Source organism: Ornithorhynchus anatinus, chromosome X1 (genome assembly GCF_004115215.2).
Source record: "Ornithorhynchus anatinus isolate Pmale09 chromosome X1, mOrnAna1.pri.v4, whole genome shotgun sequence".
Taxonomy (NCBI): domain Eukaryota; kingdom Metazoa; phylum Chordata; class Mammalia; order Monotremata; family Ornithorhynchidae; genus Ornithorhynchus; species Ornithorhynchus anatinus.
Window position 1 is genome coordinate 95130401 of NC_041749.1, and position 72089 is coordinate 95202489.

The following is a 72089-nucleotide window of genomic DNA, read 5'->3' on the forward strand; positions in this document are numbered from 1 at the left end:
TAGGAGGATTTGGATGGAGTAGAGGCCATCAGATTTGGCAAGAAGAATATCATTAGTGGCCTTTGGGGGAGCTATTTCTGTGGAGTGAAGGGGTTGGAAGCCAGATTGGAGGGTATCAAGAAGAGAATTGGAGGAGAATAATTTGAGACAGTGGGTGTAGACAACTCGCTGAAGGAGTTTGGAAAGGAATGGTTGGAGGGAGATGGGGTGATACCTGGAAGGAGCTGTGGGGTCAAGGGAGGGGTTTTTTTTAGGATAGGGGAAACATAGGCATGTTTGAAAGGAGTAGGGAAGAAACCACTGGAGAGCAAGCAATTGAAGATGTCCATTAGGGAAGAAAGAAGGAAGGGGGCAAGAGTTCTGATATCCCCAACTGCCACCACATTCCCATGCCACCTAAGCACTTAGATACTAACACCCCCGTTTCAGCATTGTGTACACTTCTTTATACTCTATTACATCTTCCTATCAGGAATTTATTTGTAGTGTCTGTCTCACCTGCTAGATTGTAAACTTCTAATCATGTCCATTAATTCTACTGTACTTGCCCAAGTGTTTAGTTCAGTGACCTCTACATAGTAAAATACAATAAATATTACAGATCAATCATATAATCTAATCCAATCTGACACCATCTTTAACTTCTTTAAAGCAGAGAAAAGTAAGGGAGTACTGGTTGACTCTCCTATCAGAAGTGAGAAAATTTGTGGTAGAGGACCAAGGATGCAATAGTGAAGAAGAAGCAGCATGTCTTAGTGAAAAGAGCACAGGCTTGGGAGTCAGAAGTTGTGGGTTCTAATCCCGACTCTGCCACCTGTCAGCTGTATGACTTTGGACAAGTCACTTAGCTTCTCTGTGTCTCAGTCACCTCATCTGTAAAATGGGGTGTGAGTCCTCGTGGTATAACCTGATTACCTTGTATCTACCCCAGTGCTTAGAATAGTGCTTGGCACATAGTAAGAGCTTAGCAAATATCATTGTCATCATCACTAGTGCTGACTCTACCCTTTCAAGTAGTCCCATGATCCTTTGCCACTATTTCACAGCCCCGGCCTCTAAGGTATTAGTTGTCCTTCTGAACAAGAGCCTGGAAATTGAATAAGTGCCTCATGACCTGGCTGAAAGGGGACTGGAGTTTACAGATAGGATGACTGAAACTCTGAGGAATTTTAGAACCTGTAATAGAACACTCAGCAGGGAATGTGCTTTGCTATTAAAACTGAAATTGTTGTCTTCAGATTTTAATGAAACTGAGATGCAAATATTTTATAATACCAGCAATATTTAATTTAGGGAAGCTTATGTTCAGATAGTAAAATTATGAACTTTTCTCATTACAAAAATCCATTACGTAAGGGTTATGTGTTGTAGAAAATTACATTTTTGCTTTTTCACCATTTAACACATGTGATTGATGTAGATCAGGTATCTATTTGACAAGTACTTTACAGATTTACCTTGTTTCATCTAATTGCCAGCTCAGAGTCATCGAGAGATCCATTTTAAATTAATGAAGACAAGGCAGATGTGTGGGAGCACTTCTACTCTGATAGTAATAATAGTGCATGAAACTACACAACTTGGTTGCTTCAGATATTACAAGTTCTTGATCATAAGATGAAATGATAAAGACTATCAAATGGTTAGAATAGAGCCAGGGGCTCTACATGACTTTAGCTGCGTTGATTTCAGTCTTAATTTTCTCTTTGTGAAAGGTGGAAAATATGTACACTTTTAAAAAAGCTATGTGAACGAAAGCAATTTTTATTTTGTAGTTTTTTAATTCTTCATACATGTAGACAGCTCTCCCCATAGTCAAAGCCTCACCAAAATCCTACCTTTATTATATTAGTCTGATTCCCCCAGTGTTTTATACCAAGGAATTCATTTTCTGGGGCAGGAGGGTAAAGGAATCTCTCCTTTCCTTCTGATTCTCCCCTCATGTTGTCAGCCAGAAGTAACAGTGTGACCTAGAGGATAGAGCATGGACCTGGGAGTCAGAGGACCTCTCTTCTCTATCCAGGCTCTGCCACATATCTGCTGTGTATCCTTGGGCAAGTCACTTACTTTTCTGTGCCTCAGTTCCCTCATCTGCAAAATGGGAATTCAATACCTGTTCTTTCTTCCGTTTAGACTGCAAGCCCCTGTGGGACCTGATTATCTTCTATCGCCCCTCGCTCTTAGTACAGTGCTTGGCACAAAGTATAGACTTAACAAATGCCACAATTCTTAATTATTATTAAGCATTTTCCTTGTGTTCCTTCTAAATTGAGCTGGTCTCTTTGGAGATACATAGGTATGAACAGAAGATATCTTTGAACTTAAATCTTATCAACATTAGGTTGCCATATGCTGCAATGAATCAATTGTCATCTTTTTTACATTAAATTGTAAAATGTTTCAGCCCTGTATTCCTAGGACTTTTATCTCAGTTAATTTTTGTTGTAATCATATAATTTATTTTAATTTTTCCCAGTATTGAGAAGAAAGGAGGATCTAAGTATAAAGAAGCAAACACTTTCATTTGGGATACAAATGACCCCGACATTCCCCTTATGCATCTATACCTTCCATTATTCATTGAGTCTCCTATTTATTTCAGGCTACAATAACAAATGCTGAACAATCATTTAGAACATAGTTACCAGTCTAACGTGCCATACAGAAGCTGCATGGCCTAGTGGAAAGAGCACAAGCCTGGGAGGCAGAGGACCTGGGATCTAATCCTGTGTCTGCCAGTTGCCTGCTGTGGGACGTTGGACAAGTCACTTCCCTTCTCTGTGCCACATTTACCTCATCTATAAAACAAAGATTAAATACCTGTTCTTCCACCCTCATAGACTGTGAGCTCCATATGAGACAGGGACGGGGTACCTGGTCCTGATTAACTTGTATCTACCCCAGTGCTTAGAACAGTACTTGACACATAGTAAGCACATAAAATACCAAAATAATGCAGATTTCTTTTTTAAATAAGAAAAATTGGAGAATTAGTGATGGTTAAGGGATTTGGAATTTCTTTTTAATTATATGTTGATAGCTTTGTGTCTATCCTGGCTTCCCTTAGATTGCAAGCTCTCTCAGGGGAGGGACACGGATCCTTTCTTCGGTAAGTATTCTGCGTTAAAGGGATATTCAGTTGAATAGATGAAAATGCCTGCAGCATTACATATCCAACTAAATGAAAGGTGTTTGCAACTGATAATTTTTGTCATTAACTATCAAGGAATGGCTGGAATCTGATCAGTGTCCTGGTAGTCATGGTTTCCTCTCTAATAATAATAATAATAATGTTGGTATTTGTTAAGCGCTTACTATGTGCCGAGCACTGTTCTAAGCACTGGGGTAGACACAGGGGAATCAGGTTGTCCCACGTGGGGCTCACAGTCTTAATCTCCATTTTACAGATGAGGTAACTGAGGCACAGAGAAGTTAAGTAACTTGCCCGAAGTCACACAACTGACAAGTGGCCGAGCCGGGATTCGAACCCATGAACTCTGACTCCAAAGCCCGTGCTCTTTCCACTGAGCCACACTGCTTCTCTTCATCTTCTCTTCTCTCTCTGGGATTGTGTCCTCAGGTATGACTCCTGATTGTTAAATAGGGTGGCGACTGTTGACCCTCCCATACACCAAACAAGGAGACAGCTTTGATGTTACACAGGGTACCTAAGGTAAGAGAATGTTGTCACAGATGCCACTTTGAGGGAGGCATACATGCTCTTCCCAATCCTAAAGCACTTTTCTTTGGGGGCCTAGAACCTCTAAATTGTTCCAGAACTTTTGCATTCGCTTTACCAGGTCAGTATGAAGTCTGGCTTAGTGTCCAGGCCACTCAGCTCTGCTGCAGGGGCTCACAGTGAGGAAGGCATAATGCAGAAAATTTTGAAAATAGAGCTAAAACATGAGATACTAGATCAGAACAGGACAGCAAATAGGCCAGCAGAAAACGGGGCTGTCTGGGATTTATCTGCATGACTGGTTACCCTTGCAGGTACATGGTAAGTGGATTTGGGGGCTCCAGTAGGTCTGACTAATGGGCAGCTATGACTCTGTTTTGGGTCTATCTTCCAAGGATCTGTAAGGGCTTGCAATAAAGATTTTTGGTCTCTGGCAGCATCCTACATTTGAGGATAGAAGAATCAATCAATCAATGGTATTTATTGAGGGATTCCTATGTGCAGAGCACTTTCATTCAGTCATTCAATAGTATTTATTGAACACTGATGTGTGCAAAGCACTGTACTAAGTGTTTGGGAGAGTTCAATAGAACAATAAACAGACACATTCCCTGCTCACAATGAGCTTACAGTCTAAAGAGAGAGGCAGACATTAATATAAGCACTTGGGAGACTACAATGCAATAAGGTATTAAGGCAGAATCCTTGCCCTCAAGGAGTTTATAATCTAGCAGGAAGTCCTTGGAACAGCTTTGTTTTGTTAAACTAAATAGCTTCCAATATAAACTTTGCTGATTTGAATCAGAAGAAAGAGCACTAGACACTGAAGTGGCCAATACAGTCTATTCTAGCTTCTTCTCTTTTCTTTTCTCTTCAAGTAGGAGCACCTATGGGAAAGAGGTTCCCTCCTGCTTATTGCTCCTAACAATCTGCCTGTACGCTTAGGCCTTCTGAGAAAGCACTTGGATAAGGGAACAGGACTAAATCGATGGAAATGCAGTGTAGTATTTAGATGGATGCCTGCCATTCTTGGAGTAAGTTCTGAGGTGAAGTTGCTGATATATGGTTATCAATTCATGACCCTTGTCTACCCAAAGCAATCCCTGCTCATATTAACTTCCATCCTTGGAAGCCTTCCCAAATTAACTGCCAACAGCCCAAATTGAGTCAACACAACAGACATCCTTAGCACCTGAATATTTATACTATCCTCAGGACTTCAGTATTTATACATATATATTTATATCTCTCTCTCTTTGTATATATCTACATTTCCTCCTGATTTATAACTACTACCACTTATATCCTTGTTCCTCCTGCTCTCAGTACTTGTAAATTAGTTGATTGTAGAAAGCCATGGATAGGGAGGATACCACTAATAATAATAATAATAATAATAGTATTAGTAATAATAATAGTACTTGTTAAGTGCTTAGTGTGTATTAAGGATAGATACAATATAAGCGAATCAGACACAGTCCCTGTCCCATATGGAAAAGCAATATGGCTTATTGGATAGAGCACGGGCCTGGGCGTCAGAAGGTCATGGGTTCTAATCCCGCCTCTGCCGCATGTCTGTTATGTGACCTGGGGCAAGTCACTTTACTTCTCTGGGCCTCAGTTACCTCATCTGTAAAATGGAGATTAAAGTTGTGAGCCCTATGTGGGTCAGGACTGTGTCCAATCTGACTACCTTGTATCTGCCCCAAGGCTAGAACCATGCTTGGCACATAGTAAGCACCTAACAAGTACCATTATTAATTAATTAATTAATATGGGGCTTGCAGTCTAAAGGGTAGGAAGAACCAGTATTTCATCTCCATTTTACAGATGATACAACAGAGGCACAGAGGAGTTAAGTGGCTTGCCAAAGATCGCACAGCAGGCAAGTGGCAGAACAGTGATTAGAACCCAGAGAGCCTGACTCCCAGGACTATGCCCTTTGCAACAGGCCATGTACCTACCCACACTAGTACCTACCCACTTAGAACAAATTCTAATCTGGGAACTCAGTGTCACCCCATCCACTATTCTGATGGAGAAATTCAGGCTTTTACAGCCTCCCATTCTGCTCTCATCCCATCCCTAAAGAATCTCAGAGCAGACCACCCCCTGTCCCTCCCCCCTGCCACCTCCGCACCCTTCACTCCCCCACTGTCCAGAGTCTAGGGAAGATTGCAGTAGAGTGAGGTAAGCAATGCAAAAACACTAGAAAAAATGGGCAGCAATTGACCTCAAACAGAAAGCATGCACACACATACAATCACTAGGACCAAAAGTTAATACTTGTATAGGCTAAAACACATATTTCCTAATCCCCAACTTTTGCAAGAAAAGCATATTGCAAATTCATCTTTTATGGGATAGAAACTGTTCTCTGTACCCTTAAAGACTTGTGGGTTCTGAATTGTGTTTTTCCAATTGAGTTGGTTTGAAAACTTGGATTCTGATTTTGAAGCAAATTATTTTATGTAATGTTTTGCATGGCAAGAGCTCATCCTGCCTTTGAGAAATTACCACCCGCAAGAGTTTGTAGTAATTTGTTGCTCACCAAAATATTTTTTATATTTGTTTTGACATGGATCGATCATCATGAACTAAATGGAAAGAGCACAGGATGGAATTCAGGAGACCAAGGTTTGGATCCCAGCTCCACCATTAGCCTGCCGTATGACCTTGGACAAGTCACTTAACTTTATAGGTCTCAGTTCCTCTCTGTGAAGTGGAGATAAGATAAATTGTGCATCCCATGTGGTACAGAGTGTACAGACTGATAATCTTATATTTACTTCCAGGTCCTTGCTCATAGTAGGTGCTTAGTGAATGCTAGCATTGGCTTTAAGGCACTCAATCAACTCTCTCCCTCCTACCTCACCTCACTGATCTCCCACAATCCAGTTTGCCTACTCCAATCCTCTAACACCAACCTATTCTCCGTAAGTTGATTTTGTTTATTGTGCCTCTGATCCCCTTGCTCAGGTCTTCCCTTTGGCTTGAAACTCCCTCCCCCTTCAAATCCGACAGTCCACCACTCTTTCCAACTTCAAAAGCCTCCTAAATTCACATCTCTTACTAGGGGCCTTCCCTCGCTCAGTCATCATTTCCCCTACTAGTCCACCTCTCTGCACTTTGCTGTGCACCTCTAGATGGTAAGCTAGTTGTGGGCAGGTAATGTGTCTGTTATATTGTACTCTCCCAGTGCTCAGTACAGTGCTCTGCACACAGTAAGTGCTCAATAAATATGTTTGACTACCTCTTAAGCACCTTGATACTTATCCCATCCCCACAGCACTTAGAAACATATTCTTATTTTCTATTATTTTCCCTATCTGTAGTTTATTTAAATGTCTGCCTCCCCCTGTAGATTGTAAGCTCTTTGTGGGCAGAGATCAAATCTACCATCTCTGTGGTATTGTACTTTCCCAAGTGCTTAGTACAGTGCAAACATGCAAAACTTAAATTTCATTACAAGTGTTTAATAAAAAATGTTTGGGAAGGTTTTTAAAACAAAGACATTTTCCCCCTAAAGTAGAAGAAGGCTTTTAAGGTGAGTTTGATAGCTTTAAGGAAGGGTCACATAGAGACAGTAAAATAGACATAAATCCACTGAGGGATCTTGTAGGAATATAATTGGATTCTACTGATCTTTCACTTTCTCATCTTATGAAATAGAATGGTATCACTCAAATGGCAAAGTTACTTGAAGGTATCAGGTTTCCTTGTGGGCATGAGGAGAAAAGCTTTTTATTTCTCTATCACTGTTCATTCCCTAAAAAATGGCATAATGGGGTCTTTTCTTTTCTTTTATCTCATAAAGTGCTTCTCTCCAGATTTCTTAGCTGGAAGAATGTTTCCTATCTTCTCTTTTCTATCAGGTCATTCTTTTCTCATTTATATTTAGTATTCTCATTCTTATTTCAGTATTTTCTCAATTGTTTCTCAAAATTCATTTTACATTAGAATTACAGAACTTCATCCTTTTTCCATAGCTGCGCACTATTTTTGAGGTCACAAATGGATCTATGACAATACATCTTTGATAAAGTCCTAATAAATCTTTTATATCTCACAGCAAAACAATTCTACTTGGAGCTTTGCTTTAAATTCAGGATTAATATTCCTTCATTTTTGATCCTTTGGCATGGATACCACAGTAATTCTTGTGGACAGGAACTCCTTGGTGTAATGTTTTCCAAAGTGGTTTTCCACATGGATCCCTTTGTTCTCTAATCATGAGCATGAGGACAACTGGATCAGGGTCCCTGATCTTGTTGGCATTTTTGTTTAGAATTTTCTCTCAGCATAAAAGGACTGGAAATCTAACTGCTAGAAATGGAAATGGAACTCCAGTGTGATTGGTTTCAGTGACCATCTGGATTGAATTCACTCCATTCCACTTGACTTAATCGAACAGGTAGGATACTCTGACACCTAGGTGACTGTTTTCCTTTCTACACTCTCAAAGCAGAGCTAGCATATCTCTTCGTGAACAAGAATAACAGGAAAGATTTGGGGAAAAAAATGAGATTTTTCAAAGGATGCTATTCTTTTGCCTGTGCAAGTCACGGTTAAATACTTCCATTCATTATGTCCTGTTACATGTGCTTGTTTGATCTGATTGAGCTTGAACTGTGTGGGTGAAGTGCAGATTAAAATCCAAGACTGCTAAATTCTTGCTATGTGCCCTTTTGGCAAATATGATCTCCACAACATTTATTGAAAATTTTTACCCTGTGTAATTTCACAGGACAATCCCCAAGGAGCTACACAGGATGAAAATCTGGTTCACTGTATGGTTCAAGAATGGCACTAGAAATTTCTCCTTTAGAAAGCGCTGTGGGGAAAAAAAAAAATCTGTCTTTGGTTCTATCCTCCTGACCTCCATTGGCAAGTCTTATAGAAAAGTATAATTGCACTATAATAGAGTGTAGCAATCCTATTGTAATTTTAATTAACTCCCTATCCCCTAAGAGCCATCCAACTCATAGGAGTCATCAGAAAATCCTAAAGTATTTTATTTCAGTAACATGGTAGTATGGAGGGTGGATTACATATCCAATAGGACTTGAATCATTTTATGTGGGAGATAGAGTGTTGTTTGGAATTAATCATTCCCAAGTGTCAAATATTACGCTAAGCAATACTATTGTGCAGAAGATAGGTTAACTGGTAGTTCATAATCATTTTGCTTAGAGGAATCTTGTGCTTTTACAATGAGTGCCAAAGATCGCTTGTCTTTTCAGAGGTAATATTAGGGAATTATTGGTGCTCTGTAAATGTTCATTTACAATCATGTTATAAATCCTACTTAATATAGAAGTAGTAGTGATTCCACAATACTCACATATATATCATGAGCGATATTCATGCAGAGCTCTTCAGTGGAAGTTCGCGTGCCATTTCAACCCACCCGTTTCCAGCTATTCCTTCCTTGGAGCTACGGTTACCTCTTGGGCATTCTTACTCATCCTTAAGACAGTTCACCCTGTGCCTAGGTAGGGGGAAATCAGGCTCATTTTTCAAGATAACCAGCCTCTTTCAATACAGTTTTTATCTAACTGCATAAATTGCATTTACAAGGGCATTTCATATGATAAATACTCTGAATTATTCATAACTGTATTCTTTATATATGTCCTAGGATCGGCTAGCTGTCTACTTTAAACGATTACTCAACATCAATCGTAGATACCTTACATTATATTACCATCACCCTTTTTTATCAAGGAGATGTTGAAGGTCTTAACCTTATTCACAACGCTCCCTCATCACACTGACTCGGGACACTTTGCTATTTCTGCCTCAGAACTCAGATGATAATATTTTTAAAATGCTATAAATAGATGTGGTCAAAAACAATTTTTTTAAAAATAATTGGGAGAAAAACCTGGAGAATTTTGGACAGCCATTCCTTAATTCATCTGGCATCACCCAATAGGTTGAAGAGTGAAGTCATGAGAAACAGCATACAGTAATAAGCCTGGCTATGATGTACAATTTTAAAGACTTGTGCCCACAGATCTGAATGATGGGCTATTCTAGGAGCATAGAAAAAAGTGATGTCTTTGGAAAGAAATTCAACGATCCAAAAGGGGACTTTTTTTTCCATTTTGTCTTGTCTTACGCCATCAAGTCGTCTCCAACCCAAAAGCAACGCCATAATAATAATAATAATAATAATGTTGGTATTTGTTAAGCGCTTACTATGTGCCGAGCACTGTTCTAAGCGCTGGGGTAGACATAGGGGAATCAGGTTGTCCCACGTGGGGCTCACAGTCTTAATCCCCATTTTACAGATGAGGGAACTGAGGCACAGAGAAGTTAAGTGACTTGCCCACAGTCACACAGCCGACAAGTGGCAGAGCTGGGATTCGAACTCATGAGCCCTGACTCCAAAGCCCGTGCTCTTTCCACTGAGCCACGCTGCTTCTCCAACATCTCTCCCAGAACACCCCAACTCCATCTGCAATCATTCTGGTTTAGACTGTAAGCCCGTCATTGGGCAGGGATTGTCTCTATCTGTTGACAAATTGTACATTCCAAGTGCTTAGTATAGTGCTCTGCACATAGTAAGTGCTCAGTAAATACTACTGAATGAATAGTATATCCATAGTGTTTTCTTGGTAAAAATCCAGAAGTGGTTTACCATTACCTCCTTCCACCCAGTAAGCTTGAGTCTCCACCTTCGACTCTTTCCCATGACACTGCTGCCCAGCACAGGTGAGTTTTGACTTGTAGCATATTGCCTTCCACTAGCTACCCATTGTCCAAGGTAGGAATGGAATGGGTATGCCTCTGCTTGACTCTCCCTTCCATAGCCAAGACAGTAGAGTACAGGAAACTCTCCAGGTGTGACCCTGAGAGAGGTTCCCTTTTGTAAGGTTATAAAATATATTACTCTTTTTGATTTCCAAGATGCTGCTGCTGATAGTGAGATCCTTTCCATAAGGAAATGTGGCTGGAAAGACCTATGAGAAACTGACAGTCATTCTGCATTGTGAGCTTAAAAGGCAGTTTTTAATCATTTATATGATTATGGTATGTGTGTGTCAAGTACTGTTCTGAGCACTGAGGAAGATGCAAGTTAATCAGGTCAGATACAGTCCCTTCGCTGTTGTATTCACCATTTTCAGGCCCCATTCTTATTTTTGAAAACTGTTTCCTGGTCTATTTAACTTTCTCAAAGCCTTTTCTTAAGAAGAGCAATCCCCAAACCTGCTTGCCACATTTCAAAATATTGTACTCTCAACAATCCACTGCTATACCACACTCATTGTTTGAAGTGGGTTTCACTGTGTCTTTCACTATGGCTTTGTCCTGTCCTTCCTCCTTTCACATGCCCCTTCATTGTTTACTTTGGAGAAGCTGCTTTGGAATCCTGCTGTCATTCATTCTTCTCTCAGGCCCCACACAACCAAGCTGGGTTGCAATCAGAATTGCAGGATTAGGAAAGATAATGATGCCTAAAATATTAAAGCAATATGTTGATCTCTGATATGAAATCATTTACATTTTTCCCTCCTTCATATAACTGGGACAACTTTTGATATTTTATTTTTTTAGTTTGGTCTTTGTTAAGCACTTACAAGTTAATCAGGTTGGACCCAGTTCCTGTCCCATGTGGTGCTCACAGTGTAAGTGGGAGGGAGAACAGGTATTGAATCCCCATTTTAGAGTTGAGGAAATTGAGGCACAGGGAAGTCATGACTTGCCCAAGGTCACACAGCATGCAAGTGTCAAAGCTAGTATTAGACCCCAGGTCTTCTGACTCCCAGACCTGTACTTTTTCTTCTAGGCCACGCTGCTTTCAATATTTTAGTACTTCATTTGGTCCAAACTATATTTTAAAGCCAAATGAAGATTTTCCTTTAACTTCAGGAATTTTCACCAGATAATTCTGTCTGTGTTCTGTGGGAGCTTATAAAAGGTAAGCAGTATGGCATCGTGGATGGAGCAAGGGCCTGGGAGTCAGAAGGTCATGGGTTCTAATCTTGGCTCCACCACTTGTCTGCTGTGTGACCTTGGGCAAATCCCTTCACTTCTCTGGGCCTCAGTTACCTCATCTGTAAAATAGGGATTGAGATTGTGAGCCCCACCTGGGACAGGGACTGTGTCCAACCTGATCTGCTTGTATCCATCCCAGTGCTTAGTACAGTGCCCAGCACATACTTAAGCATTTAACAAATACCATAATAATAATAATAATTATTATAGTTATTAAAGTTGAAATCAGAGCTTGATACTCTTTTGGGAATTGTGCTTTGGGTAAAGAAAAATGTCTTCAGGAAACATTCCCTGACTACTCTCCTCCTCCCTGGTCATACCATTCTATAAACCACTCTGAGTTGACATTTGGGTATCTTTGGTATCGTTTTCATTCATCAATGTATATGTTCTTATTAATATACATATATATATACACATATGTATATCATTGCCTACATTTGTTTGATTCAGTTCTATTTATTCTCCTACTCTTTTTTTTTAATGGCATTTTACTAAGTGCTGATGTAAATGCAAACTAATCAGATTAGACACAGTCCATGTCCCACATGGGGCTCACAGTCTTAATCCTCATTTTACAGATGAGGGAACTGAGGAACAGATAATTTAAGTGACTTGCCCAAGGTCACAAAGCAGACAAGTGGCAGAGCCGCGATTAGCACCCAGGTCCTTCTGACTCCCAGGCCTGTGTTTTTTCTACTAGGCCACGCTGCCCCTCTAGGCCATGCTCCTAATCTACTCTTATTCCTTTCAATTTTGTGACTGCCTGTATTCCCCAATAGATTCTAAGATCCCTGAGGTCAGGAACCTTGTCTCCTCCTGCTATTTATATTCCCAGGTACCTATTACATTGTTCTACATATAATAGGTACTCAACAAATTCTGATGATGTTGATGGTGACGTTAGGAACACCTTGTTCAGAAAATGTATGGTGGAATAATATGAAGGCAAAGCCATTAATAGTGATATTTGTTAAGCGCGTAGTGTGTGCCAATCAATGTACTAAGCACTGCTGTATATACAAGATAATCAAGCCAGATGCAGGGCTCACAGTCCATGTAGGAGGGAGAATAGGTATTTAATCTTCATTTTACTGAAGAGGAAACTGAAGCACCGAAAAGTTAACGACTTGCTCAAGGTCCCACAGAAGGCAAGTGGCAGAACCAGGATTAGAACCCGGATACTCTGACTTCCAGGTCCATACTCTTTCCACTAGGCAACATTGCTTCCCTGGTTTGGTTTCTTCCACTTGTCATGACAAAGATACTTGATTAGGGAAGCCTTGAACTGTGCATGGACTTAGAGCCAGAATTTACACAAGCCTTTTGGCTTGGGGCATATATACCTTCACTGCACTGGTCGAAGGCTCTCAAGGATTCAAACTGGAAGTTCACCCCAATTCACGCTTCACAATTCACACTTGATGAATAGTGTGATACTGTAATTTTGTATTTGATTGATGGTCAGACTCCCCCATTATGCAGATGACGTTTAAAATGTAAATACCAAAAAAGGTTACAAATCATTTCCCACAAACATATTATCACAAAGGAACCCAAATGAAATTATTTCCAACAGGGGCTATCCTGATTTGGGGAGGAAGTGAATCGATTCATAATTGCACTGAAAATTTAGCTGGTACCGACAAGGTTCTGAGAATTCCAGAGTACAATTGGCAAGAGGACAATGAGGACTTGGAACTGCTGGGGGTGGTGGGAGAGAAGGGAGAGAAAGGAGGGGAAGGCAAGAGAGGCAAATACATTTATAATTAATATATTTGCTTTAGCAAGGCCCCAGAGCTTGTACAGAGATGTATTACAGGAAGCTCAGTAACTCCAAGATGTGAGCATTTGGAAAATAAACATGAATAGGGGAAAGTCCCTGAATTCCATATCCTCTCTCCCTGCGAACAAGCTGAATTTAGAAAATTTCAAAATTCCTTTAGGAGAGTGAGAAATTGTCCACAAAAGAATATAAAGCTTTATTCCAATTTGTAGGTTTACAAAGGTATGACGATTTCCAACTTTCTGCAAGTCAATGTAATCTGGACTTACCATTGAGCTTTTTGAGCAGTTGTATAAGGTATCATTTATAAGGCATACTCCCATTCAAATGGCAAGACAGGATCATCACTGTTGAAGAGCTAGAACATAATACGTTCAGTGGCACTGAGGCGTTTCTCATCCCCAAACCATTACAATGGGTGGGAAGAGGATGCATGGCAGCAGCCAAATTGGGCATGTGCAAAACAATCGATTAATCATATTTATTGAGCACTTACTGTGTGCACATCACTGTACTGAGGACTTGGGAGGGTACAGTTTTTCAGAGTTGGTAGACATATTCCCTGCCTACAGGGAGCTTGCAGTTTAGAGGAGAAGCAAATGCCAAATAATCAAAATGAAGCCCAGCTCCAAGAATGTGGCAGAGCAGTAGGTTGTTGAGAACAGCCTCGTATATAGAGCTTAAGCAGAAGAGTTGTTATTCATTCATCCATTCAATCAATCGTATTTATAGAGTGCTTACTATGTGCAGAGCACTGTACTAAGTGCTTAGAAGGTACAATTCAGCAACAGAGATAATCTCTACCCACAACAAGCTTACAGTCTAGAAGGGGGGAGCAGACATCAAAACAAGTAAACAGGCATCAATATAAATAAATAGAATTATAGATATATACACATATACACATTGAGGAGAAGCAGCGTGGCTCAGTGGAAAGAGCCCGGGCTCGGGAGTCAGAGGTCATGAGTTTGAATCCCGGCTCTGCCACTTGTCAGCTGTGTGACTGTGGGCAAGTCACTTCACTTCTCTGTGCCTCAGTTACCTCATCTGTAAAATGGGGATTAACTGTGAGCCTCACGTGGGCCAACCTGATGACCCTGTATCTCCCCCAGCGCTTAGAATGGTGCTCGGCACATAGTAAGCGCTTAACAAATACCAACATTATTGAACAGGCATTAATGTAAATAAATAGAATTATAGATACGTTCATATATGCACAAGTGCTGTGGGGTCAGGGGTAGGGGTAGAACAAAGGGAGTGAGTCAGAATGATGGGGAGGGGAGGGAGATCTGAGAAAAGGAGGGCTTAGTCTGGGAAGGCCTCTTGGAGAAGGCGAGCTCTCAGTAGGGCTTTGAAGGGGGGAAGTGTGATTGGCGGATATGAGGAGGGAGGGCATTCCAGGCCAGATGTAGCACGTGGGCCAGGGGTCTTGGGCAGGAGACTAAGAGGGACACAAGTCTCTTTCTCTGCTAAACAGTAACAGGCACTGCAATATAAAAATGTCTACACCACTAACAAATCTTTGGAATCAACATTTCCGGTGCAGTGCCGCGAACATCACTTCCATCAAAGGAAGAATGTTTGTTATATCCAATTGCTAGATTCAAACCATTGCCCAGATTACCACTGAAAGTTCAATGAGTGTTTCACTGGACTGATCTGTTTTACATTTTAATGTAATTGCATGTTTACTAAGTAGAAAAGTTTTTGTTTCTGTGATAACATAGCTGTGAATTGTTCAACTTTGTCATGGTTCTAGATTTTTGCTCTGAATGCACCTAGAGGGAGGAAAAAATGATGTGTCACTGCACAAGAAAACAAATCCATGTTCAGAACTGAAAGTAAGCAGGATCCAGTTAGAACTCTGCCCCCTGTTTAAGAAAAAGATCCTGAGGGAATTTTCCGGGATGGTGGGGGTGAGGGGTTGGGGGAGGGGGGTGCGTGTGTCAGGGTCAGGTGGCATCATAGACCACCTGGGTGATTCTGCCCAACCTTGCCCCCAGTCCTGACTCTCTTGCTGTCTCTTCAATCTCTCTCCCATTTTCCTCTGATACAAGTCCTAGGGTACATGCTTGGCAACTTCAGTGACAGACTGGGAGCCCTCCCGCCCTCTCCTCTGGAAAACCCATGTGCCTCCAGGTAGGGTGAGGGCAGAGAAAGGCTGTTGGCCTTCCAGTTACTTTTTTTTTCCCAGCGTTGTACATGTTCTGTGTGAAATCCTAGAGTAATCACAAAAGTTCAGTACAAAGAATGGTCAAAAGAATCACTTGTACAGGTCCTATATGAAATGAGGCCAGGTCTAATGAAAATCAACCCTAGTTTCTAACAGGGATCAGGTAGTGGATTTACAGAAATTTTACTATACTCTGTCTCTTCTTTATTACCCTTCTGTTTGGCTTTCCAGGGGTAATCAATGCTTGTGGGGCAATTCTAATGTGTTTAGTGTAGACATCTGTTTTTGTTCTATTAACTTAGTAGTTAGTATCCCAAGCAGTTAAGACAAAGATGGATTGGATGGGAGAAGGGAAACATCGGTAAATATGGGTTGGGTCAACTTAGATGTTAGCAGTAATAGCAGTCATTAAGCGCTTACTGAGTACAGAGCACTGTATTAAGTGCTGAAAGCAAATACATATCTTGGATCCCTGTCCCTGGGTGTGTGTGGGGGTGGTAAGGTGGCAGGGGGTTGGGGAGGGATCACAAGCTAAGAGTTTAACTGGGGAGAAGGGATTGTAGGAAGAAGCAACAGGAGTGATGAAACATCAAAACATATGAGAAGCAGCGTGGCTCACTGGAAAGAGCACGGGTTGGGGAGTCAGAGGTTATTCATTCATTCATTCAATAGTATTTATTGAGCGCTTACTATCTGCAGAGCACTGTACTAAGCGCTTGGGATGAACAAGTCGGCAACAGATAGAGACAGTCCCTGCCGTTTGACGGGCTTACAGTCTAATCGGGGGAGACGGACAGACAAGAACAATGGCACTAAACAGCGTCAAGGGGAAGAACATCTCGTAAAAACAATGGCAACTAAATAGAATCAAGGCGATGGTTATGGTTATCAAGGTTATGGGTTCTAATCCCTGCTCTGCCACTTGTCAGCTGTGTGGCTTTGGGCAAGTCACTTAGCTTCTCTGGCCCTCAGTTACCTCATCTGTAAAATGGGGATTAAGACTGTGCACCCCATGTGGGACAACCTGATCACCTTGTATCCCCCCTAGCGCTTAGAACAGTGCTTGGCACACAGTAAGCGCTTAACAAATGCCATCATCATTATTATTATCAAAACACAACAAAAATAATAAAAATAATAATAATAATGGTACTTGCTAAGTGCTTACTATGTGCCAAGCACTGTTCTAAGCACTGGAGTAGATACAAATCAATCCGGTTGGACGCTGTCCCTGTCCCACGTGAGGCTCACACTCTCAATCCCCATTTTTACAGTGAGGTAACTGAAGCACAAAGAAGTGAAGTGATTTGCCCCAGGTCATACAGCAGACATGGAGTGGAGTGAGGATTTGAGCTCTGGTCCTTCTGACTCCCAGGTCCATACTCTATCCACTAAACCACCTACTTCTCTAAAAAGCTGCATCTCTAAAAACAAAGTAAGCTCAAAAGCTCGGTGGTGCGAGAGCAACTTTTATCCTTGGACTGGCATGCCCAGAGCATGTTAGGAGCAAGGCCGCTCGGTGGCCGGACAGAAGGCAGCAGTTACCCAGTACTCTTCTCCACAATGATGGAAGAGTCCAAGAGTTTGCGGGAGCAGCTTTTATCCCTGCTCCTGTGTGCACGAAATATTCCTGTATTGGGGACCCTCGGTGGTGGGAGGGAAGGTGGCATTTATCATGGTGCTTTTCTTGGTGGTGATGGAAGTGCCCAAGGGAGGGCAAGAACAGCTTTTATTTCCAGCCTGGAATGAACAGAGCTTTCCGAAGGTGAGGACCCTTGGTGACAGGAGGGAAGGTAGCAATTACCACAGTGCTTTTCGAGGGGGTAATGGAAGAGACCAAGCACATGCAGGAGCAGCTTATATGTGTGGCTCTTTGGACATGGAGAAAGTCAGAAGCGGGGACCCTCAGTGACAAGAGGGTGGTTACTGCCCTGCTTTCCTTGGCAGGGTTTGTATAAAATATCTAACACTCCACGATTTTTAAAAACAATTCCCAAGGCTGTATGAAACATTTTGAATATTCTTACTTGGATTTTGAAAGTATCAGCTCTCTAGAATACTCCAATTAATCAATCAGTTGTATTTACAGAGCACTTACTATGTGCAGAGTGTTGTACTAAGCGCTTTGGAGGGCACAATACAACAAAATTAGCCGTCAAGTTCCCTGCCCACAATGAGCTCACAGACTAGAGGGAGAGACAGACAATATGAATTCAGTGATCTTCTTTTATGAAACACAATGATAGTGGCATTTTAGAAGAGTGCTTGGCACATAATAAGTGCTTAACGATTGCCATCATTATTATTTGTTAAGCCCTTATTAAGTACTAAATCCAACAGTCCAATTAGTACCCAGAAATCCAGTTAGTACCTAAGATTCCTGAATCCCAATTCTTTGCTCTTTTCAGTTGGTCATGCTGTTTCTTTCATATAATTCATCTTTTTTATTTCAGGAGTAGCCAAGTTGCAGCTTTTCTTCTATTGATGTGTGGTTCTCCCCTCCCCGCAGACTGTGAGCTTGTTGTGGGCATGGATTGTCACTGTTGCTGTATTGTACTTCCCAAGTGCTTAGAACAGTGCTGTGTACACATTAAGTGCTTAATAAATACGATCGAATGAATGGCTTGCAGTTACTACATTATTATTTTCCTCCCCCATTACCACCACTTCAGCCCTCTCTGGGAGCTGCCTATGCCCACATGGCCCTGGCTAGGAATGGGAGTGGTATTAGGTTCCATCCCCCAACCCTGCTCTGACTGTCTCTTGGTCTGTGTCACTACCAGATCAGCCATCCTCCCCCTCCATTCAACCTCCATAGCTACCTCTTCTCACCCTTCCAGAATGCCTTTTTTCTATGGCTGGTTACCATGGCTCTCAGTCATGTTATGATTTTGGTTTGCAGCTCTTTCATTCATTAAGCTTGGCCATCTTTGATTTATAGGATTTAAATATCTACAAGTGCACTTATTTATGCACTTGTTTGTGTGGTATCAATCAGTCAGTGGTATTTACTGTTTATGTGTACAGAGCACTCTACTAAGCACTTGCGAGAATATGGTACAATAGAGTAACTAGACATTAACCTCAACTTTTAGAAGTTTACAATCTAGCAGGGAGTCAGACACAAAAATAATTTACAGATAGGAAGAAGGAAAGTGGGTATATAGGTGAATGCTCAAATAATTAGTTATGTACAGAAGTGTTATAGATAATTGTGAGTACAAGACTGGTGGTTCAAAAGGTGGGGAGGTGGTTGGAAAAGAGGAGAAATTATTTGGGAAGGGCTTCTGGAAGAAGTGTGATTTCAAATGAGCTTTGAATATGGGAATATGGATATAAAGAGGAGTCCTAGGCAAGGGGTCCAAGACAACTCATTCATTCATTCATTCAATAGTATTTATTGAGCACTTACTATGTGTAGAGCACTGTACTAAGTGCTTGGAGTGTACAATTCGGCAACAGATAGAGACAATCCCTGCCCAATAACGGGCTCACAGTCTAAATGGGGAAGACAGACAGCAAAGCAAAACAGAACAAAAAAAAAGCAGTCTATCATCGGCATCATCAAGATAAATAGAATCATATAGATATACACATCGTTAACAAAATAGATAGGGTAATAAATGATATAAACAAATATGTCACAGTGAGTACCTCACTTGAGAGGAATGAAGAGTGCGAGTTAGGATGTAGTGGAAGAAGAAAGTAGATAGGTTGGGAGAGAAAGTTGATAGAATACACTGGGGCCAATGGTTAGGAGTTTCTGCTTGGTGCTGGGGGAAAGGGGCAATCATCAAATTCTTTGGGGAAGTAGGGATACCTGAACAGGATGACAATTTAAGAAATAATTTGGGCAGCAGAATGACATATAGACTGGGAAGAAAAGAGACTGGAGGCAGAGAGTCATGTGAGCAGGCTGATGCAATCACTAGTCAAGGCAGAATATGACAAGTGCCTGGACCAGTGAAATGGCCCATTGACTGCAAAGGATTCTAGAAAATCTGACAAGATCTCAAAACAGACTTTGGGAGTTGAATAAGAGAGTAAAGTCAAGAATAATGCTCAGGTTGTGGGATTCCGAGATGGGGAGGATGATGATGTTGTCCATCGTAATGGGAAAGTTAGGGGAGGAGGGAATTTGGGAGGAAAATTGAGGGAGTTCAGTTTTAGACATATTGATCTTGAGGTATCAGCAGGACATCCGTGTAGAGATGCTCCAGGGGAAAGAGACTGTAAAATTGCATTTTCTCAGCATCCACTTGGTGTAGAGCACTGAACTAGGTATTTGAGAAGTACAGAATAATGCAGTGCTTATTCTCTGCCCATGAAGAGCTTACACTCTTATGGGGTAATAATAAAAATAATAACAATAATAATAATAATTATGGTTTTTGTTAAGAGCTTACTATCTGCCAAGCACTGTTCTAAGCACTGGGGTAGATACAAGGTAATTAGGTTGTCCCACAAGGGGCTCACAATCTTAATCCCCACTTTGCAGATGAAGAACTGAGGCACAGAGAAGTTAAGTGGCTTGCCCAAGGTCACACAGCAGACAGCTGGCAAAGCTGGAGATTAGAACCACATCCTCTGACTCCCAAGCCCTGTAGATTTAATAATAATAATAATAATAATAATTAGGGTATGTGTTAAGCACTTACTACATTCCAGGCACTGTACTAAGCACTGGGGTAGATACAAGCAAATCAGGTTGGATATAGTCCCTGTCCCACGTGAGGCTCACAGTCTCAATTCCCATTTTACAGATGAGGTAACCGAAGCACAGAGAAGTAATGTGACTTGTCCAAAGTCACACAGCAGACAAGTGGCAGAGCTGGGATTAGGACCCATGACCTTTTGACTCCCAGGCCGAAGTTCTATCCACTGCATCATGCTGGGTCATCCACATAAAGGTGGTGGATACAACCATGAAAGTGGATGAATTCCCTAAGGGAATGAATGCATTATGTGAAGAGAAGGAGACCCAAACCAAACTTTGCAGGATACCCACAGTTAGGGACCATGAGGAAGTAAAAACTGGCGAAAGAGATTGAGAAGGATCTGCCAGAGAGGTAAAAGGTGAACCAGGAGAAAACTGTGTTGGTGAAACCAAGATATGATGTTATTTTCATAAGTAGGGAGTGGTTCAGTGTCCTAGGTAAGCAAGAGTTTAAGGAGGATTGGGATAAATAAGCCTTCTTGCTGAATTTCCTGCTTCTGGTCTCTCTCCACTCCAGTCCATGTTTCAATCTGCTGCCCAGATCATTTTTCTAAAATGATCAGCCCACATATCCCCACTCCTCAAGTAACTCCAGGGTTTGCCAATCTATCTCCATATCAGACAGACAGTCCTTAAAGCCCTCACTCAGCTTGCCCCCACCTACCTTACCTCACTGATCTACATCCCAGCCCACACACTCTGCTCCTCTGGTACTAACCTTCTCACTGTGCCTCCTTCTTGCCTATCCTGCCATCGACCCCTGGCCCACATACTACCTCTGGCCTGGAATTCCCTCCTTCCTCAAATCTGCCAATCACACTTCCCCCCTTCAAATCCCTAGTGAAGGCTCACCTCCTTCAAGAGGCCTTCCCAGACTAAGCCCTCCTTTTCCTCAGCTCCCCCTCCCCTCCCCATCACCCCAACTCACTCTCTTTGCTCTACCCCCCACCCCACAGCACTTGTGTATATATGTACATGTCTATAATTCTATTTATATTAATGCCTCATTAATTATTTTGAAGTATATATATCTATAATTCTATTTCTTCATGTTGATGCTATTAATGTCTGTTTAGTTGTTTTGTTTTCTGTCTTCCCCCTTCTAGACTGTAAGTCCATTGTGGGCAGGGATTGTCTCTATCGCTGAATTGTTCTTTCCAAGCACTTAGTACAGTGCTCTGTACACAATAAGCGCTCAGTAAATATGATTGAATGAATGAATGAATAAATACTTCAGCCTAGCCCACACGCTTCACTCCTCTAGCACCAGCTTGCTCACGGTGCCCCAGTCTAATCTATCTCTCTGCTGACCCCTCTCCCACATCCTCCATTTGGCCTGGAACTCCTTCCTCCTTCATATATGCCAAACTTCCACTCTCCCCACTTTTAAAGTTTCCTTGAAATCACATCTCCTCCAAGAGGCCTTCACTGATTAAACCTCTTTTCCCCGACTCCCTTTCTCTTTTGGGTCACCCATGCACTTGAATCCATACCCTTTAAGCATTAGATATTCACCCTTCCCTCAGCACTTACTTACATAACCACAGTTTATTTATTTATATTAAACTCCCTGTGGGCAGGGAACGTGTCTGCTGGCTCTGTTGTACTGTACTCTCCCAAGTGCTTAGTACAGTGCTCTCCACTCAGTAAGTGCTCAATAAATGACAGTGATTAACATAATCATCCCATGCTGGCACTTAGGGTTCAGTTTGTCTTGTGCAGTTTTGAGTCCAATTTGAATTTTTTTTTACTGGAAAATACTTCTCAAAAATATGTCTACTCCATACAGACCGACTTAGGCACTTTTTGTTATTTAAAGTATGCCATATTTGAAATAAATTCAGCTCTAGTTATCTGGAGACTCATTATTTGGTGAGTTTCAAAAACATTTTTTTCACAAAGTAACGTGCTAAGTACAATCAGATCTCTACAACTGAATGTAACCTGAACTTTTGGGCTAAGTTAGCAGAGTACATGTAAGCTGCTGGCAACACAAATAGGAAACAATATTTTTCATTTTCCAGGCAAATTTTTCAAATTGGAAACTTTGAAACCTAGCAGGTCTGTACAAAGAGATTGCAGTAATAAATTTATCCCGTCAATTTCCACAAAGCTAAAGGCTTAAAGTAAAGAAAGCCCATGTTATTTAATTAAATGACTTTCCCCAATTCCTCCTGGATAATATTTCTACTCAATAAAGTGAATTTTAAATAAATAACAAAATGTAATCTTTTCCCCTAGCTACGAATGGTTTCCTGGGCATAGCTATCTTTGAAATATCATGACTCTTGGGAAGTAATTAAAACATCATAACCAATCTATTTCATTGCTTCTCAAATATGAAGATACAGAGGATGAGACTGATACAAGAATTGTTGAGTAAAGTGTTAGAAATGCAGTGTCAGAAACAGATATTAAAGGCGACTTAAGGTCATTTGGAAAACTTTGCTTAACCATTATTCCATGTGACCTATAGTAAAGTGAACAGAGATTGTTAAAGAGTAATCCAATCTGAAGATCCTCTTCAATCTGTGGGATGCAACTTTTTAATGATGGAAACTATCAGGACCACATGTACTCTTAGAGCAGCTTGGTTTAAAAGGTTAGTTAGTGGAGGAAGGACATGATAACATCTGTGATATTCCCAAATATGGCACAGTTTAGAGGGCCTGCATGACTTGAAGAGTGAGGTGGGAAAAGCAGCAGGGCCTAGTGGAAAGACAAGGAATCAGGAGACCTGGGTTCTAATCTTAATTCTGTAATTTACCTGCAGTGTGAACTTGGGCAAGTCACTTAACCTCTCTGTGTCTCTGCTTCCTCATCTGTGAAGTGGGAATAAAATAATTGCTCTCTCTCCTTCCCTCTTGGATTGAGAACCTTGTATGGGACAGAGACTGCATCCAGTTTGATTATCTTGTCCCTATCACAGTGATTAGCACAGTACTTTGATCCCTAGAGACAGAGTCACATCTTCAGAGGGAGAAGCAGCATGACCTAGTGGATAGAGCATGGGCCTGGGAGTCAGAAGGACTTGGGTTCTAATCTAGAGTCTGAAAACAAACAGACTTTGTTTTGCAATTTTGAAGTGTTTAGGTTACTCTAATTTAGGGATGCTTTTCAGGCAGGTGTCTGGATTTTTCTGTATGACCTTGGGCAAGTCACTTAACTTCTCTGTGCCTCAGTTACTTCATCTGTAAAATGGAGATTAAGACTGTGAGTCCCTTGTGGGATATGGACCGTGTCCAACCCAATTTGCTTGCATTCACCCCGGCCCTTACAACAGTACTTGACACATAGTGAGTGCTTAACAAATACCATCATCATCATCATAATTCTTGACAATAAGTCAAAATTCAGCTGTACTAGGTATAGGTCAAAGATTTGTGAGTAAACATTTAAGTTTTCCACTGTTTGTATTCACTAATATAATAGAGAAAGACATGTAAGTTCAGATCCAGGAACTTGGGTTTAAAATTAGAACCCTCGAGCCAATCTTCAATCAATGATGTTTATTGAGTGCTTACCTCAAACATGGGGACTGTGACTTTTAATTCCATTGTTTATTTTCAAGAGTTTACTAATATTTATATTAATATAATATATTATATTAGACTGTAAGCTTGCTGTGGGCAGGCAAGTGTCTGACAATGTTGTTATATTGTACTCTCCCAAGTGCTTAGTACACTATTCTGCACACCGTAAGCGCTCAATAAATATGATTGATTGACTAATGAATACAATTCATTGACTGATCTGCACACAGTAAGGACACCAAATATCTTATTGGCAATGTTGATGATGATACCTTTCAGACGTTCCTAAACAGAGTCTGAAAACAAACCGACTTTGTTTTGCAATTTTGAAGTGTTTAGGTTACTCTAATTTAGGGGTGCTTTTCAGGCAGGTATCTGGATTTTTCATGACTGAAGTTCAATTCACCATTATCAGTAGCATTTTTAAAATGCCTACTATTCATTCATTCATTCAATAGTATTTATTGAGCGCTTACTATATGCAGAGCACTGTACTAAGCGCTTGGAATGTACAAATCGGTAACAGATTGAGACAGTCCCTGCCCTTTGACCGGCTTAGTGCAGCACTGTTCAGGAAGTTTGAAAACATCAAGCAAAAGTAAAAGATCCTTGCTTTCAAGGATCTTATCATCTAAATAGGGGGACAGTTAAAAATAAATTGCCAAATATTAACTGATCATATTGAAAGTACAAAGTTTGCAAGTTGTACCTTAGAATAATTAGTTAATGAGTTTATTACTTATCTCACTTCTGATAATCAACTCATTTTAATGGTCTGGGGGTGTTTGAGGTGGGATGTTAATGCTTCTGACTGTAAAACAGATAGATTATAAGCCCCTTGAAGGCAGTGATTGTATACTATTTTGTACTCCCAAGCACTTAATATATTGCCCTACATACCAAAGGCATCTGTAAATGCTATTTATCATTTTATTCTGACACCTCCCCACATTTTATCTATTTTCCAGTCAGTTTCTCTTCCTGTGGGTTCTTCTAATCCTACCAAATGCCATGAATGCACTTTTTATGTAATTAAAGAGAAAGGAAATACTTCATTGACTTTTGGGCACAACTGTTGCAAAAGTCTTCTCTTTTTAAAGAAATTTTCTAATAGAAATGTTGATCATTTATGTATTTCTTCTAGTCAGAGTATAAGGCTTGTTTGGCTACCAACTGTCTCAAAATATGTTTTCTTGAGTTGTTGTTTCAGTGTGGTGTGGTGAGCCCACAACAAACTGCCTTATGAATGACTGCTTGTGATTCCCGTGAACAACAACAAAGAAGAGACTCTGTGAAGCCACTGATGGGTTCTACCTGAGACAGGTGATTGCTGGCCTGTAGGGGCAGAGGATGGAGGGAGGTATGGCTTTCTCTACCTGTTCTACCTGGTAACAGGCCTGAACCAATCAGTGACTCTCCCTGCTGCTAGCTGCCAGCCTAAAGCAGATAAGAGGTGTTCATTTTGAATGTCAAGGGGATTTCTGGAGGTAGCATGTTGCTCCTTAGAGAGAAGCAAGCATGGGAGTAGTAGAAGAGCAGCACTTGGAAGCAGGAAGAAGCATTGGCAGAATCAGACTCCTTTGACAACAAATTGGTATTGGGCCCTTGGGTGGTGGAGTGAGTGTATGTATGTCACTCCCTTGCATGTTGGTAAAACTGTGTAAAAAAATTTTACACATTAACCTTGGTGATCAGAGGTGTGGTTTGACTTCTATGTGTCACTGAGGCTCCCCTGGTCCCGGAAGGTCCTGGTTGGTATGAAGTGAGGGATTTAAATCCAAATTTGATTGTTTCTTCAGTTGGTTTCTGAATCTCCAGAAATAGAAGAGAACTAAAAAAAAACCCTTCAAGACTAAGAGCTTGGTCTAGGTTTCCAACATGAATAAGACTAATTGAAGGATAAGCCTTGAAAATAGGTTCTTACCCTGACACCAAATCAACTTCAATAGTACAATGAGTATTGAGTCCCTGGACTTTGGGAGAATTTTCCTCCTAGACCATCCAGTGGGGTCAAGGGAACAGATTCAAATTAACTGCCTATCTTGTGAAATAATATAACTACATAAATTCCTTTGAAGGGCCTGCTGGAATAACTTGACACATTTTTCAGGTGAAAGCAAAGTGGAAAAAGAGGGAGAAGGGGGAAAGAGGAGAACAAGGAAAGGAGGTTGGGGTTATTTACCACCAGAACCAGCTGCTATTGCCTCCCATTCCCTGGCTACTCAGGCCATTTCTGCAGCTGTGTCCTCTCACCTGTTTTCAATTTCACATTTTCTCTTGCCTTTCCTACATTTCTGCCTGGATGACCCACTAGCACCTTAAAACTCAATATGTCAGAACACTGAAATCCTCATCTTCCCTTGCAAACATTTCCCTTCCTCAATTTTCTATTATTATTGACATTGCCACTCTTCCTCACCCCACATAATTACAACCTTGGTTTTATCTTTGACTCCTCTCTTTCATTTATTTCCCTCATTCAACCTATCTTTAAGCCCTGCTGTTTTTTCCTCTGTAATATTTTACAGATCTGCCACTTTTTTTCCCTTACCCTGACCACTCTGATCCAAGACCTCATTATCTCTCACCTAAATTCCTGTAACAGCCTCCTGATTGGTCTCCTTATCTTAAGCCTCTCCTGTTTTCAGTCTTTACTGAGAGCTTATTGGGTGCAGAGAACACAGTACAGAATGGAGCACTCAAGTACCTCAGAAAATCCCAGTGGCTACCCATTTCTTCTTATAGAAAACAAAAACCCTAATCAAAGCCTTCCATGTTCTCTTGTTAGCTGACTTTCTTTTGCTCATCCACTCCTCTCACTAGAATGCAGCTTTCTCGTTTTGCTCCTTCCAAATGAACCTCACTCTTACTCTTCCAACTCCAATCACGTGCCCTTCGGTCTGCATGGAACTTCTCATATCTACCAACGCATACACCATGGGCCCGGGAGTCAGAAGGTCATGGCTTCTAGTCCCAGCTTTTCCACTTGTCTGCTGTGTGACCTTGGGCAAATCGCTTCACTTCTCTGTGCCTGTTACCTCATCTGTAAAATGGAGATTGAGACTGTGAGTCCCTCATGGGGCAGTGAGTCAGGGACTGTGCCCAACTTGATTTGTTCTAACTCAGCACTTAGCATAGCTTAGTGGATAGAGCACGGGCTTGGATGTTCCTGGCTCTGCCACTCGTCTGCTGTGTGACCTTGGGCAAGTCACTTAACTTCTCTGTGCCTCAGTTACCTCAACTGTAAAATGGGGATTAAGACTGTAAACCCCAGGTGGGACAACCTGATTACCTTGTATTTACCTTATTGCTTAGAACAGTGCTTGGCACATAGTACTTAACAAATGCCATTATCATTATATAGTAAGTGCTTAAATATTATCATTATTATTATTATTACCTTCAAAGCCTTTCTGAAATGTCCTCTTCTCCAAGAGGTATTCACCTAATAATCCCTGTTCTTCCTGAACATTTCATCCTATCAGCTACTTTAACACTAATGTAAATCACAGTTAAATGAACCAATATTTATCTTTGTTTACTGATTGATTTGGTTGCTTACTTTGGTTTTTAGTCATTTGTATTTATGCTTACTTTGTTATCGACTGCATATTTGGCAATCAGATCCACTTGCCTCTATTAGATTGTAAATTCCTTGAGGGCAGGAGTTGTCTTTTTTTTTTTTCTTCAACTGTAGATTCCCCAGTACCTCAAAGTGCTGTGCACACAGTTGGAACTCAATAAATACCTTATGTTTCCCCCAAATCTCCCACAGCTGCTAAGACCTCCCAAATAATGTGGAAGTCTTTCAGATTCGGGAAGCACAGGGCCATTCTAGTGGGGGAAAATGCAGTTTTTATGAAAGATGGATTATTTTGCTAAAATGAAAATACACAGATTGTAACTGAGGTGGACATTCTGGTTAAATGATATAATTCTTGCTTTCCAAAAAGTTGCAAGCAGAATATCAGCCTGTGATATATAAACACCCAAGCCAGAATTTGGCAGAGGCCCAGGGCTAATATCTTCAAAGAAAGTTAGATCAATGATTTACTTTGCATAAGAGATCATCAGTAGCAGCAGTGAAGCTCCATTAGAGCCATTCTGCTACACTGTTCCTGTACTGACTCAGTGGAGAGTGTATCACCCATTGAATCTGCAACTTCATTTAATTTTACCCACTCCATTTCATTTTGAGATCTTTATTCCTTCTTTAAAAACCAACCAGCAACTTAAAAATGGTTTTTCTTACAACTACTACCACTCAGTTTATTTCTGTGGAGGAAAGTCCAAACAAATTTTAAAAGAATCTTAATACTGAAGTACTTCATCTGTTTTATAGCCACAAAACACATGTCCCAGGAAAGATATGGAAGTTATGAATAATTTCTGATGATATATGTTTGTCCTTGATTCCATGGGAAATTATTAACACCTACTTGCTACTGGATTGTTTTTAAGTATTTTAAAATAATTTTTTTTTTATGGGTCAAACACACATACAAATGACCCATATAGTTGAGGCTAAATGTTATATTGGTATAAGCAATCAAGGAGCTAATAGTATTTATTGAGCACTACAGTGTCTAGAGCACTGTACTAAGAACTTGGGGAAAGCACAGTTGAATTAGTAGGCAAGATCTCTGCCATTAAGGTGCTTCCATTCTAGCAGGAAAGACAGATACTGAAGTAAAACACAGATTGGAAGAAGCAGTAGAAGATATAAGATATATATACACAAGTGCTCCAGGGGACTGTGAGGAATTGAGTGCTTAGGTAATGTCAAAGAACTAATATGGGAGTTGGGGGATATACTGGAGAGATTAGAAATTTTAGAGATTAGAAATTAAATTACATCTCCAAGAGGAGATGTAATTTTAGAAGGACTTGGAAGATAATGACAGTGGCATAGCTGGTGGTCTGTGGGCTATGAATGGGTTGGGATCATAAAACAAGGTCACAGTGGAAGAGAAGAGAAGCAAGATTGGGAAAAGGTGGTAGAAGCAGTGGGAGGATTGGCAGGAAGATTAAGGGAGGGGGGAGAGTTGAAAAGAAGGTGGTGAGGAAACAGCATGGCCTAGTGGAAAGAGCACAGGCCTGGGAGTCAGAGGACCTGGGTTCTAATCCTGACTCCCCCACTTACCTGTTTTGTGATCTTAGGCAAGTCATTTAAGTACTCTGTGCCTCAGTTTCCTCATCTGTAAAACAAGCATTAAATCCTCCTCCTGCCAATAGAGACTGTGAGCACCATGTCAACAGGGACTGTCTGACCTGATTATCTTGTATCTACCCCAGTGCTTAGTACTTGTCAAACACAGTCCCTGCACCATATGGGATATATAGTCTAATTAGGAGGGATATATTAGTCTTGTTCACTTCTGAGAATGCAGATCTGTCTTCTTGATGAAAGATCAGCTTATTGAGACTTGTTTGCTTTTTAAGTTTTTCTTTGAGTATGTCTTTCTTGGTTATGTCCTTGGCCTGTTCAAATATTTTTTCTTGATTTTCTAAAAGGCAGGTACATCTTTTGTAGAAGGAGCCATTTTTCAGAAATGGCTGGAAAAGCTGTCTTAGCAGTAGGAAAGTTAAGCAAAGAGCTTTGGATTGAATTCACAATGCTCATTTCCATGTAGGATTAAAAAAACAAGAAGTGAAATCCAATTTGTGAATAAAGAAAAATGCTTACTCCTTTTATAGGAGAATAAACTCATTAAGGGCACTGATGAATCAGTTGCTATTTGAGGAACACCAAATAAATACCTTAGGGATCTGAAAAGGTTAGCTAGATTCTGAAAGGTGAGAAATTTAATCTTAACATCCTCATCACCAGTAAAATCTTGTTTGTGAGGTCACGAACAATTATTTTAACCATTTATTGGAAAAAAACATTATTAAACATATTTCATTTTCAACCATCTAGGTAACCTATTAACCACTGATCCATATACAGTTCTCATTTTCCTTCTTCCTTCTTCCTCTTATGTCTAGATTTTAGTGTCTTCTAGACCATAAACTAGAGAATCAATCATTTATTGAGCACTTACTGTGCAAAGCACTAGACTAAGTGTTTGAGAGAGTACAGTTGAACAGAGATGGTAGTCACATCCCCTGCTCACAACGGGTTTACAGTCTATAAGAGAGGAGAAGGGGAGTGACATAGACATTACTAATTCTTAGGTTTCTAATCTTATGCTGGAGTTGAGCTCTCATATATGGGATTGAATGGGTAAATATAAATCTAGCAATCCTCCCTCTAGAGTGTCAGCTCATTGTGGGCAGGAAACATACCTGCCAACTCTGCTGTATTGTGTTCTTCCAAGCATTTAGTATTGCAGTCTGCACACAGTAAATGCTCAATAAATACCACTGAAGATGATGTCTACTCTTAGATACTTAGTACAGTTCTCTGCCCCATAGGTACTCGAGAAATACTGTTGATTGGCTGGTTTATATTTGCTTGTTTCATCCCATAATGGAGAGCTCAGTGTCTGGAGTGAGACTTGAAACTTAAGAAGCCACTTGTCTGCTGTGGGACCTTTGTCAAGTCACTCACTTCTCTGTGCCTCAGTTACTCCATCTGTAAAATGGGGATTAATACTGTGAGCCCCATGTGGGGCATGGGCTGTGTCCAACCTGATTACCTATTGTCTACCCGAGCAATTAGAACAGTGCCTGGCCCACAGTAAGGGCTTAATGAATACCTTTTTTTTAAAAAAAAAAGACAAATAGGCCCTGGGTCACTCCTTTCATCCTCTTTTATAGACTAAGCTCTTTGTGGGCAAGGGAACCTGTCTACTAACTCTGTTGCACTGTAGTCTCCCAAGTGCTTAGCATCATGTTCTGCACACAGTAAGTGCTCAATAAGTACCACTGATCAATAGTTTCTCTCTTAAGCCTACTTTGAAGAAGTAAGCCAATTCAAGGCATTTCAGGAAGATCATGGATGTGCTCGAGTACAGTCAAGCCAAGTTTCATTCCATGCAGAAATGGGGAAATAATGTTGGTATTTGTAAAGTGCTTACTATGTGCAGAGTAAGTGCTGGGGTAGATACAGGGTAATCAGGTTGTCCCACGTGAGGCTCACAGTTAATCCCCATTTTACAGATGAGGTAACTGAGGCCCAGAGAAGTGAAGTGACTTGGCCACAGTCATATAGCTGACAAGTGGCAGAGCCAGGATTTGAACCCATGACCTCTGACTCCCAAGCCCGGGCTCTTTCCACTGAGCCACGCTGGCTAGCTAAGGATGAAATTCATAAAGCAAATAAAATAATTGGAGAAATAGCTTGCCTTAGGAGTTTTGTGTTAAAAGAATGTGACAAGTTGTTTTGTTTCACTATCCTTTGTGTATAGATAGTACCTACGTGGAAAGGCTGTCCTCCTATCTTCCCAAAGCTATGCTTTATACTCTTAAATAAAGATTCCTCAGTAACCTTCAAAAAAATTTCACCTAGGGAAATATCTTTTCTCTTCCACGGTGACACTAAATCCCACACTACATCAAAACTCTCTGACATACTCTATAACAGTGTAATGGGAGATTGCATGCAAGGTACTGAGCAAGGTATGGGACATACTGACAAAATGGGTCGGGTTGGAATTTTGGAGTATATAATCAAAAGACTGGGTTTGTAGTATAGATCCCCAGGATATTGAATGTATCAGGTGTGATATAAGCTTTCTGTTTTGAATATTCATATAGTTTACAAATATAACAGGGATTGACATTATCTCTCAAGTGTGTACAGAAAAAAAATCTTTAAAAATTCTGAGAGCTAAACATTAAATGGCTTGAATTACCTCCTGAGAGCTGAGATAGTATACTTGGCTTTCCACACTGCCACTAAATTATTTTATAAATCATCACTTTCAGACAGTAAAACACAATTGTTTAATTGAAGGACTTGAAAAGTGACCTTTTTAGCTTGAGTCTTTGCTTATATACATAGAACCCCTTGTGTTTATAAGAATTCTGATTCTGATCATGTCAAAGGCACTCTCCTCTTTGTAGCTGAATTTTACTGATGTAATACTCCTCCATTTCTATACTTAAATTCTCATTCATTCATTCAATAGTATTTAATGAGTGCTTACTATGTGCAGAGCCCTGTACTAAGTGCTTGGAATGTACAGTTAAGCAACAGATAGAGGCAATCCCTGGCTGATAACAGGCTCACAGTCTTCCTCTCCCTCTTCTTATAAATAAGCATTTATAGTTGCACATTTAAAATTCTCTGTGGTAGCTGGTAATATATGGATAATCACTGATGAGCAATGGATTGTGTAAGTTAAATATGCAGACAGTAAGTGTGCTTTAAATATAATCCCCTCTTACTGACTTGTCTTATTTATTAAGTTGTTTTTCACATTAGAAAATGATAGATTTCTATGTGATATTTCACATAGAAATGATAGCAAACAGCATAATTTTAAGAAATGCAAAACCTCTGAGAATTCTCACTTCAGTGTAGATTTTTTTTAAAAAAACATGATGTTTAAGTGCTTACTATGTGTCAAACACTGTTCTAACAGCTGGGGTAGGTACAAGTTCATTAGATCGGACAAAGTCCCTGTCCTGTACAGGGCTCACAGTTTAAGTAGGAGAGAGAACAGGTATCCCCATTTTACTGTTGAGGAAACTGAGGCACAGAGAAATGCGTTGACATGCCCAAGGTCACACAACAGACAAGTGGCAGAACTAGATTAGAACATAGGCCCTGCTGACTCCCAGGTCCATGCTCTCTCCAATGGGCAACGCTACTATTCATGAAGCAGCATGGTTCGTGGAGACTCTAACAAGTGTGATTATCCTGGCAGTCCTGATGTGATTTTTCTACAACGAAATATGAGGTAGAATTGAAGTCATTAAAACACGTTTCAATATATATAACATCTCCAGAGGTGATTGTTGTGCCTGAGTGTGCACGCACAAAAATATTCTCTCACTCACACTCAGTCTGTTCAAGTAGCAAAACAATGCAAACTATTTTAACAAATTATTGATTCTTATTTCACTGTCCTTTTATTTCAAGTACTATAAGGAAATCTGTTTGGAAATGGCCTAATGGCAAGATCACACTTGGAGTCAGAGGTCGTGGGTTCTAATCCTGACTCCGCCACTTGTCTGCTGTGTGACCTTGGGCTTCTCTGTGCCTGTTACCTCATCTATAAAATGGGAATTGAGACTGTGAGCCCCATATGGGATGACCTGATTACCTTGTAATAATAATAATAATAATAATAATAATACCCAGTGTTTAGAACAGTGCTTGGCACATAGTAAGTACTTAACAAATACCATTATTATTAGTATTATTCATTTCTGTTAATATATTAAAAACTAGACCAAACTCATCAAGTTTTACAGTTAACTGATCATGATAATGGTATTTATCAAACATTGTGTAAATAGCAAAATGTTTTTAAACTTAACTGCATTTGAAAAAATAAAACTTATTTTCTGTGTCCAACCTATGTTGCATACATTAGCTAGTAAACACTGAGAGAGCACATCTCTGTCATTGATTCCTATATTGTACTGTTTTTCATGCACTACCTCTTCATGGCATTTGTTAAGCACTTACTATGTGTCAAGCAATGTTCTAAGTGCTGAGCACTGTTCTAAGCACTGGTGAGGAAGACAGCCTTCTACTGCCCACCCCGCACGCTCTGCTCCTCTGCCCCTCACCTCCTCACCATCCCTCGGTCTCACCTATCCTGCCGTTGATTCCCTGGGCCACATCTTCCTGCGGTCCTGGAATGCCCTCCCTCCTCACCGCTGTCAATCTAATTCTCTTCCCCTCTTCAAATCCCTTCTTAAAGCTCACCTCCTCCAAGAGGCCTTCCCAGACTGAGCTCCCCACTTTCTCCCTCTGCTCCCTCTACCCCCACTTTCACTTCTCCGCAGCTAAACCCTCTTCTCCCCCCTTTCCCTCTCCTCCTCCCCCTCTCCCATCCCACCCCCTCAGCACTGTACTCGTCCGCTCAGCTGTATATATCTTCATCATCCTATTTATTTTGTTTAATGAGATGTACATCACCCTGATTCTATTTATTTGCCATTGTTTTTATGAGATGTTCTTCCCCTTGACTCTATTGCCATTGTTCTTGTCTGCCTGTCTCCCCCGATTAGACTGTAAGCCCATCTAAGGGCAGGGACTGTCTCTATCTGTTGCTGATTTGAACATTCCAAGCGCTTAGTAGAGTGCTCTGCACATAATAAGCACTCAATAAATACCACTGAATGAATGAATGAATACAGTTGGGATGTCATGGAAATGATTGCTTTAGTTAAAGGGGTGCTGGAACCACTGGTTTGGAGTAATTAAGGAAAGCTTTTCAGATTTCAGCGTTGCTAATACAGTAATTATTCAGGATGCTACAGAAGAGTTAAGTGGCATAATGACTAGTCCTTCATTTTCTTATGGTTAAAATTGCTCTGAAGATTTTTAAAATCACTTTCAGGTAACCAGGCAATTTGATAGCTTTAAATCTGCATTTGGGTTACTATCTCCGCAGATGTGAGCATTTTTCATCACAGATGCATGTTTCAGTGTGAAGCAGAATACTAGAAATTCCTAAAGAGGAATGTTCTACTATATCTGTATGCTGATGATATCACTTGTGTTGAATAAAGGTATTTTAGGACATCATCCCAAACTTCTGGGCCCTCCCCTTCCCTCTCAGTTCAGAGATTGGTGTGAGGGAGGGGAAGTGTGTAATTAAAACCTTATCTCAGCCCATGTGCAGAAGTCCAAGCATGATATGAACAAGAATTACTGGGGATTGATGCAAGATACACTGAGCCATTGATCCACAGACATCTCCGTTGCTTTCCAAAATAGTACAGATCAACTTCCAAAAACCTGGGACTTTCTGGCCCAAGCATAAAAATCACCTGTAGAGGGAAAAATCAAATAATTCAATATAATATTCAAATAATAATATATATATATATAAATAATAAATCTTGTCTTAGGCTGTTGAGTTGTCTCCGACCCATAGCAACACTGTGGACACATCTCTTCCAGAATGCCCCCATCTCCATCTGCAATCGTTCTGGTAATGTATCTGCAGAGTTTTCTTGGTAAAAATACAGAAGTAGTTTACCATTGCCTCCTTCCGTGTGGTAATCTTTAGTCTCTACCCATGAGTCTCTCCCATGCCGCTGCTGCCCAGCACAGGTGAGTTTTGACTCGTAACAGATTGCCTCCACTCGCTAGCCACTGCCCAAGCTAGGAATGGAATGGGTATGCCTCTGCTTGACTCTCCCTCCCGTAGTCGAGACTGGTACAGTACTGCAAACTCTCCAGGTGCAACCCTGAGAGGGGAAATAATAAATACAAATACTAAAAATGATCATCAAAACCAGGCTTTGCCACTTGTCTGCTGTGTGACCTTGGGCAAGTCACTTAACTTCTCTGTGCTTCAATTACCTCATCTGTAAAATGGGGATTAAGACAGCCCCACGTGGGACAACCTGATTACCTTAGCTCTACTCCAAAGCTTAGAGCAGTGCTTGGCACATAACGCTTAACAAATTCATTCATTCAGTATTCAATAGTATTTATTGATTGCTTACTACGTGCAGAGCACTGTACTAAGCACTTGGAATGTACAATTCAGCAACAGATAGAGACAATCCCTGTCTAATGATGGGCTCACAGTTATTAAATAATTACTTTATTTCTCTTAGACGAATGGAGGACTTGGGAGTGGATAGATTCATGTGTTTTTCCAGAAGACTGAGTTGTCTCCCCCCATAGAATGTAAGCTTGTTTTGGGCAGGGAATCCATCTGCCAACTTTGTTATCATTATACTCTCCCAAGCACTTACTATGGTTCTCTGCACATAGTATGCACTCAGTAAATAGATGGATTACTTCTGTAGGCTTTTATATTCAGGGAGTGGATTCTAGAAGATTTTCTAGATGAAACAAAGATAACTCTTAATCCTGCAAATGTGCTGTTAGGAAGGAAAGCCAGGGAAGTGATAGAGCAGAAATTTCAACTAGTAAACAGGGCACAGATTGAGAATGTATTTTATTCATTGGTGTCCCAGAAGGTTTAATACAGCTTCCAGAAGAGTCACCCTCCTCGGGAGTAACTGGGAGAACTGGGTTCATTTATGGATGCGATATGTTTCGGGAAAATTTGGCAGGTCTGAAATCAAATTATTAGTAAGAAAATGATTTTCTTTTCAGCTTCTAATAATCTTTCTCAAATTGAAGGGGGTAGGAATGAGCTGTCTTTTAATGAGTCAGTCCAGGTAACAGTTTCTCTGTCTGATATGAGAGGAAATGACTCTAGCTACAGTGAATATATGCTATAATGCAATGACACAGAACAGATTAATTGACCCAGAGCTAGCTTTCCATCCTGCTTTCACCTGTTTAAATTCTCATTTTACCCAGTGATTTTAAGTTTCTTTTACTTTTGAATGTATCTGTTTTTAGATCTAGTAAAGAGGTAACATATATACATCAGTATAGAGGTTAACAATCGACAGATTTTGGTTTGGAAAGAAGTCTACCGATGATGAGGTTTTTACTGTACATCTTTGGGCAGCAGGACAAATTGATATGCGACAGATGATTCCATCTGCAATTTTCATGTGTAAAAGTAAACAGTTTTAGTAATTTTAGTAAAATAAGGTCTCTGACCTTGGGTTCACACTTTTCATATGAGAAAATTTGTTCTGACTTAAAACTTTTCTACTTAAGGCACAGTTTCCAGGAACCAATTATGTCATAAATCAGATGTCTGCCTGTAATTGAGTATTTCCATTTTTATTAAAATTCAGTTATAGTTATTGTATTGGAAAAAGAGTATGGAAAATGCTAGATATAGCATTGAGGTTCTTGCACATTTTCTTCATGAGGGTGTGAAGAGATATGCATGTACCCTATGACACTATTGACCATCCCCTTCTCCTCCACACCTTATCTCACCTTGGCTTCACGGACTCCATCCTCTCCTGGATCTCCTCTTATCTCTCTGGCCAGTCATTCTCGATCTCCTTCGCGGGCTCCTCCTCCCTCTCCCATCCTCTAACTGTTGGGGTTCCTCAAGGGTCAGTTCTTGGCCCTCTTCTGTTCTCCATGTACACTCACTCCCTCGGTGAACTCATTTACTCTCATGGCTTCATTTATCATCTCTATGCAGATGACATTCAGATCTACATCTCTGCCCCGTCCTCTCCCCCTCCCTTCAGGCTCGTATCTCCTCCTGCCTCCAAGACGTCTCTACCTGGATGTCTGCCCACCACCTAAAACTCAACATGGCCAAAACTGAGCTCCTCATCTTCCCTCTCAAGCCCTGTCCTCTTCCTGACTTCCCTATCACTGTGGATGGTACGACCATCCTTCCCGTCTCTCAGGCCCACAACCTCGGTGTCATCTTTGACTCGGCTCTCTCTTTCACCCCACACATCCAACCTATCACCAAAACCTGCCGATATCACCTTTATAATATCGCCAACATCCGCCCTTTCCTCTCAACACAAACGGCTATCTTACTGTTACAGGCTCTCATAATATCCTGGCTGGATTATTGTGTCAGCCTTCTCTCTGTTATCCCTTCCTCCTCCCTCTCCCTGCTCCAGTCTATTCTTCACTCCGCTGCCCAGCTCATCTTCCTTCAGAAACGCTTTGGGCATGTCACTCCCCTTCTTAAAAACCTCCAGTGGCTGCCCATCAACCTCTGCACAAAACAAAAACTTCTCACTCTAGGCTTCAAGGCTCTCCATCACCTTGCCCCCTCCTACCTCTCCTCCCTTCCCTCTTTCTACTGCCCACCCCGCACGCTCCGCTCCTCTGCCGCCCACCTCCTCACCATCCCCTGTTCTTGCCTATCCCACCGTCGACCCCGGGCCACGTCATCCCGCGGTCCTGGAATGCCCTCCCTCCTCACCTCCGCCAAACTAATTATCTTCCCCTCTTCAAAACCCTACTTAAAGCTCACCTCCTCCAAGAGGCCTTCCCAGACTGAGCTCCCCTTTTCCCTCTGCTCCCTCTGCTTCCCCCTACCCCCCCTTCAACTCTCCTCAGCTAAGCCCTCTTTTCCCCCCTTTCCCTCTGCTCCTCCCCCTCTCCCTTCCCCTCCCCTCAGCACTGTACTCGTCCGCTCAACTGTATATATTTTCATTACCTATTTTGTTAATGAGATGTGCATCACCTTGATTCTATTTATTTGCTATTGTTTTAATGAGATGTTCATCCCCTTGATTCTATTTATTGTTATTGTTTTTGTCTGTCTGTCTCCCCCGATTAGTCTGTAAGCCCGTCCAAGGGCAGGAACTGTCTCTATCTGTTACCGATTTGTACGTTCCAAGCACTTAGTACAGTGCTCTGCACATAGTAAGTGCTCAATAAATACTACTGAATGAATGAATACCCTACTGCACCATTTCATGTCTTCATGGAGCTCCACCGTAGAGTGCCATACTCCACCGTCCAGTGAGTTTTTCATGGCTCTACAGTGTAATTTCTATCTATAGCTAGTGCCCTCATAAGCTTGTCATAGATATTTGTCTAGATATGAAAGTCTGGACCTCTGCGCACAGTAAGTGCTCAATGAATATGATTGAATGAATAAATGGACCTACCGGACTATCAGAGAGGTTGGGGAAAACTTAGGTAACAGAGTTTTCTGAAAATCAGAGTCCAAATGATTTTACTGTAAGTAATTAGAGGGAAGTAAGCTTCCACTGTCAAGAAAAATACTTGATTTGAATTTTAGGAGCAGAGACATGGAGAGCAGAATATATGGGGTGTCTAAAGGCAAGGGTTTGCCATGATATCATTAGAATGGGAGTTGCTTTTCTCTTGCATTCATGTTGCAGGCAAACATTCACATGGCAAAAGACTGACAAATACTTTCTTCATAAATAACTACTCTCTTTACCCTCTGTAGTTTTAATTCATCCTCTTTGCTCCTCTCAAGCTACTCTTTTTACTTTATCTCTCTCCTGACTCTCCTCTTTCCAACCTTTTGCTTACACCCATCTCCTTTCTCTCAACCTTCAAATCCACCAGATCACAGGCCTTCCTAACTTCAAAGCCCTCCTAAAAACTCACCTCCTCTCGGAGGCATTCCTCGATTACTTTTCCCCACCCCAGGTCGCTCAACCATAGCCCATGACTATATACAGGTCTACCCGAACATATAATGGGACTTTGTTCCTTGAAAAAGTGATTGTATCACGACTGGCTCAGTCAAGGGATGTGTTTTCCTATAGGCTTTGCAATAACTCCTGTTTGGAGAATCAGCATGGCCTACTGGAAAGAGCACAGGCCTGGGAGTCCTCTGACCTGCATTTTAATCCCAGCTCTGCCACTTGTGTGACCTTCAGCAAGTTACTTCTTTCCTGTGCCTCAGTTCCCTCGCCTGTAAAATGAGGATTAAGACATGAGCCCTTTGTGGGACAGGGACTCTGTCCAACATGATTACCTTGGATCTACCCCAGTGCTTAGAACAGTGCTTGGCACATAGTAAGTGCTTAACAAATACCATTATTATTATTCTGTGCCTCAGTTTCCTCATCTGCAAAAAGGGGATTCAATATCTCTTCTCCCTTCTACTTAGAATTTGTGCTCCATGTGGGAACTGATGATTCTGTATCTACCCCCGTGCTTAGTACATTGCTTGTCACATAGTAAGCACTTAACAGATACCATTATTATTATTATTATTATTAGCAGCTCTTTTGCACTCCCTTTGGCTGAACTGTACCAATCTTTCACCTTTTAATTCTGACCTTAGTGACCTCCACTGTGGCCACCTCCCCAGTTCCCCTGTTCTACATTCTGCCCATTCCCCCTTTGCTAGCTTGCAGCCCCAATTCCTGCCTGAGCCAAAGCTATGGGGATGAAGACAGGGATGGATTCAAGTGGGAAACAAGAGCAGACATCCCTTCCCAAAATGCCACCACTTCCTAGTCCCCATCCTACCCCGGTCTGTCCCTATCTCTAGTTCCATGGCTGGGACTAAACCTCCCGTGGGGCTACAGTTAACCAGTGGAAGGTGGCAGGGGGTGACCCCTATTGGACTTGTTTCCACAGTGCTACAGCCACTGGCGGTGTGAGACATTGGCATCATGAAGATTAGATAAAAAAAAAATGCTAAAGTGCCGGGGGTAGTTTGGAGTGGGACAAGTTTACAAAGCAGGAGTGGGAACGAAAAGCTACCGGTAACAGAGGAGTCTGGGCAGGTAACGGGCAAGAGAGGAAGAACAAGGAGGGAAATTGACTGACTGCCAGGTATATGTTGTCATATTGGAGGTGGAACTTCATTATTATATGCTGGGACATTGAAGGACATATTCCAAAGTTGCATACATTGTGGGATGCTCCTAAACTGTGGTCTGCCTCTGTCAATTCAGTCATTCAAGCATTTATTCATTTTTCCATACCCTTGTATTACCAAATTGAGTCTGTTTTTCCTCTTTCTCTCATATTTCTCTTTTGTCTGCCTTTCTTCCACATTAGATTGTAAGATCCTTGGGGACAGGAACTATAGTTTTTACTTCTACTGTACTCTTCCAAATGCTTAGTGTAGTACTTTGCATGTAGTAGGGATTTGAATACCATTGGGTGAATGAAGGAATAGAGGGCTCAAAGTCAACACATTTATCTTTTGTGCAAATGCCTGGCACTCCACCCTTGAGAGTGATTGACATCCATTCCCAGTCCCATTAACAGGTTGTTTTGACACTTCAGATCATGAATGTGCTTTTTGGACAATAGAGGAACATAGCTTGTGACTTTATGGCTCACTTCCCAAGCATTTATAACTATAAATTTACAGCAGAAAACATCATGGCAAATCAATACAACTTCATTAACATTATAGCCCAATTACTGAACAGATCTACTGGCAACCCCAGGTATCAATAACATCAAGTAATACAGTCAGAACACATTGAACTTTCCTATTAAATACAATATTAATGATGCACAGAGGAATCGTTAGCTATTGGGTAGTTACAGCCCTGCTAGAGCTTCCATTTTTCCATTTGATCACTTGAGACATTTTTGGCTAAAAATGAATGGCAGAGGAATCTACCTTATTCGGGAGCAAAGAAGGATTAAAGGAAATTTTCCATTTTGCTGCTGTCATTACATTCTGGCATTATGCAGTTCCTGGGCTACATTGTATTGTTATAAATAATGTAGATTACTTGCTGATGGAGGAATCGAGCAGGTCAGGTTATTTTTAGCAAAAGGAATGATTTTTCTTGAATTTTCATAATAATAACGATGCTGGTATTTAAGCGCTTACTATGTGCCAAGCACTGTACTAAGCACTGGGGTGGATAAAAGCAAATCAGGTTGGTGGGACACAGTTTCTGCCCCATGTGGGGCTCACAGTTTCAATACCTGTTTTACACTTGAGGTAATGGAGGCCCAGAGAAGTTAAGTGACTTGCCCATGGTCACAAAGCAGACAAATGGCGGAGCCGGGTTTAGAACCCGTGACTTTCTAACTCCCAGGCATATGCTCTATCCACTATGCCATGCTGCTTTTCATCCAATCTCCTGAGCGTAAGTCCTTGGTAATTAAACTGGAGATGGCTAAGGGGTGGCTCAGGGTGTTCAACCTGGTTCTTCCTTTCCACAGATCCTGCCACTGTCTCCTGTGTCTCAACCTCCCTTTCCTCAGTCAACTCCAGACTGTGTTGTTTCTGTTGCTGGAGTTTGACAGAGTGTGGCACTAATATGGCATCATGATTCAGGCCAGTTTGAAGGGTTTTAGAGGGTTTAGACAAGCAGCCTTTCCCCTAGCTCTGAAACCTAGATTCACCATTACCACCATGACTAACTGAAAGCAGTTCCACTGATGCTATCTAGTGTAATGATTAATGTAAATGTCAAGGCAGAATCACGGTGAGATTTTGGAACACAGTCCACCAATATTGAAGCAATCCTCATCCCATTGCGCCCTGGCCTGGCAGGTCTGAACATGTGGAATGGATGATAGCTGGCTAACCAAACCGTGAATGTATGGTGAACTGAAGTGGGAAGACCGTAAATTGGGTGGACAGAAGACAAATATCAAATGGTGTAGTGTCATCAAAAGCAGTTTAGATAGCAGCAGAAAACAGACCAGCCTGGTGAATGGCAATAAGAAATGAGGTGCTCTCTTATAACAGAGGCTTCAGAATATTAATAATATTATGTTATTTAAGTGCTTATTATGCACCAGGCACTGTACTAAACCCTGAGGTGGATACAAGCAAATTAAGTCAGACACAGTCCCTGTCTCAATGTGGGGCTCACAGTCCCAGTGCCCATTTTACGGATGAGGTAAATGAGGCCCAGAGAAGTAAAGTGACTTGCCCAAGTTCCCACAGCAGATATGTGGCGGAGCCGGGATTAGACCCCAGGTCCATCTGACACCCAATCCCTGGTTCTATCCACTAAGTCATGCTGCTTCTGACCCTGGGCAAGTCACTTCACTTCTCTGTGCCTCAGTTACCTCTTCTGTATAAAATAGGGATAAGAGTGTGAGCTCCATGTGGGGCAGGGATTGTGTCCAACCTGATTAACTTCTAAGCCAGTGCTTAGGACAGTACTTGGCACACAGTAAGCATTTAAGTACCATAATCACTTTTTAAATTTATGTATTTATTATATATCTATTATAATAATTACAATTATTATGGAAACAGAAGGAGAAGCAGCATGGCTTAGTGGAAAGAGCACAGACTTGGGAGTCAGAGGATGTGGGTTCTAATCCTGGCTCTGCCATTTGTCTGCTGTGTGACCTTGGGCAAGCCACTTAATTTCTCTGTGCCTCAGTTGCCTCATCTGTAAAAAGGGAAGACTCTAGGAAGAGGTAGGTTTTCAGGAGGACTTTGAAGATAGGGAGAGCTGAGGTCTGCCATATTTGAACAGGTAGGGGGAAGGGCATGACTAGTATATTGAACTCCCTTCCCATCATATGTAGTGTCACTGAAAGAAGTTAGATCCATTAGGAGGTTAGATTATTGCTTTCAGGGCAATAGGGAAGCAATGTGGACTAGTGGATAGAGCACGGGCCTGGGAGTCAGAAGGTCTTGTGTTCTAATCCCAGCTCTACCATGTGTCTGCTGTGACCTTGGGCAAGTCACTTCACTCCTCTGTGCCTCAGTTACCTCATTTGGAAAATGGGGATTAAAACTGTGGCCGTGTGTGAGACAGGGCTGTGTTTAGCCAAATTACCTTGTATCTACCCCAATGCTTAGTACAGGGCCTGGCATGTAGTAAGCACTTAAAAAAATACCATTATTATTATTAGGGAACCTTTAAGGAAAGTTCTATTTCAGATCACTAGACAGTTTTCACCTAATGACCACATTTTTCTAGGCATAACCCAGAGTAAATTAAAATCCTTTTTAGGAATTGTCACATAAATGTGCCTGACAGATAGTGATTCTATAGCTGAATTAGTGGCCAGATTAGTGGTCAGCAGGAGGAAGAGAAGGCAGCAGTGGTTAGCCAGGGTACCTTGTCAAAATCAAAAAGCCTGGTGCTGCCTGACCAGAAGTTGAAAACAGTAAAACACATGCCTCTTGCAGTCTCAAGGCAAGTTTGGTCTTATCCACACCCAGAGCAGAGCTCATTTAAGTGGGCCTGTATCTGTTGACAGTGGCACTTGGGAGTTCAGCATGGTCCTAAATAATTTTAGTCCAGAACTGCAATGGGAAGATCAAAGGGACAGATTTTCTTAGGCAGCTAATAGGCACCTCTCACACATGATTCCAGGGTCCAGCTAGGGGAGCCAGCTCAGAGCAATAGAGCATTCTGGGGAACTCTGCTGGCAAAACCCATAGAGTTACTCTGTCTTTATGACAGGAACCACTAGGGTCTTTTGGGGTTTTTCTGTAAGGATACTTTGAAAAGCAGTTACTCTCAATGTGGGGAGGTAAAAAAACAACATAAGACCTCAAAAACTAGTGAAAGGTCACCAAAAGAACACTAACCACATACAGTATGGCATAATGGATAGAGCATTGGCCTGGGAGTCAGAAGGTCATGGGTTCTAATCCCAACTCCCTCACTTGTCTGCTGTGTGATCTTGGACTAGTCACTTTACTTCTCTGGGCCTCAGTTCCCTCATCTGTAATATGGGGATTGAGACCATGAGCCCCAGATAAGACTGACATTTTGTCCAAACTGATTTGCTTGTATCCACCCCAGTACTTAATACAATGCCTGGTACATAGTAAGTGATTAAGAAAAACCACAATTGTTATTGTTATTATTGTGGGCTGAAGAAAGTTAAGTGGAGAGAAGAAGCTTTATTAAAAAAAAAAACACAAACTACTAAAAACTGTTCCCCTCCTCTGGTCTCTAGGAACCAGAATTTTATCACCTAACTGCCTCTTCCTACCCCCTTTCCTCTCCTGACCTATAATCCCTCTCTTAACTCTGGGTTTAAACCTGAAGCAAATAGGTGCAGGACTTTTTGATGGATCAAAGGCATGGTGGTGCCAGGTTTTTGGGGTAACTTTGATAACTCTTGCTATGTCCTAGTTAGCACTCTTAACTTATACCCTGAAAATAGAATGTTCTGGGTAAGAATGCTAGATGAAGTATAATTTCTCATTTGAAATAATGTAAAGTGCATTAATGCATTTTGAAGATCCCAAAGATTGACCAAAACAGCACAAATCTATTAAAATAATCTTAAAAATCACAGTAAATGTAGTTATATTATCAAATAGCAGTGTAACAAAGTACCAATAATGGAAGACTTTGAATTAGTATTTTTGTGTGTACAAATGTAAAATGTACTTAATTTTCTGAGTGCTATCTTTTTCATCCCATTCAGCAAAGAGGCGCCCTGTACTAACAAACTAGAGATGGCTATTATCTATGCTTAATAGATCTGCCATTATTTATTGGTGAAAGCTAAGGCCAACTTTATTCAAGTGAGACAAAATATTTCAAAGGGAGGGGAAGGGAAGTTCTTAGGGTATGGTAACCTTGCAGAATTCTGTCAAATGGTTAAAGCACTAAGTAACACTAATATTAATTTCAATAGTGCTACCTCCAGAAAGTACTAAGAGTGTTTATAGCCAGGGAACGGTTATACACTGGCAGCATTCTTAGCAAGATGTCAACACCTGCTGCCTCCACTTCCTCTCCAATTCTCTTCTTGTCCCCCTCCAATCTGTCTTCCACCTCCTTCACTCCCCAGAAACTGCCCTCTCGAAGGTTAATGATGTCCTTCTTGCCAAAATAAAATGGCCTCTACTCCATCCTAATCCTCCCCAATTTCTAAGATGCCTTCAATATTGTGGACCATCCCCTTCTCCTGGAAACATTATCTAATCTTGGCTTCACTGACACTAACCACTCCTGGTTCTCTTTCTATCTCTCTGGCTGTTCAGTCTGTCTCTTTTTTTGATGATATATGATAAGCACCTATGTGTCAAGCACTGTTCCAAGAACTGGAGTAGATATAAATTAGATCAGAGTCCTTGTCCCACTAAGTAGGATGGAGAGCAGGTATTGAATCCCCATTTTACAATTGAGGAAACTGAGGCACAGAGAAATTAAGCAATTTGCCCAAGGTTACACAGCAAGCAACTGGCAAAGTCAGGATTAGAATCCAGGTTCTCTGACTTTCAGACCCAGGCTTTCCCACTAGGCCATTCTATGCTCTTTCACAGACTCCTCTTCTGCCTCCCACCCCCTAACTGTGGATGACCCTCAAGCCTCAGTTCTCAGTCCTCTTCTATTCTCCATCAACACCCACTCCCTTAGAGAACTCATTTGCTCCCATGGCTTCAACTACTTTCTCTACACAGATCATTTCCAAATCTATATCCCACAATCTTTCTTCTCTGCAATCTCCTATTTCTTCCTGCCTTTAGGATATCTCTATTTGCAATTCCCACTGAGATCTCAAACTTAACTAGACTAAACAGGACTCTTCATCTTCCCACCCAGACATCCCTCCATCTGACTTTCCCGTCATTGTAGACAGTACCATAATCCTCCCTGTCTCATAAGCCTATACACTGGGCATTATATGTCTCAATTAAATCTCTCATTCCATCCACATAATCTGTTTTCAAATCCTTTTGGTTCTACCTTCACGACATTGCTAAAATCCACCCTTTCCTCTCCATCCAATTGCTTTTATGCTAATCCAGCACTTATCTTTTCCCACCCTGACTACTGAATCACCACTATCTACCCCATTAGCCATTAATTACATGTCACAGTCTTACAAAAACTGTTTTTGTAAATTAGAGATTAATACATTCTATGTGTGCAGGACTAAGAACCATCTTCACTTTAAGCATTTATATCCACATGGAATTTTTTTTCAAAGTTCTCTAGAATGCAAGAGGAGATATAGCTTGACGATAAAGCTTCACCAGAAGAAACTAGTTACATCACAAAGGCTGGATTTCATTAGGCAGTAAGGCTCACCAATGTGGTAGATAAATCCAAAATAAAGGAGTAGATAAAAGAAGAAAACTGTGCATTGACTCTTTCACTCTTCTACTCCCTGCAGTAGCATCCTCTGCTATTCTGACAGTTGAAGTGTTATCCTGCAGCCCAATCCTGGTTTTTAGCAGGACAATAAAGTCTTATTGAAGACACATCTCCTCCAAGAGGCCTTCCCTGACTAAGCTCTCCTTTCCCCTCCTCCCACTCCCTTCTGCATCACCCTGACTTGCTCCCTTTGATCACCCTCCCCACCACCCCCAGCTCCAGTCCCACAGCACTTATGTACATCTCTCTAATTAATTTATTAATTTACATTAATGCCCGTCTCCCCCTCTAGACTGTAAGCTCATTATGGGCAGGGAATGTATCCATTTATTGTTGTATTGTACTCCCCTAAGCACTTAATACAGTGCCCTGCTCTCAGTAAATACAATTGACTGACTGACCTCTAACTGGGGGCGGTCCTTCAAGGTTCGGTTCTGGGTCCCCTTCTGTTCTCCATCTACACCCACTCCCTTGGAGAATTCATTCGCTTCCATGACTTCAACTACCACCTTTATGCAGATGATATCCAAATCTACATCTCCAGCCCTGATCTCTCCATCTCTCCGGTCTTGCACCTCCTCCTGCCTTAAAGACACCTCTACTTGGATGTCCTCCCCTCACCTCAAGCTTAACATGTCCAAAACAGAACTCCTTATCTTCCCACCCAAACCCTGTTTCCCAAACCAAACCCTGACTTTCCCATCACTTTAGACAGCACCACCATCCTTCCTGTCTCACAAGCCTGTAACCTTGTCATTATCCATGACTCCTCTCTGTCATTCAACCCACATATTCAGTCACAGTTAAATCCTGTCAGTCACACCTTCACAACATCGCTAAAATCTGCCCTTTCCTCTCCATCCAAACTGCCACCATGTTAATACAATCACCCAACCTACCCACCTGGATTACTGCATCAGCTTCCTTGCTGACCTCCCAGCCTTCTGTCTCTCCCCAGTCCATTCCATACTTCACTCTGCTGCCCGGATCACTTTTCTAGAAAAATGTTCAGGAATGTCACCCCACTCCTCAGTGGTTGCCCATCCACCTCTGCATCATACAAGAACTCCTTACCATTGGCTTTAAAGTACTCCATCACCTTGCCCCCTCCTACCTCACCTCACTTCTTCTACAATCCAGCCCTCACATTTAGCTCCTCTAGTTCTAACCTTCTCACTGTGCCTTGATCTCACCTTTCTCACCACTAACCCTTAGCAAATGTCTTGCCTTTGGTCTGGAACACCCTCCCTCCTCAATCCTGACAGACAATTACTCTCCTGCCCTTCAAATCTTTATTGAAGGCACATCTCCTCCAAGAGACATTCCCAGATTAAACCCCACTTTTCCTCATCTCCCACTCCCTTCTGCATCACCTTTACTTGTTCTCTTTTCTCTCCCTCCCTCCCAGACCCACATCACTTTTAAATATCTGTAATTTTATTTATTTATATTGATGTCTGTCTCTTTCTCCCCACCCCCTCAGACTGAAAACTCACTGTAGTCAGGGAATGTGACTGTTCATTGTTGTCTTGTATTCTCCCAAGTGTTTAGTACAGTGCTCTGCACACAGTAAGCACTCAATAAATATGATTGAGTGAATGAATGATTCAGCCTCCTTGATGGCTTCTCTCCCACCTGTCTCTCCCCACTCTGGTCCATACTTTGCTGCCTTTGATGTCAATTCTGACATCGTCAGTATTTCTTCATGAAGCAGTATGAGGACCATGATAAATGCTTTAAGACAGTCACATGTATTTAGAATTTCACAGAGATCAATCTGTTGGTGTCACATACTTTAGCAAGGTCTAAAGACACCCAATAGAAGTCTTGATGTTTTATCCTCAAAATTCTCTTTTATCTGTTATATAACTATTTGGATCTACTGTGCCCCACTGTGGTTGTGAGTTCATGAACATTGCTGTTCTTCAGTTTTCAGCCCAAGAGGAGTCTGGCTAAGATGAAGCTGATTAAGCTCTTACCAGCATAGAAGAGCAGTAAGATTCCACAATAGTTTTAGCCATAAGCTTTCTCACCTTTTTTATATAGTATTGATGGCATCTTTGAAATACCATATAGGTGACTTTCAAATTTACCTGTGATCTCTCCTGTGACCTCTCATGTAATCCAAAATCGTGCATCTCCTTCAGTAGCTCACCACTTGGACGTTGCGCCAGCACCTCAAACTAATTATGCCTAAAACCAAACTATTCATCTTCCCTTCTAAATCTCATCCTCGTCACTTTTCTATCTCATTCAGTGTTATCATAGACTCTCTGCTGTTTTAAAAGCAAAAAACAAAACTTTTTTGTATAGCTATATCAATTTTTTTTCAAAGCACTCTCATCACATTGTTCATCTCAAAACAGTGCATGCTTTCAATTCTTACATTCAATCTACTGAAAAATCCAGCTGGCTCTTCTTACACATTTCCAGGATCTGCTGCTGCTTGTCCATCCAAACCGGTGCTAATTTGGTACAAGCTCTCTCTGGTAATATTATGACTAGATTCTTGTATCAGCCTCCTCCCTGGTCTCCCTGACTCCATCCTTTCCCTTCTCTAATATAGTCTATATGCTGCTGCAAGGATCACCTTTCTAAAGCCTTGTTTATGCTATATCTTTGAAACTCTCCGCTGTCTCTCTGTCACTTTCACACCAAGCAAAAACTGGTCACAATCAGCTTTAAAGCTCCTACCAACTCAACCCATCTTAAAAATCTGTTTTCTTCACTTGCTACTCCTCCAAAGTGCCTTCCCTGATTGTCTCAACATCCCAAATCATAAAATCCCATCAGCCACCTCTAGCAATTATGTACCTCCTCACCCTCATCCTCAGCATTTATGAATATATGTTTAATCAGTTGGATAAATTATTTTGATTGCTCTATGGGTAGCTATTTTTACATGTATCTTCCCTGTTAGAATGCAGGGTCTTTTGGGGCAGAGTACATGTCACTTTGTCACCCATTTTTTGTACTTTCTCACATGCTTAGTTCAGTGTATTTCACTGAGTGGATCCTCAAATATTGATATTTCTAATAATGATAATAATTATGGCATTTGTTAAGCACTTACTATATGCCAGGGACCATCCTAAGCACTGGGTAGATACAAACTAATCAGGTTGGACACAGTCCCTGTCCCACACGGGGCTCACAGTCTCAATTCCTTTATTACAGGTGAGGTAACTCAGGATCAGAGAAGTGAAGTGACTTGCACAAGGTCACACAGTAGACAAGTGGTGAAGCAGGGATTTGAACCCAGGTCCTTCTGACTCCCAGGCCCATGCTCTATCCACGGGGCCATGCAGTGCTACAGCTACTGTGACATTTCTTCTAGATTCCATATGTTGAAGAAAAATCTGTGCAGGCATTTTCTACCTGCTTGTAGATTTTGGTAGGTATTTCATTAGCTCTGTCATTTCTTAATGGTTTGGGTGTGGTAGGTACTTCATTAATGTTGGAGCAAATGACATGTCTTCACTAGTTTTTTTATGGTATTTGTTAAGCGCTTACTGTGTGCCGGGCACTGTATTAAGCATTGGGGTAGATGCAAGCTAATCAGGTTGGACCCAGTCCATGTCCCAGATGTGGCTCACAGTCTTAATTCCCATTTTACAGATAACTGAGCCACAGGAAAGTGAAGTGGATTGCCCAGGTTCACACAGCAGGCAAGTAGCAGAACCATGATTAGAATGCAGGTCCTTCTGTTTCCCAGGCCCATGCTCTATCCACTAGGAAACACTGCTTCTCAGTGCTTCTCTTCAAGGGGGGCTCATTGTCAACGTGAAAAATGTTTTTGTCATTGAGCTGTCATTACTATCTCTTTAGGATTCCCTCCTTGAGTTGAGGATGGAACAGTGCATGCTTCAAAGATGCATTAACATCTTTGCCTTGAATTTTATCCCAGTAATCTTGAGTTTCTTTAGTCTTGACATCCCAAAGCTTGTCTAATACATCACTTAGCTTATTTTGAATGTCATGGTATAGGCTACATTAGATATCCCTTTTATGAAGCTTATGAACATCTTCCAGATATTGATAGTATATTGCTTGCTTTGGTGTGAGTAAATCTTAACTGAATAATTCTCATCCTAACAGTCATATGTGTTTTCTACTATCCATGACCTTGGTCATGTCATAATAGCTGCCTAGTAGACAGTATCTCATAGAAATATCCATTCACTGGTAATTCTAGTAGGGATTTAATTTTTATAGAACCTTCCTATCTGTATCTTTGAGTGATAATTATATGAGATTTCACAGAGGAAAGTCATAATGTAAACAGCATGCTTCTTGAAAGAGAGATCATTTCTTTTTAAAAACAATTCCTTGCTGAAATACTGTCAGTTCCTTGTGCTGTATTTTAACTAAGTATTAATACCTTTGGTATTTTCCTTGATGGCATTGAAAAGCAAAACTTTGGGGTATTAATGAAGATATTAAAGATAATTTTATAGGAATTCAGTTTTCAAGCTATTCTAACGTTTTTAATTTAAAATGCACATCTAATATAGTCACTAGACTTAGTGATTTGCTTATTTTTATGATTTTACATTCACTCACAAAGTTGGAAGAGGAGCATGGATATAATTATTCAAATAATTTGGGCACAAAATGAATCTCTTATTAAGAATAAACATGGGGATTTGGGCACCTTAATGATCTAGATTAGCTTCATCATTTCTATCACTTTCTGTCCCTTCTACCACCCCTACTCAGATTTTCCCTAATCTGGAGGTACACAGTTTATGAGCATGTGGGGGGATGAATTGAGGAAATAGGTCACCATTCCATGCCCTCCCTGGTAGGAAAAATATGTATGGAAAAAGTTCAAATCTTGATTTTGCCACACAACTCATGATAGGGTAAGAATAACCATGAAGCTCTCCCTACGCAATCTGGGAAATATTCTCCTTTGCTTTATTAAAATGACTGGCCTTCCATTCATTCATTCATTCAATTGTATTTATTGAGTGCTTACTGAGTGCAAAGCACTGTACAATGCTTAGCAGTGTTAAATGAGGGCTGAAAAGAACATTCCCTTTTACTTATTTGTGATAATCATTGGAGAGTGATAATGGTATCACATTCTCTGGTATGACTAGGGCCTCATTTTTCTTTGAAGAAATCTAGTATTTTCTGCTCTCTTTCCATTATGGTATGACCACAGTCTAATGCTGACATACTTACTATCCTATTAAAGATGTCTGTAGCATATTTAGTAGCAATGTCCTGTTTGGCTCACAGGCCCTGTTCCTTGATTTCCCAAATAGACAGCAGGGTATTATTTATTTTCCATTAACTTTATGTATTGTGTAAATGAAATTTTTAGCTGTAGTCTAGTGACACATTAGTTATTTATTTGATAAATGATAATGAAAAGACCATAACTAGAAACACTAAGCACTCTCCTCCACAGAAGAATATTTGTCAATTGCCATAAAGCTAACAGAACTAAGCAAGCAATGGTTTAAGTTTTTATGTACTTCATTTATTTTCACGAGAGCTAAAAGTCAATGTATGCAATTTTACTTCTATGATAATTGTTCTGTTTAGTGTTCTAAATTTGTCTGCATAGCATGCATTTATTTTTTTTTCTCAAAATTCACCCTCCTCCATCCATGTTTACATCTAAACTGTCATAGTAATATCAGGGTGGCAATCAACTTTACAAATTTTAGCTGAGACATCAAAGCATTCATATTCATGACTGGGCCATTTTCACTGTGATTGGCGTAGGTCAATCAAGCCTATTCTTTCCAGTTTCATATGTTAGATTGGCGTAGGTCAATCAGGCCTATTCTTTCCAGTTTCATATGTTACACCTTTCTCAGACTCCTTAATCCAGGATATGATTTTACAGCTTGCAAATGATTCCTTCAATTAGATCATTCTGATAAAGACTATCAGCCCTCACTGATAGCATTGGGTATTTTCTCCATGATAAACATGGTACAATATTCAAAATAATTGTACATTGCAGTAAAAGGAGTTTAGATGTGTCTAAATACATAATGACATTAACCTGGAAGATACTATATCACATTTTCAAAGTTAACATATAATAAAATTAGAGGGCTGCATTAAGAATTAGATCAACTGCTCACCTGAAACACTCCTAACTGCTATTGACCTAGTGCCCTGAAATGTACTATTCCATACAAATTGGCTCTTCAATTAATCATGCTCTTCCCAACTTCAAGGATTAAAGATAGGCTCCAAAATGCAGTAGCACCTGCATGCGTGTGTGCCACATGAATTAACCCTAATTTAACAGATTGACATGGATTGAATAGATTTCAACTAGATATTGACTAGGTAATTTGTCAAAATCATTATATGAGCAAAATGCAGTGGTGTAGTGTGGGCTCTAATGCTACTTTCCTCACAACATTAGTTGAGAATACATGTCTAAGCCCCTTGTCCATTCCCAGTGGCCTGTCCCGAGGAATAAACCTTAGATCCATTTATGGTAGCCTCATGACAGGTACTGGTACTAACCTTGTCAACCATAGCTGCAAATTAAGCTGACAGGGATAACCAAGAATGAATTTACAATCTAGAGCCAGAGATAAGATATTGGCAAATAACATAAACTCACTGATATTTTCAAATTACGCAGAGTTTTGTGTTGGTATATATTCGAATGTAAACACTGTTCCTTACTTAATTTATTCCTTTTTATTAAGTCCTGCACTTTGGAGTATTAACTGTTCCAGATAACTAGGACACAATTGAATGCATTATAACATATGTCCAGTATATGCAGGATGAATATTTTCACTAGGCATTTTCAGTAGAATGCAGTAGTGGAATTAGGGAAAGTTCTTCAAGTAATCTGTGTTTTTCAGGGGGCAGTTCGATGTTTGCCAAAATAAAAAGTTTTGAGGATTTGTGTAGGCATAGTTTTGATAATGGGGTAAATTCTACAACATGAGTTTTCCTCACCATGATGTTCTACAAGAACACAACACCTGATTTAAAGGAAAACTGGGTACAACCTTTCCAAAGACCTCCCTCCAGTACCATGTCACACCAGCTAATTTGTTAACTGTCTCCCCCTCCAGTCTGTACTTCACTTTACTGCCCAGATTATTTTTCTAAAAAAATATTTTGCACGCATCCCACTCTTCAATATCCTCCAATAGTTGCCTGTCCATTTCCACATCAAATAAAAACCCCTTACAGTTGACTTTAAAGCGCTCAATCAACTTTCCCCTTCCTACTTAACTTGGCTGTATTCTACTTCCCAAGTACAGTGCTTTGCACACAGTAAGTGCTCAATAAATATGACTGACTGAATGAATGCTTAACCTGGCTCCTCTCCCACTACAAGCCAACGAAGACACTTCCCTCCTCTAATGCCAACCTACTTATTGTATGTTGTTCTCATCTCTCTCACTGTCAATCCTTTGTTCACATCCTCCCTCCTGCCTGGAGCTCCCTCATACTTTGTATCCAACAGATAACCACTCCCTCACCTCAAAGCCCTACTAAAAATTCCAAAGAAGGATTTTCTGACTTATCTCCCATCTCCTCACCTTATTCTTTCTCCCTTCTGTGTTGCCTTTGCACTTAGTTCTGTACCCCTAAGAACTTTGATAGTTAGCCCCATCCCCTCAGCACTTATGTACATAACCCTGAACACTGCAGCTTCCCCTCTCGGTAATTTATTTTCATGCCTGTCCTTCACACAAGAGTGTAAGCTTCTCGAGGGCACGGATTTTGCCTACCAATGCTATTGTATTGTGCTCTTCCAAATGCTTGGAACAGTGCTTCACATACAATATGCACTCAATAAATACCACTGATTGATTTATTGATTGGCTACCAATGGTAGCAGGGAAATCCCTTTTGCAGACAGCTGTCACCAGATAAGCAATTCAATTTTGTCTTGAATCTCTTCCTTCTCCCCAATCCCCACACACTAACCTCACCACTCCAATTCAACATTCCTTTGTCCTTCCCTTTGTGCCACAAAGCAATTGGGAAAGAATGGGGAGATTGGCGCAACAGGGACCCATATGGTAAAGACAGGGGCAGAGGCACAAAAGAGGGTCAATGTTGAAAAATAAGGGCAGTCAGGATGGGGCAGGGTAGGAGAGCAGAAGTGGATGGAGTTTGCCCAAAGCTGTAGGATGGTGGTGGGGCTGGGGATTGGAACATAGGTGAAGGACTACAAGATTTTTTTTAAAAAAATTTTGGATCTAGATATGGAGGGTTCAGAGTAGGGGAGGTTGAGAAAACTTTCTTCCTGCCATTGGCAGTGACAGCTAGTGAGTTAGCATGTTGGACACTAAGCCTCTCTCTTTTGCCCCTCTCTGTACCATCTGCTGGTTAACATTTATTGTAAATTGATTTTCTTTAAAATTGATTTGCAAGTCAATTTTTTTCATGACGTTTTATCATGAATAGAGACTCTTACGCATAGATCATAGCTTGTGGAGCAACGCTTAATGAAGACCCCACTTTTTCAGACAACTGATATTGTTTTCCTTTGAAGACTAATTTTACTTTAGGGCTGAAGCTGTGTAGTCTAGGTACGTGTCTGAGAAATTGTTGATTAGCTTCTCTCCAAAAACAGTTCTGTTGAAGTTGTCCTTAAGAAGCTTGGGAAACACATTTATGAGGGATAATGGGCAGATTCGGGGACTTCTACTATCTGCTGAGCTATTACCAACAGAAAATATTGAGTCTTTCTGTGGAATTAAACTCTAGATGGAAATGCTTAAGGTTCTTCTTCTTTACCTGAATGTTCTAGTTTTCTGAGAAACTCAGCAAATGAAACTTCTAATGACTTAATGAATTGCACAACAGTAAGGTCATAAAATTTTGGTGGTCTATTAGTAGGAATTTATCTTGTTATGTAAGCCCTGATTTCAACCAAAAGATTGTACTGGAACCACAAGCACAGATTTTGAACTACATAAAATTGAGTTTTATTTCAATGGCTTCATTCAGCAAAAGGTATGCTGCATTTGCAGCTCTTGGATCCCTTAACCTGCATTCAGAATCAAGAAAGCTTAAAGTAGTTGGCTCTTTCAAAAAATATGCATGCTGTTGAAAATTATTTCTGAGCTGACTGATTTCTTGTCATAAAATACAAGTGTCAACTTGAGTGGGGAGCTAATAGTAATGAACATGCTGCTTACTCTTAGAGGGCAAGGTACAACATAGAACAGAAAAGGAATAATGAAAAATAAAAGACATTTTAAATAAATATATGACTGACCTTATGTTTAGAGTCTAGTTTCTTTCCTTTCCTACTGTTATAATTACTAGAATCATTGGGTATTTACAAAAGTACACGGGATTCCATTTAGCTGTAGACAGTGGAATTTTAAAATATGAGCCAGATGTTCTTACAGCCTGGGTTACTACCTGGTTAGGCACTTCGGAAAACTGTTTTAACTCTTGCAGGCCTCCAGGGTACTATTCAGTGTAATTGTTTCAGTGTAAGACCCAGGATTGTCAGCAGCAGGAAGACAGAAATGTGGTAAGAACCTTCTCTGTTGGTTTGTTTTTTGCTTTAGACATCCATGTTGCTCCACTGGCTTAGCCCAGGGCAAGTGGGTTTGCAGGGAGGGAACGTGAGAAGGCTATCCTAGGGTGGGGTAAGAAGTACTGTATATACTGAAATACATACACATGCTACCTATCTTAAATGTTTGGGGTTTTTTTTTTTGCTTTCCCACTCTATTGCTGTCTTTAAATGACACCTCCATTGCCAAATCCCTTTCAGTTGCAAATATTTTGTACACTGGAAGTGAAAGGCTGACTCAGTGGTATTGTACCAGTATTGAGAAGCAGCATGGCCTAGTGGAAAGGGAGCAGGCCTGGGAGTGTGTAGACCTGGGTTCTATTCCTAGCTCCACTATAAACCTGTTGTGTGACCTTGAGCAAGTCAATTAACTTATCTGTACCTCAGTTCCCTTATATGTGAGCAGCATGGCATAGCAGCTAGAGCATGGGCCTGGGAGTCAGAAGGTCATGGATTCTAATCCTGGCTCAGCCACTTGTCTGCTATGTGACCTTGGATAAGTCACTTAACTTCTCTGTGCCTCTTATCTCATCTGTAAAATGGGGGTCGAGACTGTGAGCTCCATGTGGGATAGGGTCTACGTCCACCCTGATTTGTTTGTATCCACCTCAGCACTTAGTACAGTGCCTGGCACATAATAAGTGCTTAACAAATACCATTATTATTATTATTCTTAAGACTGTGAGCACCATGTGGGACCCAATTATCTTGTATCTACTTCAGTGCTTAGAACAATGCTTGGCACGTAGTTAGCACTTAACAAATACCACAATTATTATTATTAGTATCAATTGGATCCAGGCAGTAGGAGGGCAGTAAGCAGAATAAGCCATTTCTGTCTTTTTATGTGTCCTTCCACAGGTCTGATCCAGAAAAGGGGGATTCTGGGAGAATCATGGTTCTCCCACTCTTTGCTTCCTGGTTCATAAAGATAACGGTACCAAGCATTGGGGAAGAGACAAGCTAATCAGGTTGGACACACTTCATGTCCCACATGGGGCTCACAGTCTTAATCCCCATTTTACAGATAATGAAACTAAGGCACAGAGAAGTTAGGTGATTTGCCCAAGGTCACACAGCAGACAAGTCATCATGCTATTGATGCCTGTCTACTTGTTTTGTTGTCTGTTTCCCCCCTTATAGACTGTAAGCCTGTTAGGTAGGGATTGTCTCTATTTGTTGCCGAATTGTACTTTCCAAGTGCTTAGTACAGTGTTCTGCACACAGTAAGCACTCAATAAATATGATTGAATGAATGAACAAGTGGAGGAGCTGGGATTAGAACACAGGTCCTTCTGACTCTCATGCTCATGCTCTATCCACTAGGGAACACTGCTTCTCCGTTGTGGGCAAAACACTGTACTAGGTGGTAGAGAGTTTACAATATAGGTAGTAGGCATGGTCCCTTACCTGGAAGAGCTTGCAAGCTAATGAGAATAATAGGCATAAATGCCCTGTAAACACACAAAAGATATACAGATGATGAAAATACAGCCAGGCAAAAATGAACAAATTAACATGTATATTTGGGTGGACTACAAGTTATTGATGCGATAACATGCTTACGAGGCCTTTGCAGGTGGAGACTTGAGAAGCAGCATGGTGGACTGGATAGAGCATGGGTCTGGGGGTCAGAAGGTTGTGAGTTCTAATTCCAACTCTCCCACTTATCTGCTGTGTAACCTTGGGCAAGCAACTTTCCTTCTCTGGGCCTCAGTTACCTCATCTGTAAAAGGGGGATTCAGACTGTGAGCCCCATGTGGGACAGGGACTGTGTCCAACTTGATTTACTTGCATCCACCCGAGAACTCAGTACAGTGCTTGACACACAGTGAGCACTTAACAAATACCACAGTTATTATTATTGTTATTAGAGGGGTAAGGGTTTGGCAGGTTCTTCAACTCTCCCATCTTTCCCAGCAGTATCTCAAGCGGAGGTCTCCTGCCTTCTCTCAAAATCCACCCCCTCCACCTGCACACCCGACCCCATCCCTTCACACCTACTGAAACACTTGCCTCTTCCCTCCCTTCCTAACAACCATTTTCAAAGGTTCATTCTCCAATGGCTTTTCCTCCCCTGCTTTCAAACATGTCCATGTCTCCCCATCCTAAAACGCTCCCCCTTGACCCCACAGAGCTCCCCACAATTATCGCCCCATCTCCCTCCTACCATTCACCTCCAAACTCCTTAAGCAAATTGTCTTCACCCAGTGTCTCAAGTTCCTTTCCTCCAATTCTCTTCTTGATCCCCTCAATTCTGGCTTCCGTCCCCTTTACAGAAACTGCCTTTTCAAAAGTCACCAATGATCTCCTTCTTGCCAAATTCACAACCTCTACTCCATCCTAATCCTTCTTTGACCTCTCAGCTGCCTAGACACTGTTGTCCATTCCCTTCTCCTGGAAACATTATGCAACCTAGGCTTCAATGATACTGTCCTCTCCTGGTTCTTCTCCCATCTCTCTGGCTGTTCATTCTTAGTCTTTCATGGGCAGCTCCTCTGCCTCCCATTCCCTAACTGTGGTTGTCCCTCAAGGTTCAGTTCTGGATGCCCTTCTAATCTTCATCTATACCCACTCCCTTGGAGAACTCTTTCACTCTCTTGGCTTCAACTACCACCTCAATGAAGATGATTTTTCAAATTACATCTCCAGCCCTGATCTCTCTCCCTCTCTGCAGTCTTACATTTCCTCCTGCCATCAAGACATCTCTACTTGGATATCCTGCTGTCATCTCAAACTCAACATGTCAAAAACAACTCCTTATCTACTCAGCCAAACACTGTCCTTTCCCTGACTTTCCCATCATTGTAGACAGCATCACCATTCTTCCTGTCTTACAAGCCTGTAACCTTGGCATTATCCTTTACTCCTCTCTCTCATTCAACCCGCATATCCACATCAAACTCCTCACCATTGGCTTTAAGACATTCAATCACCTTGCCCCCTCCTATCTCACTATAACCCAACTGACACACTTCGCTCCTCTAATGCTAACCACTCAGTATACCTCAATCTTGTCTATTTTGCTACTGACCTCTCACCCATCTCTTGCCTCTGTCCTGGAATCTTTTTCTTCATGGAAGACAGAAAATTACACTCTCCCACTTCAAAGCCTTATTGAAAGAACATCTCCTCCAAGGGCCTTCGCTGACTAAGCCTTCTTTTCCTTTTATTCCACTCCCTTCTGCATCTCCCTGACTTCCTCCCTTTATTCACCACCCCCCACCCCCACCAAGCCTCACAACACTTATATACATATCTGTAATTTATTTATATTGAAGTCTGACTCCCCTTCTAGACTGTGAGCTCATTGTGGGTAGGGAATGTGCCTGTTATTTTGTTTTATTATACTCTCCCAAGCACTTAGTAACAGTCTCTGCACGTGGTAAGTGCTCAGTAAGTGCAACTGATTGATTTGGAGGGGGCAAGAGTTCCATAAAATAGAAATAACATGAGCAGTGTGTGGGACACAGGAAATTTGAAAATAAGGTACAGATAGGAGGTTATCTTGGTAGGAGCAAAGAGGTCACATCCTCCAATAGGCTTTCCCCAATTAAGCCCACTTTTTCCCAGCTTCCTCTCCCTTCTGTGTCATCTATGCATTTGGATCCAAGACCTCTAGGCCTTTGGTGTTCACCCCAAAGAATCTACATACAATACTAAATTATTTATATTCATGTCTCTTGCCCCCTCTAGACTCATTTGGGGCAGAAAATACATCTACCAACTCCCATGTATTGTAATCTTCCAAGTGCTTAGTACAGTGCTTTGCACAGATAAAGCACTCAAATACTATTGATTGATTCATGTATTGATTGATATGATGAATAGAGGAAGAAAATAGAAAGGTAAGGAGGAAATAGTTGGGGAGTTTTGAATTCAGTGATTTATGAGCTTCTTTTCCATACAGAGAGATTTGGGTAGCTGTTGGCAGACCCTGGTTGTGACAGTTTTTCAATTCCCTATTCATTCATTCAATAGTATTTATTGAACGCTTACTATGTGCAGAGCACTGTACTAAGTGCTTGGACTGTACAAGTTGGCAACAGAGACAATCCCTGCCCAATGACGGGCTCACAGTCTAAACCGGGAGACAGACAGCAGAGCGAAACAGAACAAAAGAAAAAGATATTATCAAGATACATAGAATCAAGGGGATGTACACCGCATTAACAGAATAAATAGGGTAATAAAATATATACAAATGAGCACAGTGCTGAGGGGAGGGAGGGGACAGCAGAGGGAAAGGGGGCTCAGCTGAGGGGAGGGGAAGGGGGAAGGAGCAGGAGCAGAGGGTGGGGGGAGGGGAGGAGGAGCAGAGGGAAATGGGGGTTCAGTCTGGGAAGGCTTCTTGGAGGAGGTGAGCTCACAGTAGGGCTTTGAAGAGGGGATGAGATTTAGTTTGGTGGATGTGAAGAGGGAGGACATTCCAGGACAGCTGAAGGACATGGGCCAGGGGTCGACGGTGGGATAGGCATGAACGAGGGACAGTGAAAAGGTGAGCGGCAGAGGAGTGGAGTATATGGGCTAGGAAGTAGAAAGAGAGAAGAGAGGTGAGGTAGGAAGGGGCAAGGTGATGGAGAGCTTTGAAGCCAGGAGTGAGGAGTTTTTGTTTGATGTGAAGGTTAATAGGCAACCAATGGAGGCTTTTGAGGAGGGGAGTGATATGCCCAGAGCGTTTCTGCAGGAAGATGAGCCGGGCAGCGGAATGAAGAATAGACTAGAATGGGGAAAGACAGGAAGGAAGGGAGATCAGAGAGAAGGCTGACACAGTAGTCCAGGTGGGATATTATGAGAGCTTGTACCAGCACGGTAGCAGATTGGATGGAGAGAAAAGGGCAGATCTTGGCGATATTGTAAAGGGGAGACCGGCAGGTGTTGGTGACAGATTGGATGTGTGGAGTGAATGAGAGAGCTGAGTCAAGGATGACAACAAGGTTGTGGGCCTGTGAGATGGTCGTGCTGTCCACAGTGACAAGGAAGTCAGGGAGAGGACAGGGTTTGGGAGGGAAGATAAGGAGCTCAGTTTTAGACATGTTATTAGAGGTGGAGCTGAGGTCTAAGGGAACTGAAGGGGAAGTGGACAATGCTTGCGTACTGCATTTTCCAGGAGACAAAGGTCTGGTCTTATTTACTGTGTGGCAGTCCTTTGCTGCGTGCCTCACCGTTGAGCTGAGTTGATAGCCATGATGAAGATTCTTGCATGGTTATTTATAAGTACATGAGCTCATTTTCTTGTCTCAGACCTTTAGTGATGAAAGTTGATAGGTTGGGTGCTTGTATTAGGGCATGTGACAATTGGTATATGGTTTAGCTTTACCCTATTTCCTCTTTCTGAACATCAACTTAAGCTTCTGGGTGTCACTTCTGAGTATTTAGGGAATGCCCACAGATGGCATAAATTTCTCTTGCTTTCATCTCCAGATAATGCTGAAAGACTAAGCTCTAGCAAAATGCAATCCATGGATAGTTACTCCAGTTCTCTGGCTTGGAATCAAGAGCTAAGTCATCTTCAAGAGCTCTGGGTCTAACAGTAGCCATGGAAGATTTTGGGGTCAGGGAGTGATGTATTCCAAATGTCATGTTAGCAAGGTGATCCAAGCAATTACATGTATGATAGGCTGAAGAGAATGGAAGGGAGGTGTGGAAAACAGTAATGAGGCTGGAGCAATAATCCATTGGGAGATGATGAGAAACTGGGCTCCTCAGAAATCTCCAGTGGTGGCCTTTCAACCTTTGCATGAAGCAAAAACTCCTCACTGTTGGCTTCAAAGCTCTCCATCACCTTACCCCCTTCTACCTCACCTCCCTTCTGTCCTTCTACAGCTCAGCCCATACAGCCACTCTGCTCCTCTGCCACTAACCTCCTCAGTGTGCCTCATTTTCGCCTGTCCAGCCGTCAACCCCTGGCCCACGTCCTACCACTGACCTGGAATGCCCTTCCTCCTCACATCCTCCAAACTAACTCTCTTCCCCTCTTCAAAGCCCTACTGAGAGCTCACCTCCTCCTGGAGGCCTTCCCAGACTGAGCACTCCCCTTCCCTCTGCTCTTCCTCCCCTCCCCATTGCCCCTCCTCCCACCCTCTGCTCTACCCCCTTCCCCTCCCCACAGCACTTGTATATATCTGTACATATTTATTGCTCTTTATTAATGATGTGCATTTATCTGTGGTTCTATTTATCTATTTTGATGGTAGTGATGCCTGTCTACTTGTTTTGTTTTGTTGTATGTCTCCCCCTTCTAGACTGTGAGCTCATTGTTAGCTAGGGATTGTCACGATGTGTTGCTGAATTGTACTTTCCAAGTGCTTAGTATGGTGCTCTGCACACAGTAAGCACTCAATAAATATGATTGAATGAATGAATGGAGGCTTAGAGGTTCAAGGGCTGAGTAGATGCATTTCTCAGCTCTTACTTTACTTATTGTAATTATTGCTATAAATCAAGAAAAATGCTTCCTCCCCCCACCTCTGGCTCTTATTTATAGACTAACAGCATAGCCTCATGGCTATTTCTGTCAGGTGTGTCTATCCAATTAAGAGAGAACCCAGAAGGATTAATCATTCACCCAACTGAATCTCATGAAAGAAAGGCAGTCATGTAGGTGTAATAAAGGCATCAATGAGAGCAGGATGCTGATTGGTTAAGGGACAATGAGCTTATATGTAGGAATTAGGCATTTGTATATGTTTGAGTTCTCCAGGTATGGATTGAGCCCAGTCTTTCATTGCTATTTGAGGAGTTAGCTTCAGCTCTTCTCCAAGTTTTCTCCGAAAAAGGACTTCATTGGTTATAATCACAGATTTTCTTGCTGATAGGAGCACAAGCCAGTTTGAGCCAGTTTTTTGGGTTTTTTTAATGTATGGAATTCTTTTCCAACAAACGGGAGGGAGAGGCGGTAGGAAATTTTGTGCTTTCTTAAAATAACTATTCTTGGTATTTTGTAGTCTTTTTCACTGGAAGTGGTATTTTTTTTTCAGGGAGCAGGGGAATGTGAGCCTATTGTTGGGTAGGGATTGTCTCTATCTGTTGCCAAATCGTACTTTACAAGCACTTAGTATAGTGCTCTGCTCACAGTAAGTGCTCAATAAATGACTAAATTAATGAATAAGAGGAAAAGTAGCTAAGTAAACTAGCTAAGTAAACTAATTTCTCCAGTTATAGAGAATGAGAGGGAAAACATAGAAGTTCTAGACTCAGGACTTATCCCTAAATGCCCGAAGATGGCTACCTTTATTTAGGGTTGGGAGACTTCTACTCTCTATTTGCTATGCTTCTCAGCGGTAAATTAATCTGAGAAATACTGGCTGAGATAAGGATTGCAGCCTAGGAGGTAGAATATGCAATACCAACAACATTGAATGGAATTGATGACTTGGAAAACTTGTTTCATTTTGGGGGCTTGTGGCTCAGACAAGTGGCTAAGAGGTGATCCAAAGATGGCCTTGAATATTGGGTTAAGGGCTAAACAGTGACTGGGAAATACTACCTACAGAAACATTAATAATGTGATGCATTCCACCCCACCCCCTGCCAAATCCCTTGTGGTCTGGGTGAATTCAAATAGCTCTCATACCCCCATACTGGCCTAATAGGTTTTCTTTGTTTTTTTTTAAGAACAGTGAAAGTCATTAGTATGAGTCTATTCCATGTTGTCAATGTTGCACAGGGGTTTGTCGAATTGGGCAAAGGAAAAATGAGCAACTGTTAGATTTAATTTATTACTTTTATTGACTTCTGCAGTGCCAGAGCAGTTGTTCTCTGAAGGACCATACAGGCTAATAAAAAAGGACTCTAGAATTGATGTAGCAAATAAAATGTTGAAAAGGAATGCCATTGTTATTAAAATGTGGCAACACTATTGATTTAAAATAAATATATTAGCCTGTCTGGACACTTAGAACTGGACCTAATGGTTGAAGGGGCCATACAGGTTTCACGTTTACATGACAAATGAATAGTCTCTTTCCAGGAGCAGGAGTGCAGTTCTATGTGGCAGTATTGCCATGGCAACAGAAATAAATCCTAAAGCTAATGGGGCTCTGAATATCCTGTCTTTGAGTTAAGCTCACTGTGTTCCAAAGAGGAAATTCATGGGAAGCTAACCACAATTTCCCTTTTAAACGTTAAATTATAGCCTTGATGTTTTTAAATTGTGTCATTACAGAAAGTTTGTTTTTCATTGTAACCAGGATCAAGGATTCATGTTACGGACAACCAATCTGTTCCGCCTCCCACAGGGTCCCCAGTAGCTGCTATATGGTGACCTAAAGTGGGGACTGCTGTAAGTGGTGAGGGTGGAAGAAACATCCTAAAGATGCAGCGAAATACAACCTTGCGTGCTATCGTCTAGGTGAGGATTGCTGTGGGAAAACAGTACCAGAGTAGTCTGGCATGCAGCCCCTGAGAGTAGGGTAGGGAAAATTAAGATAGTAGGAGAAATAACTGGGCATGGGGAAAGAATAATTCCCTAGGTCAGGAAATGATATATGCAGTAGCATGATGCTTAATATAGGGAAGGGTGGGTTCATGGAACAGGAATCTGTTGTCACACTCAGCAAATTTGCTAAAATCACACCTTCATCATGATGAACATAGACCAGGATCATGTATATCTATTACAGTTCAGTAGCTCTATATTAAAAACAAAAAAAAGAGCTTGGGCTGGAGAAGGGGAATCCTAAACTGAAGAGTGTCTGTTTACTTGACCATTTGAAGGTTTCTGTATATAAGCTTAAATTCAGAGACTACCTTTTCAAATTAGTGCTTAGAACAGTGCCTGGCACATAGTAAATGCTTAACAGATACTGTAAAAAAACAATTGGCTCCTAGACAGCTATGAGGGGGGTTACTGCCTCTTCCCTCCTCCCTACCCCCATGGTGCTCTTGGATTGGAAGTAACACACTTCCTAGTCATTCGTTTCCTTGACAAGCTACTTTTAGATCCTAGAGTGAGCTGGTGGCAGGAGATTGGAACGTGTCACAGAGTCTTGTCTAAGCTCAGTTAGAAAAGCTCACAAACTTACTGAGATTCATTTTTCAGGCTTCACACGAAAAGCAATCCTGTCTGCTGGGACCAGGGTCCAAGTCTAAGTTAAGCTCTTAAGCATTTGTTAGTCTCAGTTGATCTCCCAGTAGGAAAGATCCCTTCCACTTAAAAGTATAAATAATTCAGCACAATTGGCAGTTTGCTCAAGAGATGAGAAGGCAGAGAGATTTGTTGGAGAGTCAAAACTGCTCTCGACTCTACTGATGGTGGGAAAACTTAAACTGGAAATTCCAAACAATAGATGTAGTTACTTTTACAGCTTTCAGATTCAATTTTATATACACTTTAAGTCTGCTATGTTTTTAAAACCCCTGACTCGCTAGATATGGTCTGGCAATTTTATAATCCACCCCCCAAGCACTAACCTTTCAAGCCCAATTAAATGCTGATTTTCTGTAGAACATTGCTATTTACTCATGGTAACTGAGGAAATATTCTGCATAAGTCACTGAAACTCTTAGAAATGTAGAGCAAGGTGGAGTGTGAGTGATTCAACTTGAGACAGGGCTCAAGAAAAGTCTAGGGTCTCTTTGTAGTAATACTACGTTTTACTGTGTAATTAGACCAAGTTGCTTGCAATTCAGGTCTTACATCTACCTTTTCAAATATAGATGATACTCCCATGTGTCTAAATAAGATTCTCAGAAAAGCTGAAAATAGATGAGTATGAGTCTCCACTCCAGGGGAACCTTTTCATCACCTCCAGCTATTCAGGAAGTAAGTGCTTAATACAGTGTTCTCCACATAGGTAAGTGCTCAGTGTAATTACCTCTGATTGAAGATCTGCATGAGGAGAATGTGTTTAGGGACTAAGACAGGTCAGGTTTGTGATATGACAGATAGTCCAAATGCAAGCACTGAGTGGCTAGGTTAATGCCTTTCCTGATGTTTAAGCCATTGACTGTCCAATCATTGATCAGTTATCAACCTGAGCAGTAGATGCCAAGATAGAGTTGCCTCTGATCCATCAAAGGGAACTCCTATCATAGTTTGGGTTAATCCAGAGTCAGCTGCAGATGTGCCTGCTCAAGGCTGTGTTGAGCAAAGCTCTCTTGTTCTTTAGTGGTCAAGGCTCTGCCAAATGGACCCCTACTGGGGCTGCTCCTGATGCAGTGTTTGACTAGATTTTTTGCAGGGGAGGTTTGGATGATTAATCAATCAGTTGTATTGCATGCTTACTGTGTGTATTGTACTAAGTGCTTGGGAGAGCACAATATAACAGAGTTTGTAGACACGTTCCCTGCTGACAATGAGCTTGCGGTCTAGAGGATGACTGAGTTTGAAGTCATCATTCTTTCCCAGTTCTCAGTTATCTGGATGGTGACTTTTTTTTTCAGGAAAACAAAGGAGAGCCAGGTAGAAGTGGGAAGGAATTCTATAGACTATGAAAGGAGAAAATCAGAGTCTATATTTTCTCCAGCCTTCAGGTCACCCCTGCCTGGATGTCCCACCAATCCATTAAACATCCTGCCATGACTACTTCATCAGCCTCCTTGCTAACCTCCCTGCCTTCTCTCTTCCCTCTCCAGTGTATACTTCACTCTTTTTCTTAAAAACCATTCAGTCCAAATCTCCCCACTCCTCAAAAACCTCCACGCATTGCCCATCCACCTCCACACCAAACAAACTCCTTACGATTGGCTTGAAGGTACTCAATCAGCTCTCTCCCTCCTACCTTATCTATTTGATTTCCTACTGCAACCCAATCCACACACTTTGCTCCTCTGTCAACCTACCCTCTGTACCGTAATCTCACCTATCTTTCTATCGGCCCCTTGCCCATGTTCTCCCTCTGGCCTGAAACTCCCTCACTATGACAGACTACTACCATTCCCATTTTCAAAGCCCTACTAAAATCACATCTCATTCAAGAGACATTCCTTGATGAACCTCTAACTTCTATTTACCCTCCCTGGATCTGTATCTCTAAGCACTTTGAAATTTTCCCCACAGCCCTCATGTACAGGTCCATATACTCTCCTGTTTCTTCCGACTGTAACTCTAGTCTTTAAGTTCACTGTGAGTGGGGATTGTCTGCCAACTCTATTGTAATGTATTCTCCCAAGCTCTTAGCATAGTGCTCTGCACACAGCGCTCAGTAAATGTCATCGAATGATCAGGCACCTTCGCTGATGGCCTAGCCATCACGTCTCATTTCCCAAAATGGTGCTCTCTCCAATGGTCCAACAGCAGGATTTGAGGAATCATAAATACCGTAGACCGTGTAGCAGTTTAAATGAAGAATATACCAGCAACTGCCTCCCCTTCGGACTGTAATGAGTAGGGACCATGTCTACCAACTGTTAATATTGTTAATATTGTACCCTCCCAAGTGCTTAATAGAAGGCTCAGTGTACAGTAAGCACTCAAAAAATATGATTAGGAGTGGGGGGGGGTGAACGAAACTACCCATAGCACATAGGATAGAGTCCCCTGTCAGGATCCATAAATGAGCATCAACCCCACAAACCTGCACAAAATTATCGACTGCAATGCCAATGGTTTATATGGTGCCACCACTCACCCTCTTTCATCTCTCCTGGTTATGTTCCTACTAGAGGCTGTGATGTTACCTGGGGTTTTCAGCCCTAAATCCCAGACAAATAGCTCCTGGAGTCACATTAGGAGTGTCTGGACACTGATTAGAGAACAGTGCTTGGAACATAGTAAGCACTTAACAAATACCATCATCATTATCATTATTATTAGCCTCCACTGGATCCTAAAGCCCTCCTTCTACCACAGGTTTTGGAGCATTCTCACTGTCTCCCAAGTCCCTGCAATCCTAGTGCTGCAAGCACTTTGTTGCTGAATCCCAGGCATCTCCCAGAAGATGTAGAGGTCACTGGGGACTAGCCTACAAGCCATCTCCTGGAGTCTGGTCGTCCTGAGGAAACCCTCAGGACAAAGTAGCTCCTCCAGTGGCTCCCCAGCTTTCCCGGAGGCTTCCCCCCTCCAGCCCCTACCACAGGCACTCATGGCACCTTGATCTCATCTATCTCACCACCAAACCCATGTTATTCCCCCTTCACCTCTGACAGATCACCACTTTCCCCACCTTAAAAGCCATACTAAAATTAAGTCTTCACCAAGAGACCTTTCCTAACTAAGCTTCCCCTACTTTGTCTCCCTAAAGTATCGCCTATACAGTTGGATCTGTACCTTTTAAGTACTTGATATTCAGCTCACTGTAAGCTTCATGGAACTTATGCCCTTGTCTGTAATTCACTTTAATGTCTGTCTTCCCTGCTAAACTGTAAGTTCGCTGTGGGCAGGGAATGTGTCCACCAAATTTGTTATATTGTACTCTTCCATGAGCTTAGCACAGTGCTGTGCACACAGTAGGTGCTCAATATATTTGATCGATGGAACTGAACACATGCCTGGCACACCCTAACCTACCCTTTGCCCTCTCCAGGTGAACAATCTTTTCTCAGAAACCTCCAGATATTGAACCTCTTCCAAATAATATGATATAGTACTCTACACACAGTATATGCTCAATAAATTTGATTGTCTTTTTTTTTCTTTCCTCCTCCTCACCTCAAGGTAGTGGAAGTCCTTCTCTCCTCAAAATGCATTTATGTCTGCCTAGCTCCCCATTGTACTGTAAGCTCCTTGGAGGCAGGACAATGTCTTTCATTTCTGTTGTATTTTCCCGACCTTTTAGTATAGTACTCAATGACCAAAACTAATTGATTGAGATGAAGTACTAGTTCTACTGGGGTCTGGCATGTATTGAAGACTCCATTACTGAATTCATTCCCTTTAGGTTTACATTATGATTGCCCAGTATCATCTCATGATAACTCTAGCCCAGTACCACCTTGCTGGTTGGATAAGAGCGAATAGGACACTTCACCTGAAAATCTAACCACAAGTTATATAAAAGGAAACTAATTTCTTTGGCCCATTTTCATCTAGAAATCATAACCTGAGGTCAAATATTTGATAGTGCTTCCCTAAATCTTGAGGTAACAATACTAACTCTTATTTGAGTAGATCCTTTTAGTACTGAGTAGATTAGTGATCATGAGAAATAATGCACTTTGACTGCATGGCAATAGGTGTTAATCAATGCTAACCATAATGTTTCCAAAGAGAAGATGTTGGTAACTTCCTATGGATTTAGGTTACTGAAAGGAGGCTAATCAATATCAAATGTAACTAATACAGTGGCTCTAACTGTAACCACAAAATGAATATACATGAACTCCTTCACGATGAGCTGTAAAAAATTCCGAAACACTTTAGTAATATTGTTCTGGTGAAGGTGAACTAATTTCGCACAATGAATTGTTGCAAAGATTATGCATTTCCATCCTTTTCTGTAACTGTGCTCTAGTTAACCTAAGACCTCTTTAATGATGATTTTCTTCTTTCCAATTCTATTGCTTCAAAGTTCTTTCTCTTCTGTGTGTAGATGTACACACCCACAGAATATATATATCATTTATTAAGCACTTAGTATGGGCTAATACAATCCATTTTCTATCTTTCAGAGGCAGATCTGAGGTTTAATACAAAACAAGAGTTACTCTGTTAGCCAATTCTGTAAATCTGTAAATCCAATAGTATAGTTACTCTTCAACTAGACATCCCAATCTTGCTCTAGAACACTATTAAAAGGCAGAGTAAGTACTGAGTTCTAAATGTTTAAATGTAGGCTGATCTCAGGATAGGGGAAAATATTTTTGCTTTTTTTCAGTGTCACAGGTCACATCCCAGTCGTGAAGTCAGTCAATTCATCTCTCTCCCCAAGAGATGAAAAATGAATTGAATGGAAGGTGGAACTCATTTGGTAGGCTAAATTGTCCCTCATCAGATTCCTCTTCTTTATTTAATCCAATTTTTTTTCCTAGATCCATTTAGGCAAGCACCGCCTAACTGGAATTAAAGCAGTACAATCAATCAATGGCATTTATTGAGGTCTCACTGTGTGCAGAAGACTATATTGAATGTTTAGGAGAATACAATGTAACAGCTGGTAGACCTCATCCCTGCCCTCCAGGAACTTAGTTTAATGAATCTTAACTCTCCCCACTCTCCAATACCTTCCTTAGAGACAGGATTGATCTGGCCTGTACCTGACATGAAGCTATATTGTCGGTCAGTCAATATACAGTCAAGTACAAGTGTACTGAGCACTTACTGTGGGTAGAGCACTGTACTGAGCTATTGGGAGTGTATAGTATGACAATAAATGGACACGTACCCAGCTCATAATGAGCTTAAGGTCTGGAGGACATTGCTGGATGGTGCAAGCACTCAGGGTTCCACACAACCATGTTGGTCTTGTGCACCTTTTCTGTCTGTTTCTTAGGGCATGCCATCTGGGGATTTAAAAGCATCCTAGAGGCAGTGCGGGCAGGGAGCTGTCCATTAGGCATAATGTGCAGCAGAGAAGCATAATACAAAGAAGCATCGTGACTTCATGTATAGACCACATGCCTGGGAGTTAGGAGCAACTGAATTCTAATCCCAGCTCTGTCACTTGTCTGCTGTGAAACCTTGGATGAGTCACTTACGTTTTCTGGGCCTCAGTTACCGCATCTGTAAAATGGGGATTAAGACTGTGAGGTGGGACACAGACTGTATCCAACCTGATTACCTTGTATCTAACCCAGTGCTTTCTACAGTGCCTGGCACAAAGTAAGGGCTTAACAAATACTGCAATCATTATTAATGCTATCTGTTTTCCTGCTCCTGGTGGCATGCATAAACTGGAATAGTGTACATGTCCAAGCATACAGTTAAGTATATGTGGGGAGGGTGGAGGAGGGAGATCCTATTCCTATGGATTTAAACAAACAATCCTATTCTTCTCCAGGAGAATCGGGCTCATCATTCATTCATTCATTCCGTTTTATTTATTTGGAGCTTACAGTGTGCAGAGTACTATATTAAGTGCTTGAAAAGTACAGTACAGCAATAAAGAGAGACAATCCCTGCCCACAATGGGTTTACAGTTTAGAGGAGGCGGGGAGACCAACCTCAAAACAAGTAAACAGGCATCAATATCAATACATAGAATTATAGATATATGCACATATACATAAGTGCTGTGGGATGGGGTGGGGGGCAGGGAGGTGGGGATAGAGTAAAGGGATATATAATTTTACATAATCATGTAAGACTAGACACATACAAGTTGGCCTGTTTGCTGCAGTTGCCTCCCAAAAGGCCACTGATAAATCACATTGTTTGCAAGGCATTTTTAAAATGCCACTTTTGAAAACCTTTACTCTTCCCTCCTTGCTTGTGTTTACCCCGTTTCAGTATTCCATATGGCAACTGCTTGGGAATCCTGCCACCATCCATTTTTCTTCAATGTCAGGGGAGGTGTGTTGCTGTGAGTGATACTTCACTGGTGGTGAGTTGCCTCTTCCAGCATCTCATGGTCGGTGATTTTGTCTTACCAACAGATGAGTGAGTGTGTATATGTGTTTGTGCCTGTGAGTATTTGTCCTTGAAGACACCACTGATGAAGAAGTTTGTGTGTGTGACTGTAAAGGTCAATGCAATATCCATAGTTTCAGCCACATTGGGCACAAAATGTTGTCCTTCTGGTTATTGTATTTAATGTTTGGAATAGTTGGCCCTATCTTCTCTCTTTCCTCCTTGTCTTTTTCCATATGAAAGTTTTGCTCAGAGAGCTACTTACCTCTTGATGACAGTGAACCATGCAGGTCTAACCTCAGTAATTTACTCCCAGTTTTTTTTTTCCAACCATGTCCTTAAAACACTGCCCCTGGCCTTCTTGCTTTTCAGTTTCCCAATTTCAGCTCTCCATACAGCAGCTGTGTGGGTATCCTGCTACTACTCGTTCTCCTCACATGTCCCACTCAGGGTAGCCGTCTTAAGGTGAGCATAGCATTCATGCTAGGAGACTACTTTTCAGATCTTCATTATTCGTGACCATTTGATATTGAGTCTAGCCCATAAGGGATGCTGCTGGAGCAACTCAAAGAGCCAGATGTGAGGCCTGTGTGCATTCCAGGTCTCACAGACGTAGAGAAGATGGACAACAATATAGCCCTGTAGACCTTTCATATTCAATGAAATATGAATATTGAATATTTCATATTCACAGTTGCCACACTTTGGTCTTACAAA